This window comes from Prosopis cineraria, unplaced genomic scaffold, assembly GCF_029017545.1.
Source record: "Prosopis cineraria cultivar Desert tree isolate PC_DT_omini unplaced genomic scaffold, ASM2901754v1 PC14, whole genome shotgun sequence".
Classification (NCBI taxonomy): Eukaryota; Viridiplantae; Streptophyta; class Magnoliopsida; order Fabales; family Fabaceae; genus Prosopis; species Prosopis cineraria.
In genome coordinates this window covers 5,764,380-5,836,468 of record NW_026555345.1, presented here as the reverse complement: position 1 = coordinate 5,836,468, position 72,089 = coordinate 5,764,380, and the positions used below count along the sequence as shown (strand labels likewise).

The 72,089-nt window shown below is 30.3% G+C and overlaps 5 protein-coding genes and 3 pseudogenes across 5 annotated transcripts; 7 read left to right on the top strand and 1 right to left on the bottom strand.

The window, feature by feature from the left end:
- The first annotated feature begins 18,594 nt into the window (after positions 1 to 18,594).
- LOC129292647 (aspartic proteinase A2-like) lies at positions 18,595 to 23,785 on the top strand. The gene is made up of 14 exons (XM_054930238.1): positions 18,595 to 18,649; positions 18,828 to 19,152; positions 20,495 to 20,555; positions 21,128 to 21,222; positions 21,332 to 21,444; positions 21,544 to 21,712; positions 21,834 to 21,873; positions 21,989 to 22,053; positions 22,256 to 22,375; positions 22,482 to 22,546; positions 22,634 to 22,781; positions 22,932 to 23,039; positions 23,295 to 23,383; positions 23,546 to 23,785. The coding sequence occupies exons 2-14, from the start codon at positions 18,832 to 18,834 to the stop codon at positions 23,628 to 23,630; spliced, it is 1,479 nt and encodes a 492-aa protein (XP_054786213.1). The 5' UTR covers positions 18,595 to 18,649; positions 18,828 to 18,831; the 3' UTR covers positions 23,631 to 23,785.
- A 3,965-nt stretch (positions 23,786 to 27,750) lies between these two features.
- LOC129293895 (mitogen-activated protein kinase kinase kinase 18-like) lies at positions 27,751 to 29,483 on the top strand. Its single transcript, XM_054932016.1, has one exon. The coding sequence runs from the start codon at positions 27,876 to 27,878 to the stop codon at positions 29,166 to 29,168; it is 1,293 nt and encodes a 430-aa protein (XP_054787991.1). The 5' UTR covers positions 27,751 to 27,875; the 3' UTR covers positions 29,169 to 29,483.
- A 6,080-nt stretch (positions 29,484 to 35,563) lies between these two features.
- On the top strand, positions 35,564 to 38,301 carry LOC129293143 (S-type anion channel SLAH4-like; annotated as a pseudogene).
- Positions 38,302 to 39,092: 791 nt separating this feature from the next.
- Positions 39,093 to 41,654, bottom strand: LOC129293627 (uncharacterized). The gene is made up of 2 exons (XM_054931687.1): positions 41,035 to 41,654; positions 39,093 to 39,749 (listed from the first exon to the last, which is right to left on the bottom strand). Exons 1-2 carry the CDS (start codon positions 41,315 to 41,317, stop codon positions 39,352 to 39,354), a joined length of 681 nt encoding a protein of 226 aa, XP_054787662.1. The 5' UTR covers positions 41,318 to 41,654; the 3' UTR covers positions 39,093 to 39,351.
- Positions 41,655 to 43,870: 2,216 nt separating this feature from the next.
- LOC129293142 (probable F-box protein At4g22030) lies at positions 43,871 to 45,204 on the top strand (annotated as a pseudogene).
- Positions 45,205 to 49,361: 4,157 nt separating this feature from the next.
- LOC129292001 (probable F-box protein At4g22030) lies at positions 49,362 to 50,814 on the top strand. The gene has a single exon (XM_054929496.1). It carries the CDS (start codon positions 49,406 to 49,408, stop codon positions 50,657 to 50,659), a length of 1,254 nt encoding a protein of 417 aa, XP_054785471.1. The 5' UTR covers positions 49,362 to 49,405; the 3' UTR covers positions 50,660 to 50,814.
- A 3,269-nt stretch (positions 50,815 to 54,083) lies between these two features.
- Positions 54,084 to 60,296, top strand: LOC129293141 (probable F-box protein At4g22030). Its single transcript, XM_054930944.1, has 2 exons — positions 54,084 to 54,219; positions 58,755 to 60,296. Exons 1-2 carry the CDS (start codon positions 54,084 to 54,086, stop codon positions 60,116 to 60,118), a joined length of 1,500 nt encoding a protein of 499 aa, XP_054786919.1. The 3' UTR covers positions 60,119 to 60,296.
- Positions 60,297 to 63,984: 3,688 nt separating this feature from the next.
- Positions 63,985 to 65,497, top strand: LOC129292049 (probable F-box protein At4g22030; annotated as a pseudogene).
- Positions 65,498 to 72,089: the final 6,592 nt, after the last annotated feature.

Genomic DNA, 72,089 nt, shown 5'->3' with positions numbered 1-72,089 from the left:
TGATTTTGTTGCTTGACTTAAAATTAGTGAGAAAAATAATGAGAAACTATCAATTCCTCTTTAAAATAAGAGAATTAGCGAGGAAAATAATGAGAAATACTACCAAAAAAATTTATTTTGCAATAAATTTTACCCTAATTTTGGGATTGAATTGTCGCCACAAATGTAGTTTGGGACGAAATTTGTGATGGATAACTTTTTGTCACTGTTTTGTGGGTCACAAATTATTTTCGACGAAATTTGAAATTCCATCACAATTTGAAATGGATATTTTGAGACAAAATTTCTGTCTCTAATTTGGGACAAATTTTAATGTCACAATGGTGTTCCTAATTTGAAACGGATTATAGTGTCACAGATCTATCTCAAAAATTTGTGAAGGAATTTCCATCGCAAACGCATGCCAATATTTGTGAAGGAAAATCTGTCACAAATGCGTTTCAAATTCCATGAAAGGCTATTTTGTCACAAATCTATATTTGAAAGAAATTTTTTTAATCATTTATTTAATTTCAATTGTTATTTCCCCCATCATTATTTTACAATCTTAACCTGTAGCAATAATTTTATATATAAAAATTAGCAAAGTTATAAGAAATTTAACTTAAAGCATTAAGAACAAAATATCTCATTTAGTATTTAAAATTTGATACAATCATACTCAAATGTCAAAACATAGGGAAATCATTCAAAAGCAGTTAAAGCAATCAAATAACATCATAATTACTAAACAACATCAAACAAAAGCATGAGCTCCATCATCTTTATCTTCATCTTCATACTCCACTGGTGTCATACGCTTCAGCAAAATATTGATATTCTTTGGGCAATTTTGAAGCTCTTGTCGCTGCTCATTTATTATTAACTCAAGTTTTTTGTTTATCTCTATCAAAGCATCTACATGCTTTTACAGCTCATTTTCAAATTCTGGGTGGAGTCAAGTATGATAAGAGGCATCCTTTACAGAGCAAAAGCTATGATATGAATGAGCCTCAAATCCAATACCAAAAATACGTCCTTTCCTATTAACACCACCCATATCTTTCAACCATAATTTTATATCATCAGCATAGTCTTCTTCTACTTCTTCAACAGGTGGATCCATATCTAGGAGCTCTCTTTAATTAGAGGATCTACTAGACCTCTTTATAGTCATATAATTTTCCTATAAAAAGATAGGTAATTAAATTATAATTTAACTCAATTTCATAACTCAACAAATTGAGTGATAAGCATTCATTTAACTTAACAAATTGACAAGGTAGCTATAAAGGAAGATTAAAATGCAAATGTTTAACATTCCATAAAAAATATAATAAAAGGTACAATTTTATATCAATTTCATTCAAATCTAATAACTCATAACTTTATCAAGTATAAAAAATTTATTAGAATATATCTTATGGTAGCTTTTGCTTCTTTATCCTCTAAATAATAAGATTTGCATTCTTCATAAACTCACCTTGGATAGTTAAAAATGAAATTTATAAGTAGATCTGATTCTCTATCATCGTCATTTCTTAGCAGTCTCATCATTATTGATTGAGCATCTAACTCAAAGTAATGAGAGCAAAATGTTGCAATATCTTCTATTATATAAGCCTCACAAATAGAGCCTTCCACACGAGCTTTATTCTTCACATTAAGCTTTAAGGTGTGTAGAAATCTACATTGAGAGTGACCATAAATATGGTGACCTAGTTTTGAAACAAAGTAAAAGTTTATTAAAATATATAGACAACTTTTACTACCTTTCAAATAGATACATCCATCGATATTAAATTGGTCCTCCAACCTTAGCTTCATAAGTAAGGTAAATTGGTAGGTGTTTCATTGAGTAAAAAAACCTTAGAGGACGAATTCTTTCCAACTTGCACAATGTTTCGATAATATTCTTCTCTAACACCTCTAGTTTAGAAATCATTAAGGTGTTTAAATAAATTTCTCTAAAGAATAGACTCAACTCAGGTAAAGGTTCCCAAACAACTTTTAGCAAAGCATAGAAAGCAATAGGAAGCAAACGTTCCATAAACACATGACAATTAGGACTTTTCATTCCATATAATTTTGCCTCCTTTATATTAACACGTTGAGCCAAATTAGATGCATACCTATCGAGGAGTTTTAGGTTCTTTACCTATTGACAAATAGCTTATTTTTGTTCAAGATTGAATGAATATCGTACTTTAGGTTACTTTTCTTACATCAATAATACTTTGGAAAGTCTATTCGAGCCTTCAAAGTATCTTTACTTTTCTCCTTTATGTCATGACAGTATAAAAGACATTGTCAAATACATTTTTTCAATATACATGAAATCATGATTGTGTCAAATGAGATTAATTTCCTAATACACTAACTCCTAAAATATTCCTTGTTTCTTCTAATTGTGAGTGACCCTATACCCCTTAATTCAAACTTCTCCACACTCAATTATTCTTGACAAATTGTATATTCTTTACCAAACTTCTTCCCCATTTAGCGATGGTGGAGGCATTGAATTCTCAACTCTATTCTTGTAAAATGATCTTTTATTTCTTTAATATTGATGATCATGTGGAAGAAATTGACGATGACAATCAAACCAAGATAATTTCCTCCCATGCTTCAATGTGAATGCCTTTGAGTTCTCTATAAATATAGGACATGCTAACTTCCTTACTATTGACCAACCAGACAACACGCCATACGTGGGGAAATCATTGATTGTCCATAATAATACAGCACACATTTAAAAGTTCTATCTTAATGAAGCATCACATGTTAGTACACCCACTTCCCACAATAACTTGAATTCATTTATCAATGATTGGAGATAAACATCTATTTTGCTCTTAGGATTATTTGGTCCTGGAATAATCAATATGAGGAACATGTACTCTTTTTCCATACACAACTCATGTGGTAAGTTATATAGAGTAACAATAACTGGCCAACAAGAGTAGCTTCTTCCATATTGGGCAAATGGGTTAAACCTATCAGCACATAATCTGAGTCTCACATTTCATAGATCACATGCAAATTCAGGGTAGGTGTTGTCAAACACCTTCCATGCTTTTTCCATCAAAGGGGTGAGATAGGATGCCAACATTTCGATCATTCTCACAGTGCCACCTCATTTCCTTTGCTATTTTTTTAGAAGTAAATAATCTTTGAAGTCTAGGTATGAGTGGTAGGAACCGTAATTGCTTTTTTACAATTTTTTTTCTTCCCCTATTATTTTTTCTTTTAAAATACCTTGCTTCACCACAAAACTTATAAAGGGTTGCATTTAAATCATCTTTATAATATAGCATACACCTATTCTCACAACAATCAATCTTCTTATAATTAAGCCTTAACCTTGACACTAACTTCTTTGTTTGGTACAAATTTTTTTAGCACACAAGTACCTTTAGGATTTATAGCCCTCACAAACCAAGAAATTTCATCATAAGTTTAATGTGACATGTTGGAATTTGCCTTAATATTTAGCAAGTGTATAGCTATTGAAAGTTGAGACCAATCATCACAACGTTCCTATAAGGGTTGTTGTGCAGCATGTAATATCTCATAAAAGACTTGTGCATCATGATTTGATGCCTCTTTCTGATTGTCATTATAGTTATTCCTAAAGCTTAGCTATACTGCCTCTATCACTATAGACTCATAGCATATGAAATGTTCACCAAGTTGATCATAAGAATTACTTTCGTTAATATTTAGTGGATTGAGGCTTGTACTTGCCTCAATAGACTCTTCACCATTACTAGTCCACTGATAATAATCTACCTTTAACCCATTTTCATAAAGACGTGACTTTACATTGTCAAGAGATAGATGATTTAGGCATTTACACCTAGCATATGGACACCTAATTTCTCTTGAGTTTATGTAAGGAGGCAATTGACATGCATGATTAAGAAACCCTTCGACACCTTCAATAAATTCTTTTGTCAAGCATCCATATCTTGAATCTATTCTATCATACATCTATTTATGACTTTTTAGAGCATCCATTCTCCTCCTTATTTTATTTTGAGATTCATTTAGAGTAAGTTTCATTCAATATACAACTCTATATATAAACCAAAGAATTCAAGATATATAATTACAAATGAACAAGTCTAAAACATTATAAAGGTATAAGCATATGAACCAATAGTCTTCAAACAAGAAAATATTTGCACTTAACACATAGTTATTGTAGGTGGGAGAGATTGGGAGCAAGAGGCACGAGTTGATTATAGTGGAGTATTACAGCCATAATCTTTATTTAAATAATGCATGATAATTTAGGAACAAGGTCAGGCTTCTAAAATTTCCACGCATCAAAGTAAAATGCTTTAATATCAAAACAAGCAGGGGAGGTTGAGTAATAATGTAGATATGACACTAGCTTTTCTTTCTTGTGGGAAGAATGGGTGATTGGAAGAACATCAAAGTTAATTAATGAGAAAAAGATACACGAGCTCCAACTATGCAGTAAATATGAAAGTGAGGAAGGCTATTTCATAAATAGGAAAAAGGCAAGCAAAAGTTATGTGATTAGTTTAAGTGTGCAAGGTCAAAGATGGCAAGTAGCAATTATTGAAAAGGAAGAAATAAATAAAGTTAGGCTAAGTAGAATAATAACACACTTTCAAATCCCTCTCTCAAACAATATAATTAGTGAAAAAAATAGTGAAGGACTACTAATCCTAATCCCTCTTTAAAATAAGATAATTAGTAAAGAATTCTATCCTTAGCTAATTAATGCAAAAAAAATTTAACCTTTGTCAATGACTTTTAATTATATATTTAATTATTTTCATTGAAAAGTAAAAAATAAATTTAAAAATAATTAAAATATTCATAATAAAATTATTTGATATTTAATATTTCCTTTATTTTAAGTTTATTTTCATTAAAAAATAATATTTATTAAAATATAATACAAAGAATAATTGAAATAAAATATAAATATTTTTAACGTATTAATAATTGAAAATAAAATCTAATATGTGTGTGTGTGTGTATATATGTATGTATTTTTATAATATATTATTTAATATATTTATGTAGTTAAGTAATATATATTTAATTTATCATATAATGATTGCAAATGTCTTTTAGTTCAATTGACCAAAAAAGGAGAGTATAAAGTTTGAAAGGTATGAGGTCAAAGGTTCAAGTCTTGATTTTGACATAAATATAATGAATATATGATATGATAAGGAGTAAGTGACATAACATAAGGTGGGTAATAACATGTCATGAGTTGTCACATATATGGTGGGTGATTGGGTATAAGATGGTAGGTGATATGGCGGTTGACAAGACACGAGATTGTTGGTGACATATCATAAGTTGATGCATACATGGCAGGTGATGCGGCATTACTATGTTTAAATATAGACATATTTAGTAAAGGATTCAGTCCCTCACTAGTTAGCGAGAGAAATATGATCTTTTATTAAATTTAGCGAGCCCTTTTTTAACTATAATTTAGTGAGGCACAAAATCCTCTCTAAAATGCAATTTAGTAAGAAAAAATGATATTTTGCTAAATTCTACTTTTCTAGTAGTGAAATAAAAAAAAATCAAACAATATCGATAATAAGTAACTACCTCTCTTTAATTTTAAAGTGATATTTAAAAAATCACACTAGAAAACGTGGGAAGCAGTTTTTTTTTTAAAAGGATTAAAGGATTTTGATTTTACACTGAAAAACTAAAAGACTAAAATGTAAATAAATTTGAGTGTAAAATGATGAAAATGCCCTTAACTTTTTTTTGAGAAAAAAGTCAACCTACAAAATGACCAACTAATTGATGGAGGTAGAAGCAAGACTTGAAACATGACCACTTGGCTATCTAAGGTGACTGTGGCCACCAAATCACTAAACCATTTTAATCATAATAGGCAAAAAAAATTATATATAATAATCCAAGCTTTCAAATCACTTTCAAGTTATAACTGAATGTTGATTGTTAATTCATGAAAATACTTATTATTTTAAGAACTTTACTTGTTAATCTGAAATAATTAATTATAAATTAAGAGATTTAAAAATCAATGCATTTATCAAGTTCGCATTTGTAAATTGGCATTTAAATGTCATTAAAATAACATGTTTATATATGTAATAAATTTAGTTTCCAAACTACTTTTAGATATAACTAAATGTTGACTTGTTAATTTCTGAACCACAATTGTTATTTTGATATTACTTGTTAATTTGACATAGTTAATTACAAATTAAGAGGTTTAAAAATTTATATATATTTATCAAGTTCTCATTTGTAAATTAGCATTTAAATGTCATTAAAGTAATATGTTCATATAGGCAATAAATTTAGTTTCAAATCCATTTTTAGGTTATATATAACTGAATGTTGACTTATTTTGAATGGCACTTGTTATTTTGAAAACTTTATTTGTTAATCTAACATTGTCAATCACAAACTAAGGTTTAAAAATTCATGTATTCATCAAGTTCTCTTCATAAATTGGCATTTAAATTTCATTAAAATAACATGTTTATACAGGTAATAAACTTAGTTTCCAAACCATTTGTTTATTATAGCATAATGGTAACTAGTTAATTTTGAATGGCACTTGCTATTTTGAAAACTTTACTTGTTAACATGACATAGTCAAATTACAAATTAAGAGGTTCAGAAATCCATATATTTGTCAAGTTCTCATTAGTAAATTGACATTAATTGTCATTAAAATAACATATTCATGTAGGTAATAAATTTAGTTTCCAAACCACTTATTTGTTGTAACATAATGGTGACTTGTTAATTCTTGAATGTCTCTTGTTATTTTGCTAACTTTATTTTTCAATCTGACATGACCAAGCACAAATTAAGAGGTTTAAAAATTCATTAACAAGTAAACTTAACAAATTAATAAGAGATGTTCAAGAATTAATAAGTCAATGTTTTGTTATAACAAACAAGTGGTTTGGAAACTAAATTTATTACTTATGTTAGCATATTATTTTAATGACATTTAAATGTGAATTTACTAATGAAAACTTGTAAAATACATGGATTTTTAAAATTACAAATTTGTAATTGAATATGTCAAATTAACAATTAAAGTTTTCAAAATAATAAGTGTCATTCATGAATTAATAAGTCATTGTTATGCTATAATAACAAAGTGGTTTGTAAATTAAGTTTATGACTTAATGAATATGTTATTTTAATAACATTTAAATGCCAATTTATAAATAAGAACTTGACAAATACATGAATTTTTAAACATCTTCATTGACTATATCAGATTAATAAGTAAAGTTCTCAAAATAATAAATATTATTCAGAAATTAACAAATCAACATTTAGTTATAACCTAAAAGTGGCTTGGAAGTTTGGGCTATCACATATAAATTTCTTTTACCTATTTTGATTAAAATGGTTTAGTAGCTTGTTGGCTTTAAACATTTTAGGTGATTAAGGGGTTATGGATTCAAACCCCCATTTGGCCACCTTTATCACTTAATAAGTTAATTGGCCAACAAGATTGATCATTGGTGATGCCAATGCTGGAGCTCTAGTGGCCGACAATTTTAGGGCATTTTGTAATTTTACATTCATATTTATTTACATTTTTGTCCTCTAGTCCTACAGTGTAAAATCATAATCCTTTGATCCTTTTTTGAAAAATCATAATCCTTTGATCCTTTTTTGAAAAAAAAATTTCTTCCTAAGTCCTCTATTGTGAATTTCCCTATTTAAAAATAATTTATAAATAGGGTATGACTTACTCATTTCAGATCCCAATATATATCATTAGTAACTAATTCATGTTTTATGAAAAATATTAGTTGAAACCTTATTTTTCTAAAAATGTTCACATCTTTACATTTTTGCACTTGAGTTTTTCTAGTAACACATGCATGATCTTTAAATATGAATCATTTAAAAACAAAGAATATAAAAAAGAAATGGTATAAATGGTAAAAAACATATAAAATTTACTCAATATTCTATATTTTTGTCCAAGGAGTTGTTTTAGAAAATGACTTATATTATGGTCTAGAGAATGTATATACTTAGCTTTATATACTTAGTATACTTATATCTAATTAAATCATAACAAGAGAATTTTAATGTGTTAATTAACTTAATAACAAAAATTTATTATAGAATAAACAATATATAGAATATTCACATGTTTTAATTTAATTAAAAACAAGCATATTAAATATATAAGGCTAAGTATAAGTTTTTCCCTTATTCATACCACTAAAATAAATATTTTTACCTTTGAGGTTAGCTTAAGATGTGTTTGACTTAAACTCAAACTGAGTTTTGGGTCTCAAAACTAGATTTAGACCATTTTAATCTCATTTGAAAAAAAAATGATCGGGAAATGACTTTTAGCTCGAAACCAAACTGAGGTTAGGTAATATTATTTCATTTTTAAATATAAAAAAATCACCATGTTTTTTTATTTTTATTTATAAGAAAAAATGTAAAATTACAAATTTCAATAAGCATTTATGACATTTTTCCAAATCATCCTTGATAAAATCTATACTTATTTTCACTAGACAAATCTGTTTTATTAATTACAAGGATAATTCAGTCCAATTGTTTTAATTTCAAACATAATTAGTACACTTAACCAACTTTTTTAAACTGTATATGTGAATTAATTATTTTCTCCTATATTTGAAAATGAAGGGAATATGTAAGTACTTGCATAAGTATTCCTTAAGTTTGGTGGTGTATTTGCTTTGGCCCTGTTGAGTTTTTGGAACTCAACTTATCTAAATTTTTGTGCTAAAATGCATAAAATCTTTTAAATTTTGAGATAGTTATATATGATCCTTTATTTTTAAACATTTAAAATTAACTTTCATAACCTTTAATTTTTTTCTTCAAAGCCCTCTATCATTAATTAACTCTATTACCTTATTAATAGAGTTTGCCATGTTATATTAATGAAATGCACGTGATGTGTGACATGGAAAAGTATTTTATTGATTTTTTAACACAATTTAAGGAGGGGACAAAATTGTAATTTTTACTTTTAATACGGATGACAATACTATTATTTTTTTAGTTAAGTAACATTATTCTCATTATTTACCATTAACACAATTTAAGACAAAAACTATAATTTACTATTATTCTTATCAATTAAACAGCCTTTTATATTAAACAAATAAAAAATATCCAAAAACTATCGTTGATGAGAATTATATAACAAAAATCATCTTTTAATATTCACAAAAAAAATTGTCCTTTAATATGAAAAAACCATGCACCATTGATTATAAAAATGGATAAATAATACTTCCTCCATTAAAAAATGTAAGACATTTTTTGAGAAGTTGGATGTTAAAAAATATAAGGCATTTTTAATTTTTTAAAATGTAATCATTATCTTTTTTTTAAAGTGCCCCTATTGATGAATGATTTTATATTTATTGTAGGGTGTTTAATAAAAAAATAAAAAAAGATAGGGTTAATTTAAAAAATAAGTAATTACTTTATTGAGAGTAAGATTTAATTAAAAATGTTCTATATTTTTTAACGGAGGGAATATAATTTTTACACATTTATTATTTACTTACATAAAAGGTCATGTAAGCTTCTTTGTGGCTCTCTCTCTCTCTCTCTCTAATTTGACATAACAAATTCTATTATAACGTAATAGAGTAATTAATTAATGGTAGGGGGTTTTGTAAAAAAAAAACAAAGTTTTAAGAGTTAATTTTAAATATTTAAAAGTGAAGGACACAAACAATTATCTCAAAATTTAAAAAGATCTTTTACATTTTAGTAAAACTTTTATTTATATATATAAAAAGGATATTTGTCGCTTACTAAGGTCAGGTTGAGTTGTATTAATGTTAGAGCATTTAATGCAATTTAAATTTTTTACCTGCGGTTAATTTTTTAATTATCTATGAAATCTTTTGTATTTTTAAAATTTTAATTTAAAGTTTAATATTTTTTTTCCTTTGCAAATCAAATTACACACGCAATGCGCGCGCATACACACATATAGTATAAATTCATGTCTTTTCCAGTTATTATATATCAAACTTACTTTTAAATTATATCTTGTAAATAAGTTTCACTTTGTTAAACTGGTTTTTTTATTAAAAAAATTTTTAGTTAATAAAAAATTCAATTTTACAAATTTCAATTCATACAAACCCTTTATGTATATGTATTTGGGAAACAATTGAGTTTGAAAATTTAGTCACCAATGCAACACGGGACTAACTTTGCCTCGGTTGCAAAACTACATTTTGAATGGCTTAGCAAACAAGCACAATATCACAAGCTATGAGTAGAGCTAAAAATATGAGTTGGGTTATGTGGATTAGTCCGAATAACTGATCATAAGGTTGGGTTGGTTGGAAAAAAAATTAATCCAAATAAAAATGAGCGTTTTATGGCCCAGATCATATAACTAGTGAACCATATTATTTTTAAAAAAAATCAAAAGGAGAAAAAAGATAAAAATTTTGTGAATATAAATCATATTAGGCATGACTTACTTAGCTGTATTAATTTATATATTTGATACAAACATTATAAATTAATATCTTAGTATATTTAGAATGAATCAAGAAAAAAAATATTAAATCAAAACTTATTATTTAAGTGTATTTTAAAAAAATCATAAAAAATAAATAAAAAATTAAAAAATAAGTTGGCAGGTTAACCCATTTAACCCATCAACTCTTAAAGGTTGGGTTAGGTTGGGATTTTTCTAACTCATATAAAAATATGTTGAATCCAACCCAATTCAACCCTACCCAATCCAACTTATATTTTTTTCAATTTATATGGGTCAACCCATATGGGCTGGTTTGGCCCATATTTCTTTCTCTAGCTATGAGTTCGTTTTAAAATATGCATTATCACAATTCATTTTTCTTTTCTTTTTTCTTTTTAAAAAGAAAAATCATATGCATATATCTCTCTTTGTATGTTAAAAGTAATGTTTTTTTTAGTATAAATCATGAAAAGACACAACTTTTAATTTCAATGTCACTGTACAATGTCAATAACTAACGTGTTATTATCTTAAAGATGTTTAGTATGTCACCATTTCTTAAAGATGGCTGGGTTATGAATTCTTGTTCTTAATTAAGATACCTTTAATTTCCCTCTTCATGTTTTAATTTTGGTTCTGGTGAGCTATTTACATCAAAGAACAAAAATTAATTTGATTTAAAATATTAGTTAGTTTTTTTTTTTTCAAATTTGGGGTGTGGTTGTGAATGATTGATTATATTATGTACAATAATAGTGTATTTTGCATGCATGTAATGATTGAAACAGTTACTGATTATGTTGCTTGATGCCCTCTTTGCCAACCTTATTGGGATCAATTCCTTGCAGCCAGGGAACACACAGCAAAATAATAATATTTTCAATTATAAAACTAATCAAAGAATATAAATACAAAATTTAGCTTCTATTTATCATGACTTCAAAATCATTCAATTTTTTATTTTTCTTAGGGGATGTTTGGTTGGAGGGAAGGTGAGGGGTTTTGCCCCTTTCCCCCTATTTGGCTTAAAAAATTGGAGGGGAGGGGTTTCCTCAAAACCTTTATCTCTTCTCCCTTTCAAACCCTTTCCTTTAAATTGGGAAGATTGAGAAAGTAGGGGTAAAATTTGTCATACCCTAATAAATATACTTTCTGTGATAAGTTTAAGAGATATAGATATACTTCTTCATTATTTCAATATTAATAAAATTAGGGTAAAGTTATTCATATAAATTATTTTTTTTTCCTTTTCTTTTAAATTAAATAAGGTAATATCAAATCTCTTCCCTTCTCTCGAACCAAATATACCTTCAAAGAAAATTGAATTCAATTATCAAGACTATGCTTTTCATCTGTTCACACTTATTTACACTTATTTATGGTCCTCCTTTCTTAAACAAAGTTGGAACCAAATTAAAGTCCACCATCAAAAAAGTGAACACTATGATTAATGGAAAAATAACAATCAAAGACTCTTTAAGAATATTAATTTCAGTTAAGGATTATAATATTTTAAAATTTTAATTAAAGACTATGATTCTTAATTGAGATAAAAAAATATAGTTTGTGAAGTGAGAATGACTAATTTTTCTTGAGAATTTACTAATCCAATTTAAAAAAATTGTTAACGTATATTGTGAAAATATGAAATCTCACTTTGAAAATCAATTGTTTAACAAAGAGTGCCACTTGAAAATTCACTAATCTAACTTAAAAAAATTTCTAACGTATATTATGAAAACATGAAACCCCACTTGAGAATCGATTGTTTAACAAAAAGTGACTTGTTCAAATTGAGGTTTTTTGTTAAACAATCGATTCTCAAGTGGGGTTTCATATTTTTACAATATATGTTAGAAATTTTTTTAAGTCGGGTTAGTGAATTTTCGAATGATGCTTTTTGTTAATATCTCTAACCATGGTCCTTAATTGAGATTTCAAAATGTTATGGTCCTCACTTAGGATTAATATTTTTAGAAGGTCTTTAATTGTCATTTTTCCATGATTAATTGCAAAAGTCACCTTTTCATACATCTTTTTTATTTTTGGCATTAATTGCTAAGACGCATTTTCTGTATTCAAGTTGAAACTTTTTTTTTATTACTCACAAAACACTCCTTTCAAAACTATATGTTTATTTCAATTTTAATTTACATATCCTACACAATAAAATTAAAATAAAAAGAATCAGAAAGTGAGGTGTTATTTTCCCCATTGTAAAAGAAATAGATCCTCTTATAAAATTAAATAATCAGATCCGGAAGATTGATGTATTCACAAAATCAGATATTTGAAAATCTAAGATCAAAATCAATAATAAGCATCAAATATACAAAAATAATGTTTTTGTAATTTCCAGTTTTAAAAAGTTAAAAAATATGAAATATATATATATATAATCAAGTTACTAAAAACCAGAGTGATTCTTGAATCGTAAGACATTGCTTTAAGAGTTAATATTTAAAACTATAGTTAAATTGGTGGTCATAAATAAAATATTTTATTAAATTGATCAAGACATTTATTTGTTTAACCTGATGAGTTGACTTGTAATTCTATGCTCTACAGAAAAATGCACAAATTGTTATTTTGGGAATCTACACAAACAATGATTACATTAGGGATTTGAATCCAATGAATAACCTAAGTCTATTTATTTAATAAATATCTCATATGATATAATAATAACTATTTGATGTAATCAAATGGCTGTAAGATATTTTGTTATATAACATTAAGAAAGTATCAAGTCTCAAATTTTTGAATGAGACAATATATGTGAGGAATGTTTTAATTAAGACAATATGCGTTTTTAGAACAATATGTATCTGATAAATTTTTAAATATTAATAAAATTCAATAATTATAAATTGATATATTCATTGATTGAATATATTTATAGTTAATCAGCGGATTCAAATTCTTAAATCACACATGTACTATAAATATAATCTCTTTTATATTAAATTTTGTATAAATAAATAAATTCTCAATGAAAAGAATCTCGTTTAGTGCAAACATAAAAAAATCAGAAAGATTAAGATGGTGAAACAAGCACGACAAGGTGCGGGCAACGTGAAGGAGTGGCGTGTTAGCGAAAGAAACGTAGGGGTAGAGCCTTTTTTTTTTTTTTTTTTTTTTAAGTAGGGGTATTTCATCAATTTACATTCAAATTAATTTACATTTTTGTCTTCTAATCCTACAGTGTAAAATCATAATCCTTTGATCCTTTTTTGTAAAAAAATTGCTTTCTAGGTCCTCTATTTTGAGATTCCCTATTTAAAAATAATTTATAAATAAGATACAACTTATTCATTACAGATCCCAACATATGTTATTAGTAACTTATTCATGTTTTACAAAGAATATTAGTTAAAACCTTATTTCCTTCAAAATGTTCACATCTTTACATTTTTGCACTTGGGTTTTTCTATAACACGTGTATGATCTTTAAATATAAATTATTTAAAAACAAAGAATATTAAAAAGCAAGGATATAAATGTTAAAAAACATATAAAATTTACTCAACATCCTGTATTTTTGTCTAAGGAGTTGTTTTAAAAAATGACTTATATTATATTTCGGAGCATGTATATACTTAACTTTATATATTTAATATACTTATATCTAATTAAGTCATAACAAGTGAATCTTAATGTATTAATTAAATTAATAACACGAATTTATTATATAATAAATAATATATAAAATATTCACATGTATTGATTTAATTAAAAACAAGCATATTAAGTATATAAGGTTAAGCATAAGTTTTTCCCTTATTAATACCACTAAAATGAATATTTTTCCTTTAAGGTTAGCTTAAGATGTCTTTGACTTAAACTCAAACTGAGTTTTGGGTCTCAAAACTGGAGTTAGACCATTTTAATCTTATTTGAAATAAATAAGTTGATGGGAAATGGCTTTTAGCTCAAAACTAAACTGAGGTTAGGTAATATTATTTCATTTTTGAATATAAAAGAAATTACCATATTTTTTATTTTTATTTATAAGCAAAATTCTAAATTTCAATAAGCAGTTATGACATTTTCCCCAAATCATTCTTCATAAAATCTATGCTTGTTTTCATTAGACAAATTTGTTTTGTTAATTACAAGGATAATTTAATCCAGTTTTTTTTTTTAAATTGGTACGCTTAACTAGCTTTTTTAAATTGTATACATGAATTAGTTATTTTCTCCTATATTTGAAAATGGAGAGAATATGTAAGTACTTATATAAGCATTCCTTGAGTTTGGTGGTATATGCTTTGGCCTTGGTGAGTTTTTAAGATTTAACTCATCTAAATTTTTATATTAAAATGTATAAAATTTCATGAACTTTGAGACAGTTACATATAATTTTTTTATCTTAAAACATTTAAAATTAACTTTTATAATTTTTAATTTTATTTTTCAAAGCTCTCTACCGTCAATTAACTCTATTATGTTATTAATAGAGTTTTTCATGTTATATTAATGAAATACACATGGCATGGTATGTGACATGAAAAAGTATTTTTATTGATTTTTTTACCACAATTTAAGGAGGAGACAAAGTTGTAATTTTTACTTTTAACATGGATGACAATATGATTATTCTTTTAGTTGAGTAATATTATTCTTATTATTTACCATTAACACGGTTTGAGAGAAAAACTATAATTTACTATTATTCTTATCAATTAAATAGCATTTTATAATAAACAAATAAAAAATATACAGAAAATATCATTGATAAGAATTATATAAGTAAAATTCATCTTTTAATATTCACAAAAAAGTTTGTCCTTTAATACGAAAAAACTGTGCACCATTGATAAAAAATGGATAAATAATATAATTTTTACACATTTATTATTTACTTACATAAAATGTCATGTAAGCTTCTTTGTGGCTCCCTCTCTATTTTTTTTAATTTGACATGACAAATTCTATTAATAACATAATAGAGTAATTAATTAATGGTAGGAGGTTTTGGAAAAAAAATTAAAAATTTAGGAGTTAATTTTAAATATTTAAAAGTGAGGGGCATATATGATTATCTTAAAATTCAAGGTGGTTTTTTACATTTTAGTCAACCTTTTATTTATTATATACATACAAAGGATATTTGTTGCTTACTGAGGTCAGGTTGAGTTGTATTAATGTTAGAGCATTTAATGCAATTTAAATTTTTAGCCACGGTTAATTTTTTAAACCTTTTAAAATTTATAAATAATAATTTTTAATTATTTATGAAATCTTTTGTATTTTTAAAATTTTAATTTAAAGTTTAATATTTTATTTCTTTGAAAATCAAATTACGCACAATATATATGTGTGTGTGCATATATTATAAATTCATGTCTTTTCCAGTTATTATATATCAAACTTACTTTTAAATTATATCATCTAAATAAGTTTCAGTTTGTTAAACTGGTTTTTTTTTATTAAAAATATTTTTAATTTATAAGAAATTTATTTTACAAATTTCAATTCATACAAACCCTTTATGTATATGTATTTGGAAAACAATTGAGTTTGGAAATTTAGTCACCAATGCAACACGGGACTAACTTTGTCTCAGCTGTAAAACTACATTTTGAATGGGTTAGCAAACATGCACAATATTACAAGCTATGAGTTCGTTTTAAAATATGCATTATCCGCTTCAATTATCTTTTCTTTTTTCTTTTTAAAAAGAAAAATCATATGCATATATCAATATATGTGAATGTCTCTCTGCATGTTAGAAGTAGTTTTTTTTTTTTTTTTTAGTATGAATGATGAAAAGGTACCACTTTTAATTTCAATGTCGCTGTGCAATGTTAATAATTAATGTGTTATTATCTTAAAGATGGCTGAGTTGTGAATCCTTGCTCTTAATTAAGATACCTTTAATCTCCCTCTTCATTTTTTAATTTTGGTTCTGGTGAGCTATTTTACATGAAAGAACAAAAATTAATTTGATTTAAAACATTAGTTAGTTTTTTTTTTCCCAAATTGACGGTGGTTGTGAATGATTGATTATATTATGTACAATAATAGTGTATTTTGCTTGCATGTAATGATTGAAATGATTACTGATATGTTGCTTGATGCCCTCTTTGCCAACCTTATTGGGATCAATTGCTTGCAGCCAGAGAACACAAGACAAAATAATAATATTTTCAATTATAGAAATAATCAATAAATAAAAATACAAAATTTAGTTTTTATTTATCACGGCTTCAAAATCATTTAATTTTTTATTTTTTTTGGTGGTGTTCAATTGGAAGGGAGGGGAGGAGAGAGATTTTGCACCCCTCTCCTTATTTGGCTTGAAAAATTGGAGGAGAGGAATTTCTTCAAAATTTTTTTCTCTTTTTCCCTCCAAACCCTCCCCTCCAAATTGGGGGGATTGAAAGTGAAGGGGTAAAATTTGTTATACCCTAATAAATATGCTTTGTGTGATAAGTTTAAAAAATGCAGATATATTTTTTCAGTATTTCAACACTAATAAAATTAGGATAAAGTTATTCATATATAATTATTTTTTCACCCTTTTCCTTTTGAACCAAATTATGCAGTATCAAATCTCTCTCCTTTCCTCGAACCAAATATACTCTTAAAGGAAATTGAATCCAATTATCAAGTTTATGTTTTTCATCTGTTCACATTGATTTACACTCATTTATGGTCCTTTTTTCTTAAACAAAAATTGGAACCAAATTAAAATCCAGCATTAAAAAAGGTGAACACTATGATTAATTGCAAAAGTCACCTTTTCATGTATCTTTTTATTTTTGGTATTAATTGCTAAGATGCATTTTCTGTATTCACGTTGAAACTTTTTTTTTAATTACTCACAAAACACTCTTTTCAAAACTATATTTTTATTTCAATTTTAATTTGCATATCCTACACACTAAAATTAAAATAAAAAGGCTCAGAAAGTGAGGTGTTATTTTCCCCATTGTAAATGAAATAGATTCTCATATAAAATTAAATAATCAGATCCGGAAGATTGATATATTCACAAAACATGATATTTGAAAGTCTAAGATCAAAATCAATAATAAGCATCAAATGCACAAAAATAATGTTTTTGTAATTACAGTTTTAAAAAATTAAAAATATATGAAATATATATATATATATATATATAATTAAGTTACTGAAAATCAAACTGATCATTGAATTATAAGACATTGATTTAAGAGTTAATGTTTAAAATCATAATTAAATTAATTGATCAAGATATATTTACTTGTTTAATTGGATGAGTTGACCTGGATTTTTATACTATATATAAAATGCACAAATTGTTGATTGGGACTCTACACAAACAATGATTACATTAGGGATTTGAATCCAATAAATGACCCAAGTCTATTTATTTAATAAGTGTCTCGCATAATATAACAATAACTATTTGATATAATTAAATGGCTGTAAGGTATTTTGTCATATAATATTAAGAAAGTATCAAATCTTAAATTTTTGAATGAGACAATAAATGTGAGTAACGTTTTGATTGTAGGGATATTGTTTTAATTTTTTTTTAAAAATGTATCTGATAAATTTTTAAATATTAATAAAATTCAATAATTGTAAATTGATATTATAGTTACTCACTGGATCCAAATTCTTCTATCCCACGTATATGATAAATATAATCTCTCTTATAGTAAATTTTGTATAAATAAACAAATATTCAATCAAAAGAATCTCGTTAGCGCCAAAAAAAAAAAATCAGAAAGATTAAGCTGGTGAAACAAGCATGAACAAGGCACGGGCAACGTGAAGGAGTGGCGTGTTAGCGAAAGAAACGTAAGCGTTCAGTTAATCCAACTAATTTAGTGTCATATATTCCACGTCATCTTCAGGCTTAATCACCACCGTTCGTTCTTGATCAACGGCTTCCTTTTCTTCCGAGAATGCCCCACGTCGTGTTTGGGTCACCCTCACTGTAAAACGAGTGCATCGTGATCGTCTGGAGAGTGGGCGGTGAAGATTTAAGGATGACACCGAAAGCAACTTTTTCAGTGGGTCCCACACCGTCCAGGAAACGTCATTGGGTTTTCCGTTTTATATTTCCCTCCTCTTTAAATTCTCACCATTTTCTCACTTTCTCTCCCACTTCAACTCTGCTCTGCGATTGCGATTCATTCTGTCTTATAACTATTGGTCAGTATATATTTCTGTTATTTAATTGTTTCTTTCTTCCTTCTCTTTGCTTTTTCCTCCATGATTTTAATTCATTTTGGATAATTCTGGCATTCGATTCATTCTTCTTCTGAAAGAGGAAGGAAAATAGAATTCTGATCCAGTCTGGGTCATGTATGGCTGTGTCCTTTCTCAACAGGCGAATGGAAATGGTGGGAAGGAATAGAAATGCGTATTTGGTGTTGTGTTTGGTTGCATGGCTTTGTGTGGGGCCGGGTGAGTCGGATAATGGGCTTCAAAGGATTGGGCTGAGAAAGATGAAAGTGGGCCGGGCTTTCAATAGGAAGTACGGTCTCCTCAGTAATAACGATGAGGGAGAAAGTGAAATTGTGGGACTCAAGAATTTCTTGGATGCTCAGTATTATGGTGAAATCGCCATTGGTACCCCTCCTCAGAAGTTCGCTGTTCTTTTTGATACTGGCAGCTCTAACACCTGGGTCCCATCCGATAAATGCTTTACCTCTGTGAGTCTCTCCCTCTATAAATACAAACAGGAATGGATTCAGAAAATCTGTGAATTTTATGAAGTTTTTTTTTTAAAAGAAAAAAAAAGAAAAGAAAGTTTTTACTACTTTTTATAAAAAATACATTGAGAAAAATATTAAAAAATAAAAAATTTATAGAAATTCAAGGATCTCAAATTTGGAAGATTTGTTACCTATACTCTCACACACATCGCACATGCTTGGATCCTCAATCAATAACGTGGGCTCCTTCAGTGTACAATGGAATGAATGAGATCAAAAGGTAATTTTTTAATGTCGAATGTTAAGTACCGATTACATCACACAGATATAACACACACACACACACACACACACACTCTTTCATTTTAAATATAAAGTGTTTCCAACTTACCCTGGTTAATTAGGGAATGCAACATCATAAAATAAAACCTACTTTTTTGACATGGGTTCATTGAAAGTTTGAGGAGTGAAAATAGAAAATTATTTGATAATATTGCACAACAACTTATCTTATGGGTATGGATAATGTCTTGTAGAAGACACCTCATAATTTGGAGTAAAGTGTCATGGAGTGATTCGCAAGACACTTAGACACTCTTCATTGAAAGATGTTAAGTAAATCTAATTTGTAAAAAAAAAAAAAAAAGATGCTTGGTTAAGTTGAAGAAACATAAAGCTTAAGAAAAAAATGATAGTTGAGAGAGCTTGAAAAATGTGAGAGTTGTATTGTTTGAGAACTTAAGAATGGAATTTAAGAATGAAAGAAACTCAAAGATGGTTTATAAATGAGGAGGGGTGATATATTTATAGACTTATCCTTGATTCTAGAAAATTCCCACCTCCTTAATGGATAGTGAAGATTAAATTAATTTTACAACTATCATTGATTCTTTAGAATTCTCTCTTAAATATTTACAACAAATATCTAAATATTTATATGGTAATATCTAGAGACTACCTCAGGACATGTTTTGAAACATTTTATAGAATATCCTGAAGTATTATAGAATATTCTAGATATCTCCACATCATTCAATAAGCTTCTAGAACTTTCTAGATTCTTGCAAATTAATCTAGATAATTTTAGATTGTTCTAGATGCTTCTAGAACATTTTGAAACAAGAGATAGGACATCTTAATTTTGATGCAAGGAAAAAAGATTCCTTTCATAGGAGGTGGAGCCCAGCACTGTGTCTATTTGTCTCTAGTTGAATGGATTAGATGGTTAGACAGGATTTTGATTGATATGTGTGTATGGGTGCGTGCTTATGTATGTATGTCTACATATCGTTGAATTCACTTGGCTGGTTCATTCATATGACTTTGAATTTGGGTGCAGATGGCATGCTATGTCCATGCCAAGTACAGGTCTAGACAATCAAGAACATACAGACAAAACGGTTTGTCCTCAAACCTAAAATACCCTGATTCTCTAGACTTCATTTGTTTGGTATTTTTTAAGAATTTGTGGTTTATTGTTATTGCACTTACATAGACAGAGTAATCTTTAGTTATTTGATCGCATCTCCTTTTTGACTAAACCATTAAGTTTATTTAGAATGGCAAGTGAGTTTTTATAGATAGGAATTACACTGTCAAGAAATTTTGAATCGTAAAAGTTGCGACCAGTGCAGTTGTATCTGCAGTCATTTGTAACATGAGACCTGTACATTAATCGGGAGGCCTCATCCAGGTTCTATTAATTTATGAGACCAATTTACAGAGTGGCCTGACTATATATATATATATATATATATATCCAGAAACGGAATAAGTGAAAACAAAACACATCAGATGATCAGATGCAAAAATCAAAGGTATTGCACAATTGCTTCAATTCTAGGTTCTTTGTATTCCGGCATGGTTGTAACTTGGTTTGACACATAACATCTGTTTATTTGGTTTTTATAATTTGGGCCACTGGACATTTTGAAACTTTACAAGGGCTTGTCGCGAATTTTCTCCTTTGCAGGGACTTCTGCTTCAATTCGATATGGTAGTGGATCCATATATGGTTTCTTCAGTTATGACAATGTCCAAGTTGCTGACGTAATTGTAAAGAACCAGGTAATGCCTTTATAAGTACTTTCACTCTTATGTTTTCTCTGCTTTAATATGATTTTTCATCGTACTTTAATTATTACATTGATAAAGTTAACCTTTTGCTTCCAATCAGGAATTCATTGAAGCAACTCAAGAGCCTGGCCTTGCATTTGTGGCGGCCAAGTTCGATGGTTTAGTAGGACTTGGTTTCCAAGAGATATCTGTTGGAAATTCTGTTCCTCTGTGGTGGGTTTCAACACTCGAACTCTTTGCCGAAGTGCAATGGCCTAAAATTGAAACCTGGTTCTTGAAATGGCAGGCTTATGAAACACTTATTTGTTTCAGGTACAATATGATCAATCAAGGTCTGATGAAGGAGCCATTATTTTCGTTCTGGCTCAATCGAAACACAGCGGATGATAGAGGGGGCGAGATTGTCTTTGGTGGCGTTGATCCTGCTCACTTCCAGGGTGAGCACACTTATGTTCCTGTGACGCGAAAAGGCTATTGGCAGGTTAATCATTAGCCCTTCTCTCTCTCTCTCTCTGTATGTGTGTGTGTTATTATCTTACTTATCATGTTTCTATACTCTTTCTGATCTTCTTGTTGATTGTAATTTTCTGTATTATTAACAGTTTGACATGGGTGATGTGCTGATTGCTGGTAAACCAATTGGTATGTTTAGAAAATGAATCAGTACAAGTACATATTTGCTCATAGTAGTGCTTCCTTACATGGCCTGTGGTATCATAGTTGATGGTTCTGACTTTGAACATATTGTGAATCACAGGAGATTGTGCTAATGGCTGTGCTGCAATAGCAGATTCAGGGACTTCTTTGATCACAGGTCCCACGGTATGACCAACTGCTCGTATAATTGTTCGTTTTCATCACTTCATTTTAGAACTTAGTATTCCCTATGAAGTGTCGATGTTTCAGAACAAGTTATTCAAGGTCTTACACTTGTTTGAAACTCATGTACCTTAGATGAACTTCAGTGGACAACGTTTGTGAATAGTTGGTTTCTATTATCAAAAAAGTGTTTTTGTTCTCGTAGGATGCAATTAATGCTATAAATGAAGCCATTGGAGCTAATGGAGATGAAGTTGCAAGCCAAGAATGCAAGACTGTTGTTAATCTCCATGGACCTACAATCCTGGACTTGCTTTTAGCTAAAGTAAGATCCCATTCTGATTTATTCATTCATAGCGTAGTCTGTAAAAGAAAGTTCTTCATCTTGCAGAGAATGAACCTTGTCATGGTTTTACCTTTTTCTCATGTAGGCACAGTCAAATAAGATATGCTCCCAAATTGGATTGTGTGCATTTGATGGGACTCGTGGAGTTAGGTAAAGCTCAAAATTAGTACACTTTAGGGAAGTAGTATCATTTAATATGATTCATATTATATTGAAGAGTCTATATATTGTGTTCAGCATGGGTATTGAGAGGGTTGTGGATAAGAATGAAAGAAAATCTTCTGGTGATGCTACTTGTTCTGCTTGTGAGATGGCTGTTGTTTGGATGGAAAACCAGCTGAGGCACGATCAGACACAATATCAGATACTAAGCAATGTCAATAAGGTGAATATGACTTAAGTGATGAGTCTCATGATATCTGTAGGATCATGTGATGATGACTTAATTTTTATTTTAGTGTGATAATTTTTTTTTTTTGAAAAGTTGAATGAATTTAAATTTGGATTGAGTTCTCTGCCTTGTGTGATATTGCAGGCTTGTGGTAAACTGGGAGAAGCACTTGTTGCCTGTGAAAAGATACCTTCAATGCCTACTATTTCCTTCACTATTGGTGGAAAAACTTTTGACCTTTCCCCCAATGAAGTAATAATATATTCTCAATCCTTTTATACTCAAAACTAAAATATTTTACTATCAATTCTCATTCATCACTACAAGATGGAAGAGACTCATCATATTTGTTTTCCTAATAAGAAAATGAAACATCAGGAAATAAATCAGAATGAGGTTGACCAAACTTTCTAATCTCATAGCCTCCAATTTCTTGCCATACCAAAATTTATCTGTTGTACTTACAAATCTCTATTTTACATGTGCATATTTGTGTGGTGTATTCAGTATATTCTCAAGGATGAAGAAGGTTCTCAAGTTCAATGCATCAGTGGCTTTTCTGCGTTGGATGTGCCTCCTCCTCGGGGCCCTATCTGGTATATACCCCATAACTATACCTCCGTCCATTCTGTCAATTTTGTCTTCAGAAGATTACTCCCAAAAAAAAAAAATTATGAAATTGAAAACACATGAACATGATTCTGATATTAAGAATTTGATCAGATTCTGACATGATGATTGGTGTCTGCATAATGCAGGATCCTTGGGGATGTTTTCATGGGTCCCTATCACACAGTGTTTGATCTTGGTAACTTGAGGGTGGGATTTGCCAGAGCTGCATGAAGAATATATATAGATATACATGCATACTTGTCATGTTCATTTGGTATTGGTTTATGTGTGTATCTCAACCATATATGTGTAATTACTGATTAATATTCATTGAATACAAGGAACATCATTATTTTAAAAATTAATGAAAAATACAGCCACTTCGAGTTGGGATTACTTGTCAGGGCCTTAACTAGTTCTTTTGATTTAATTTATAATTCACTTTCAACTTATTTCATCGAAATGGAATCAAGAAAAACCTTAAAATACATAGTTTAATAATCCATATTCTTTCTCACATTTAATGGGTAAAAAGGAAAACTTATGATAAAAAGTTAATGATATGTCTTATATATAAATAAATAAAACCTTCTCTCTGATCTTTGTTGATGAAGTTAATGGCATTGAAAATAACATTCTGAAGATATTCCCTTTTTCTAATAGAAGATTCTGAAGCAAAAAAAAAGCAGGTCTCAGAAACAAATGACTTTAAATAACATTGCACCGTCCATCGATAATGGCTAAAAATAGGACAAACTCTAAATATGATAGTTGTAACTAAAGAGGACCTTGTTCCCAATAGTCTGCAAGAACAAGGTGCAGCTGAAAACAGGAAAAACACTTGATGTGAATTTACCCAACTTAGTTTGATTCCTTAGACTACTCAACTTAGTTTGATTCCTTAGACTTCGAACTGTGTCCATCTTTTTTTCTTTCCAAGTCTAGTTGGCATGGCGATGAAATTAAAAGTTCAAGAATAGTTACTAAGCTTGCTGGATAAGTCATTGAGTGAGAAAGCAAGATCGTGTTTCTGGAGAATCATCAGATGACGATGAGCGATGATAATATATAAAATTATAAATTACTTTTGAAGAGCCAAATTAAAATTTAATTAAAAGAAAAAAAGGTGGATGCTGCATTTGCTTGCATGTTACAGCACGCTTCCTTGGTTACGGATTCATGAATGGATTACTCATCAGAAAAAGTAAAAAGGAAAAACAAATAAAAGAAACTATAATAAGCCACTTTGCCTTTGCGGGAGGCACGTGATGGCATTTTCTTTGGATTCTACTTTCAACGTCCACGTTCTCCCACTCAAGCACAGTACATATTGTCAAAACATTCAATTTACGGCCAAAAAAAAAAAAAATCCATAATAAGAATATAATATTTTATTTATTTACTAGCTAGCTTCCATAAAATGTTGAAGATTGTGACATCTTCCCCATTTTCTATCCCTAATTATCATGTTCAAATTTCAAAACGCTGGATGGCTTATTAGCTTCCTTCTCATGGTCTTCATTAATTACTTAAATTTTACATCTTCTCATGGATTAAGCACACTCCTTCTATCCCTCATTATAAAACATTTCTAACTATCTCACTAAAATTAAAAAAATATAATTAAATTATTAACTACATCTAGAAATAGAATAAATTTTTAATTTTATCCCTATTCATCAAATGAATAATTTTTAAATTTGTATTATATTCTTTCTCATAATTAATGAGTTTAACTAAGAGTAATATTAAAACAACGTAATTAATATACCCAATCAAGTATCTTATATTAAAATAAAAGAATTTTTTTAAAAAAATATCCTATAACAGAGGCTGAAAATAGTACTTGAGTGCAGATACATGTAAAAGTGGGCATTGTGTGAAAGAGGTTAATTAGTTGGGTTTGCTCGCTTCCAACTATGCTCCAACTGTCATAAGCTTCTTTACACTCATCACAAGGCCACTCCAACTATTCCTGCCTTCCCTTTCTTCAACATTTCCTTCCGTATCGCCTCATCCAATTCCACTACACAATATCAATCCCTACTTCAAATACAATGCATAGTTGAGACATATTGCCTCTGGTTACTATTTAAGTGCAGAAAAAGGAGTAGTAGGTAGGTGTAAGCCTTCTATTTTCTTTCACTGCTTCTCTTCATTTTTGTCTTTCTCATATAATCCATTTACAATGTGAATCATCCCTTAAAATTTGGTAAATGATTGAAAAGTAAGTCTTATTATCATAAAAAAAAAAACACGTGATTTATAAAAGTAGCCCCTAGAACTATCTAACTTTCAGCGTGCTAAGAACAGTTGAAAATTCAACATTTTGAATTAGAAGTGCATTCCTTTCATTGTTAATGAGCCAAAAAACTAGGATAAAATTAAAGCATAGTAATTTAGGCCAAGTGATAAGGCAAACTCAAATAAATTCAAACAATTTTAGAGTTGAGGTTTGAAGTTTAGAGGATTTTTTTTATTCCAGGCTTATTTGAACCACCAAGCTCAAATTTTAATAAACTTAACTAGATACTCAAATTTTTATTATTATTTATAAAATAAGATAAAAATTAAAAATATTATTTTTTAAAAAATTAAAATTAAAATTACATAAAAAATAATAAAATAATATTTAACAATTCAAGTATTTAAGTTAGCCTAAATAAAATCTAAAGCTTGAGGGGTTAAGATAAAGCTTTGCTATATAAGTTTTTTTATATGTTAAAATATTTTAAACTCAATTCAAATAAATTTAACCTAACTTGGGCTTGATTTAGATAAATCCAACCCTGTTCAAAATGCCAGTTGTACATAAAATATATGCAAATCCTTTGAACTAAACTCGTAGTCACAAATTGACATGTTCCTGTGCACCTACGTACGCACCATTTTATCCATCCAGAGTACGGAAATAATTAGGCAGTCAAAAGTCAAACACAGTTTAATTTATCACTGCACTCTTGCCTAATTCTATCTAGTGAATTGAATCCTCCCTCTCTTTTACTCTTATCAATGCCAATCATCTACGTTGCTTTCCTTCCTAACAACATTCTCTTCATTTGAACTTCTTTCACACAAAAAAAGAAAAATAATGAATAAATAAAAAATTCTCTTCTTATCGCCATCAGGATTCAAGTTCATTATTGCAAGTACACAGCCATTATATTATCAGAAAATGACAGTTAAGTCTTAAGAAAAAATAATACCAATTAATAATATAATCAAAGAAAAATATAATTTTATTTTTCTGTACTTTGTTTATATTTTGTTGTTGATTCCTATACTTTTTTTTTTGATATTTTTAATTATTATGTTTTTATTTTTTATTATTTTAGATCCTTCCATGAACAAAGTATGAGAATCTCGAAAAAATTTAAAACAATAAAAAATAAAAGTATAGAAAATAAAAACACAAAAAAGAAGAAGCACAAGGATGAATAGCTCCTGAAAGTTATCTTTTTCAGAAACTCCATTTTTGGGAAGAAAAAAAAAATCACTCAAATACCTCCATTTTTTCAGAAACTCTGTTTAGACTCTCTGAAATTCTATCATGGCAGAAACTATTTGAAGCTCCATCTATTGGATAATCAATTATTTTAAAACTCTATTTAATAATTAGTTTTTTATAACCGACTTTACTTAACTGAAATCCAAATACACGCATGGCAAACGAAATATACTCGCCGGATAGGGACACTGAATCCTCTTATCTTCCCTAAAAGCCATATAAATTTAATTTCCCATGCTTCCCCATATATAGGTGTGTATATTAGAGGAATTAATACGCTATTAAATCTTCTGGTACATTGCATGAACTTGTTCTCATGAGCCATCCCCTGATGCATCAGCACATGCCTCCATGTGCACCATTCTCCTATATATTTATATATGACTCTAGTTTTAAACCCAAAGTCAACTTAAAAAAAATGAACGCAATAAACTACATTAATCTATTAAATTTGATTATAATTTAAGCGAGTCAAATCATTTTTTTTTAAGTTTCTAAGGGTACTTTAACTTAACTAGGCGCGTCTAATTAAACGTTGAAAACAATTCATTTTAATTGGGTAGTACGGTTCTAATTAATTAAAAATTGCGAGGCTATGTGCCTTGGGAACAAATTAATTTATCTGACTTCTTGTGTGCATCGCCGGCTGATTAACGAAGTTCCTAGCCCCACACACTCTTGTTTTGACACGTGGATCTCTCCCAGCACAGGAGGGTGAGAAGATGTGAACACAACCAAAAACTTCAGACTCTAGAATCTTAAATCTCACAACTCGTGTACTACATATTCCTTTGCCTGAAGCCAACCATACCAAACCAAACTGTTAAAGTTTTAACTTCGCATATATAAATATGGGTAACGCAGAATGGTAGCTCCTAACAAACAAACCCACCTTCTCATTTCACATTTTATAGTCCAAACCATTTTTAGAGCTCCAAATTAAACTCTAAGCTTTAGAGCTCTCTTCTATGGACTGGTCTAGGGGTCCCACAGTCGGCCGGGGTGCCACCGCCACTGTTTCAATTGCCCGTGATTGCCGGTCCGGTCGCTTGTTCGCTGTCAAGTCGGCGGAGCTGAACCGATCGGAGTTGCTTCAAAGGGAACAGAAAATTCTGTCCACATTGAAATCTGCTCACATTGTAGCGTACCAAGGTTTTGACATTACGTCGGAGAGAAACGTACTTTGGTACAATCTGTTCATGGAGTATGCACCTTATGGTACGCTAGCCGACATGACTCGCCGGCGAGACGGGCTAGATGAGGCAGTGGTTCGAACCTATGCGCGCCAAATCTTGCTGGGGCTTGACCATCTTCATTCAAATGGCATAGTGCATTGTGATATTAAAGGTAAGAATGTTTTGATCACGGAGGAAGGGGCTAAAATCGCAGACTTGGGTTGTGCTCGGAGGGGCGCTGATGCGGTGGATTGCGGCGGCTTGGTTGCCGGTACACCGTTGTTCATGGCGCCAGAGGTGGCGCGTGGGGAGCAACAGGGTTTCGCTGCCGACGTGTGGTCTCTGGGGTGTACTGTGTTGGAGATGATCACCGGGAAGGCTCCCTGGCCAGATGTAGCCGACCCGCTAAGTGCGGTTTATCGGATCGGGTTCTCAGGCGATGTGCCAGAGATTCCAGGGTTCATGTCGGAGAAAGGGAGGGACTTCGTGAGCAAGTGTCTGAAGAGAGACCCGAACGAGAGGTGGTCCGTGGCCGAGCTCCTCAGGCACGCGTTTGTGGAAGAATCAACTTCATCCAAATCATCCATGGAAGAATTTGAAAGCTCCAAGCTTGATACTCCGACGAGCGTAATAGATGGATCCATTTGGGATTCGTGGGAGACCACCCAAGATCCGACCCGTGTTCGTTCCAGCAATCCTGGCGGAGACCGGATCCGTAGGTTGTGTGCAGAAGCTACGACGTCGTTTGATTGCAATGAGCCCAACTGGGGATGGGATGATGAAGAGTGGGTCACAGTGAGAAATAGCAATGAGACAAGTGAGAATTACAATGTTGACCTAGGACATGAGGGAAGTTTAGTGCACTGTTATGAACCCAAAACGGTAATTACAATTGGGTTGTGGCTGTGTAATAGTGTGAATTGTAAGGTTTGTTGTAATAGCAGCAACTACGTTAGTTGTAACAAAGGATTAATGTTAGGCTATGATGATTGGTCATATGTAAGGATGATTGTTCTCAAGAGGGAAATTGAATCTCAAAATAAGGAAAGAATTTTTCACGGTTTGCTTCTGTCTCTCACTCTATAGTGGCATTATGGGTTATAATGGTTTCACATGTGGCCAACATAATAGCTAAGTAGGTCAAATTTTGAGGCGATATATATACACAGACACACATGATTACTTGGGAAAACTAGGCTGTCTTTGTAAAATCACAAGCGGATTTGGCTTTCTTTTTTGGTTCACGAGAAACTAGATGAGATGAAGACTTTGAAGCACGTCCCTGATTGGAATTACTTGATGGATTTGTTTCATGTGTTTCGTAGGTAATTTGATTTTCACCAAATTCAATGCAAAGAGAGATTCTTAGCAATTCTGAATGGGAAAGTAATAATTTCCTGAATCTTTTCACCTTCAAATGCTCTCCAGACAAATAAAACTTGCCTTCCAAATTTGCGGATGAACGTGGAATAATCAAGTATGAGACATGTTGAAGAGTAGGGAAGATGTGTCTTCCAAATAAAATACATGCATATACCCATATAACTTCAATGATCCCAAACTTTCTAAAGATAATGAGGCATGGTATTAAAATTGTGTGATCATTACCGCTGTATAATAATGAGGCATGATCCCATTACTGCTGCAGAACTAATGATATACTTGAAGGAATTAAAATATGTTAGAATGACAGGTTTGATAAAATTAAACATTCATTCTTACTTTCTTAAAGCTTTCATGCTCATTTAATATGAATTCTTTAATAATAAACCCTTATTGAAATTATCAAAAAAATTAAGAAATTTGTCATAACAAGCTGGATAATTGCATTTGATTATGTTTTTAGAGAAGTTAATAAATACGTTAATTGGCTTGCACATCCAACTTCAAATGATAATTTAGATATTAAGATTTTTTATATCCCGCCTAATGTGAGAATTTTTTGAACTCTAATATAACTTGATTTGCTTTTGTTTTGCAGGAATTTTTCCATTAACTTATATTAAAAAAAAATTGTGTGTTTGGAGAGGTACTCCATTCGATTTTGAGAAAGGAACAAATAATTATCTTATCAATATTAAAAAATGATTTTTAAAAATTAAGTACATTTATCTATCCTTCTAGGCAATTTTGTTTGAATCACACTAAAGTATTGAATAGGAATACATCTTTCAATAAAAATTCATTTCTTGATTCATCAAAGACTATCATTTTTCACTAAATCTAACTCCTGTTGTAAAATGATTATTATTTTTAAATGTGTCAAAAATTGAAAATAATGTAAATGTAAACTTCTACCATGTACTGTATTTCATTATTCTTAATTACTATTCACAATTTAATCATTGGTATAATTAAAATAATATAATTCATGCAAAGATAATTAGATAATAAGCTCTTTATTTCTTATAATTTAAACTGAAACAAGTTTCCTAATTAAAATTATCTTATATTCAAAACCAGAGGAAGCATATGCCTACCTTAAAAATTATATGTAGCTTTGCTTGTGTTGTTATGTTATCTACTAGAAAGTAGAAACTGGAATCTAGCATCATAAAATTTCCTAAATCACAAAAATTGTAATTATTATGAGCCCATAACAAGAAACGTTGTATGCAAGTAAAAGAGAGAAGGAAAGAAACTTTGCCAAAGGTGAAAATCAAAAGACATTATTGGCTCCACAAAAGCAAGGGATAATGACAATTAAAAATCTCATAAAATTATTAATTACAATTAGAGATTTTAAATTATTAATATTTCAATAATAAACTATGATTCTTACTTGGAATTAAAAATATATATGAGTTTATAAAATTTTCCTCACTTGGAAAATACAAAAAAAAAAGATGTTATTGAAATTATTATAATGAGTTGGGACTATTGTTAATTTTAGTTAAAAAAATCACGATCCATACTTAAGAATATGTTGTTTCTCAATATAAAATTAAAATTCACTTGTGAAACTCTCAAAAGATGCTTATGAATATGCAATAATCACTTGAAAATTTATCAAAGTTATTACTGAATATAAAGTCAATCATTTGTAAATTTTTGTCTGTCAATATATAGGCAAATCACTTGAAAAATTAAAAATAGATTGAAATTAATATCATAGGTTGGGATTATCATTAATCTTAATTGAAAAAACTAAAATTTCAGGTATTATGAATTGAAACTACTTAAATTACTATTATGAGTTGGGATTACTATTAATCTCATTCGCAAGAGTGAATTCTTGTTTTTTCAACTGAGATTATCAATAATCTCAACTCATGATATTAATTTTAGCACTCAAATGTTATTTTGTAAACTCACATATTTTTATTACCAAGTAATAACTATGATTCATTATTAAAATATCAATAATTTGATGTTCTTAATTGTAATTAATGGATTGGTGGGGTCTTTAACTGTCCTTTTCCCCAGAAGGAAACCAAAGTGTCTTATGGTTAGGCACATGCATAATGCATCGACCATGGAGATATTTTTATCTCAAATCAAGAGCTGCTTAGTGAATCCAAAGAAAATAATAATAATAATAATAAATAAAGGGGCTAAAATTCTTTTAAGTTTTAACACCAAAAGTCATTTAGTACTTTAAAATTTTTTTATATTTATATTGAAAAAATTTCAATTATGTTTTAAAAAAATTAAATTAATGACAATTAGATCTTTAATAATTTTTTTAAAAAATAAGTTGTAAATATGAATTCAGATAATTATAAACAGAAATCCTAGTTATAATCTAAGTTTATATTTAAAACTTAAATATTTTATTTATAATTAAAATTAAAAAGCTTGATTCTATAATTTTTTAAATTGATATTTGCAAGTTATTTTTTTAAAAATTTTTATTGAGAAGTTAGCTATTATTATTTTTTTTTTGGAGAATTAACTATCATTCTCATTCATCATCATCATAATGAGCTTACCTAAAGTCACTAACCTGACTTTTCCCTCCATAGTTAATGCAAACTAAGAAAGAGAGAGAGAGAGGAAAAGTTTGGTATTTATATAGCCTTAAAAAAACACCATACGTTTCATTTATCAACTAAATAATTAATTAATATGTTTCCCTATTTACTTTTTTGCCTCCACTCCCACCGAACTTCCAATTCTTCCTATCAGCTCCCCACTACCGCCATAAGGAAACAGTTCGTGAAAAACTTTTAATGGACGCCACGTGGATGGTGGTTTACACAGCACAGTACTCCCTCAGTTTTTTGTTTACAGTAGAAACTATTGCAAACTTTTATTTATAATTTTATCATTCATACTGATAAAAAAATAATTAATAAATGTTTGATTAGCACAATTAATAAAAGATATTATAGTTTAATTCTTTTATTTTTAGGTATAATTAATATAATTAATTAATTTTTTTTAAACTGTATGATATATTTTTTTCTATAAATAGAAACAAAGGGAGTATATATTTTGATTGTTCACATATACTTTGGACGATCTTTGGCACCTTTGTTTAACTATCTTACTTAAATTAAAAAGATGTGGAATAGTTATTAATTTGGACTAAAAATAGAATATACTTTTAATTTTGCCCTATTTAAATGAAGAATTTTTAAATTTACATTACATTTTTCTTATACTTAATAAATTTAAATAGAAATAATATTAAAAAATATAATTAATATTTCATCAAGTGTCTTGTATTAAGGACCAACGAATTTTTCTAAAAAGTGCCTTATAATAGGACCTGGAAGGTGTACTTATGAGTACGACCATGCACTAAATGTGAGTATTTTTTCAAATGATAATGATGGTGTATATATTTTTTAAGATTATCTAAATTTTTATTCATTTTATTCTAAAAAATTGAAAAATATTTTTAATTTAGTAATTTAAGAAAATCAATTATTTAATTAGCTAAATTTTAAATAAAAAATAAACACTTCTAAACAATAAATATACAAATAAACAGATAAATTCCCTATGTTGATCCCTCTAATTAACTATTGCCAATAATTCAGACGAAACCCAAAAAATTTTAAGGTAAAGCTTAGAGAAATTGTAACTTTTTTACACAAAATGTTCTTGCTGTAATGTATACAGATAACTGAGTTAGGAAGAGAATGATTGAGTTGTTTCCCTTGGATTCGTTGGGTATATCTTATCTATTTATAATGGTATATATAGGACTAGTGTCTTATAAATTAGGTATAAGGCTTACTTTCTTTGTTTAAAAATGTAAAGTATTTTTAATTAAATATTATCCTTCAATAAAGTAATTATCCACTTCAAACTAACCCTATCTTTTCATCTTTACCCCTAAACACCCTATAATAAATATAAAGTCATTATTAATAGGAATATTTTTGGAAAGAAAATAATGATTACTCTCGAAAGACTAAAAATATTTTACATTTTTAAACATTCAACTCCTTAAAAAATATTTTATATTTTTAAATGGAATGAATATTTCACATTTCTATTTATTTTTTTAACCCACCAGCCCTCTATATATATATTTTTTAAAAAAGGCACTAGCATGATTATAATTCCCATCTTATCCAGACCCTTATTTGCTTTTATTTTATCTGCCCAATTAGGCGATGGTGACAGTGAGAGGAGGAAAAAAGACAAAACAGAGAGAGGGAGAGCACATCATCACCTAACAGTCCTAACTTGGTCCACTTCAGCTTTCAGAATGAAGTCAATGAACATTTCCCTTCTGACTCATTACTGAAAGCATAGATCACCAAACTTCACTTGGGCTTTCAAAATGAAGTCAATGGATTTCCCCTGACTCAATGCTGTCTCATAAAGACAACTGCAGCTAATTCTGTTCAAAGTGAATACAATATTTTGGTTTGATTAAAAGCATTCTATGAAGGTATGGGGCAAAAATGCCTAAGTTTCCTGCACAAAATATTTCTATTTTTTAATTAGAGTAATGTCGTTTCAGAACTTTTTAAAAATGTGCAATATTTTTTCACAAATAAAGTTAAAAACATTAATCGTTAAAAATAAAGTTTGACCGAAGATTTTTTTGACCCTTCTTCTTTTTTTGCTTCCCTGCCAAAAAATTCCCTTTTAGATCAAGGAACAGCAACTTTGTGGTCAGGTTGAATTTTTTAAAAACATATATATGGAGGGAAAGTTAAGGAATTAATTTATCCTAAGGTACAACTCCCATTTAGCGGGTAAATTAGATATTTTTTCTACTATAAATCAAAGAAAGAACCAAGATAAGCAATTGACATAAAATCTTAAAAAGGTGAAGGCGAAGGGGCTATACAGCCTACAGAACAAAGAGGTGATGAAAGGCATCACGACAGTGTTCACAGACGAAAGGGGCATACTTTATCATCCTTCTCAGCTACTCTCAATTTTAGAGGTCTTAAAAGGTTAGGTGAGTTCAATCTTAAAAAAGAGTTTAGATGAGTTCAGTGTTAAAGGTTTATTAAAGCATAGACAGGCCTTAAATGTTTACTTATCCCAATGGGATATGAGTTGCATCTTTGTCAACTTGACCAATTTTCATTGGCCATTTTATTAATATGAACAAAATTTTGATTGAACTATATTTATGTAAGAGACTTCATCTTCACAATTTATTTTTGGCAAATGTTCTATGTAATTTTTTTTTCATTTTTTAAAAACAAATGTTCTATGTCAAAATTTACTTTGACATCAAAAGGAGGGTAAGTCAACAGAATAATTAACAGTTGCTTGAATGCAATATGAGTCAGTTTTGGCAATATGTGAATTAGAGGCTAAGACAACTAATTAGCAGCCTCTGAAGGACATGAAAGATCCGATATACCCTATTGGCTAACTTAAAAAGTGGAATCCACAACCAGAAAACCTGTGCTGAGTTAGGAAAAGCAGAAAAAGATATCATGATCATCTGCATTTTTGGCCACTGCATGTGGAAAGAGGTTGAAAAAAAAAGGAATATATATATATGTATATAAATGATGAATGAATTGAATGAATGAAAATATAGATTAGTGAAGTGCTACATGAACATCACTGCTTTTTCTTTTGCCCTCTACCCCCTTCAACCATCCATTTTGTCCGCTACTTCTTTTTTTTTTTTTTTTATACACTTGTCCACTACTTCTTTGGTTCAACATTCATTCTGATTTTTCCCCCTTAATAATATAGAACTGATATCTCAGTAATTTAATGTTTTAAAAAAAATATGTCAGAAGGAATAAAACTCATCTGTAGGTCAAAGTCTCACTTCTTCTCTTCCTTTCCTCCACTCATGGTAGAAGATTCAAATTGAAAAATTAGGTAAGACAGTTATCAAGTATAATTTATACATAATATATATATATATATAAGTAAAGCAAACACATTTCATGTTCTTTCTGATGCTTGAACTGGAAAGATAAAAATGGATGTGTGCCAAAAGAGCATCCAAACTGCTTACAACTTGAATTGATGGCCATCGTCAAATAAACTTTAACCATGTGCTATACTTTGGCATCTAAATCTATAATATTCATCCAGCCATGGAGATTCTTGATTCTTTGTCCCCAGAAACTTTAGATCCGACAAGGAGATATGAGATATCAAGATATAATTACCACAAAAGTTCTTGCGCGCTCGAGGGAGGGTACTGTTACTATCCTTTCGGATTTGTTCTACACTTCTAGTACAGCTAAAACATGGTTGATTGAAAGTACAAGGTAGAGAATGGATCATGGAGGTTTATACTATACAATAGTGGAAGCCATAAGATTATATGTATGGAAGAGGGTTCAAACTAATTAAGTGACATATACTCTGAGTCCAAGTGTGAGCTAATTATAAAAGTGAAATCAATAGCATAATAACAACGAATTTAGATTCCAAAGTTAGATTATACTCATTCATGTTTTGTATCATTACCTCTTATACTTCAAAGATACTTTGGGCCTGTTTAGTTTCTATTTTCATTTTTTTTATTTTTAAAACTGTTTTGCAATTTTTAAAATTGTTTTTTTAAAACAAAACAAAAAAAAAATATGTTTGGTTGTGTTAAATTAAAAATAGGTTTAGAATTAAAAAATTGGTAGATTGTAAAGGTCATTAATAGTTAATGATGATGACTTATGATAATTATCAGTCAAGATAATTATAGTTTTCAATAATCAAATGTAATGCATTTTAAAAATAAGAAAAATAAAATGAAAATAGCTTTGAGATATTCCTCTTTTTTTAAAAAAAATAAAATATAAACATTTTTTTATTTAAAGCACTCTTCTAAACAAGTTTTTTTAATATTTTTTATTTTTAAAAACAAAAAAGTGAAAATAGAAACCAAACAAACCCTTTAGAATTTCTTTGTTTTATGTTTTTAAAACCGTTTCCTATTTTTTAAAAAAATAAAAATAATTTTTTTGGATATGTGTTTTGGATTTAACTATTTTAAAAAAATATTCTCATTTTTGTGTTTTAAAAAAATGAAAACATTTTAAATTTATTTTCATTTTATTTTTTTGTTTTTAAATATACTACATTTGACTATTGAAAAATATTATTAGTTGGACTAATTTTTATTATAAATCACTGTTATTAATCACTTGCAATCATCACTATTAGCTTATTTTTAAATTCTAAAATTATTTTTAAATTAACATAATCAAATAAATTTTTATTTTGTTTTGTTTTGACAAATAATTATAAAAATTAAATTACTTTTTTTAAAAAAATAGGAATAGAAATCAAACAGGCTCGGACTGACTTTCTTTCTTTCCTTTCACTTTGCCTTATTTCTAACATCAAGTGGTCCAAATCCATCGTTATTTTATGTTAGCTGAAATTGACTGGGAAATATTTGCTTCAATGTTATTGTCCCCCAGAGTACTCAGGATCCTCTTATAGCTTCACCCCTGCATATGATGAAATCACCACACCCATTTTGACAGAGATTAGGGTATGGACTACCAAGACAGAACCTAAGAATCACCCAAAAACCGCGGATGAATCTCGCAAAAGTAATCACTTACACAAGCTCCTAGAACTGAGAGATTCAAACATCGTACAGCATGAGCGATATTCAGATTTGGGTTCCACCACATAACTTTTCCAGCCTTTCAAAGACTCTAGAAATTCCATTTAAATCTATCACGGAATCTAGGTCCTAAATGTGATTTCTTAATAGGTATTGTCTTTTATTATCCTAATCATACGTGGCAGGGGACTTAACGCAACTTTATGCAGGCTCCTTCTCGATATGCATTTTCCTTGGTGCACAAGCTTTAATATGGAAGAGTTTGAGTGAACACAAGGGGGACTCACAAGCTCTCTGGCATGCATTTAATGTACTACCTTCCTTTGCTTTTATCCTGTTATGGGGTCTCTCTGTATTCACTGCAGCTTCTCTATCTTTTCTTTACATTCTCAGGCGCTCCTTTCACTTTGATCTGGTGAAGACCGAGTTCTTACATCACATAGGAGGGAATTACATGTATGCTCCTTGGATTTGTTGGCTTCTCATTCTTTAATCTGCACCCATGACTATTCCTAGATCTTTCTATTAAGTTCTTTGATGGACACTTTCAGTTCCAATATTGGTGCTTGATGTGAAATTATAGGGACAGTGGCTTACAACTGATAAACGGTTTCTGTCGTTGGTAGCGAACCCAGTACGCCAGATATTAGTCATAGGAAACTGCTCAAGTCATGGCGCAGAGATGGGTTGGAAAGACAGTGCAATCTCAATGTTCTTACTTGGATATGCATATTATCTGATTCTATTTGTAACACTGTATCAGCATCTAAACAGTAGCAATCGGTTTCCCACAGCGCTGAGGCCATGTTACTTTCTGTTCTTTGCAGCTCCAAGCATGGCAAATCTAGCCTGGAAGTCATTCTCAGGGTGTTTTCTTACCCATCTAAGATGCTGTTTTTCTTATCTTTGTTCCTCTTTGTGTCTATGGTAGGTACCCAGCCGACTCAAATTCCATATTTGAATTGAAAATGATTTGTTTGTTCTTCCTCTAGCATTGTAACATGGCAATCTCTCTGGTTTAAAACAGGGTTGCAGGCCAACTCCAAGAAATCAATGAGAAGGTGGATTTACTCAAATTAACCTTCATTGGTCTAGCCGCTGTTGAATATGCTCGAGGTAAAAGTTAGCACAGCTTCCGGGTTAATGTCAGCAACATGCGTGCTTTCAGTGTTGGTTTTCATTGGCTTGATGCTGATCACCGCACTCAAAATTGAGGGGCTGCTTTGTAAAAATGCTTCAATTATCTGTTGCTAATAATTAAAAAAAAAAGTAAGAAATCTCAAGCCTAATCTTCTGCTCACTCATATAAAAATAGCAAAATAACAAATTAAGAAGCAAAACAATGAAATAACTCTGATAAGAAAAAAGGGAATGACATCATGAGCTTCGAATTGACCGATATTAAGCAGTAATTTTCTTCTTCTCGTTGTAAGGAAAATAAATGGAAGGGAGCCAATGCATGGTTAAAAGCTAGCCCAGGTACATTAGTCGACTTCCATTCTTTTCTTGTTTTTTCTTAATCCTCTAAACCAAACACTCCAAAAAATTAAAATAAATGAATGGGAAAAGAATACAGCACCGCTCTGATATAAACAGTTTTCAATTATTTTCCTTAGATTAATTAATTCATAATTCGGCTAAAAAATATTAAAGTGAGTATTTGAACTTATCTTTAATCATATGATAAAAAAGATTAAGATGGTTGTACCTTTTTAACACAAAAAATTGAACTGTCAGGAAGAGAGCACCCTCCTAAGAGGGGAGCCCAACAAAAAGGGCAATGACAAATGAAGAAGAGTTAAGGGGAAAATGGATCCCTTGAAGTACTGCCCTCCCAAATGATGAGAAAGATAGAGAGAGAGCAAGGTGGACTGGTGGGCAGAGGCAAGACCCATTGGCATATTGCTATCTCCCTTTCTCTCTCATTATTTCACCTGGATCCTTACTTCAGAGAATCCAAGTTTGATCTCTGGCATAACATATATACCACCAAGCACTAGTACTAGTCACTTCCCTCCTTTCAATATGAAGTGGTGAAACATGAGTAATAAAATTTTCGATTAAAAAAAAAATCACCTATACATCTGGCCAAAAAAAAAAAAAATTTACACAGACAGTACAGGACAGCACTATATTTATCTTATCAATTAAAAAAAAATCACAGTTTACCAGGGCAAAATTGATCCAAATTCTCTCCACCTCATCAAAAAAGCTAAAATTTGGAAGCCTATTCCTCAAGGAACATCTTAAAAAGGATTTATGGCAGGCAATTGGAAAACCACCTCCATCCTGCAAAAATGTTTCTTACATATTCTTCTTACTAGCTGAGCGTGACAGTTTCTGGTAGTCCAAGGATTGCAGTTGGCCACGCAGGTCTTGCTTTTCCTTGAGTACACGATCGTATTCAACAAGGAATCCCTCAGATTGTTTCCTTAGAGCAACTGCATTGACTTTTGCAGTACTTACACTTTTAATTTTGGCCTGAAGTTCAAATTCCAGCTGATTTAGTTCTTCGCTCAATCTGGCCTTTTCTTTTTCCAAGGCTTTGATTTCTTCAGCCTTTCGAGCTTTAAATTCTTGGGCTTCTTTCTTCAATTCTTCGGATTCTTTCTTCATAGCCTCCATGTTATTTCTTCGGATTTGGAGTTCTTTTATGTAATGGTGTAGTCTGTCTACCATAAGTGCAAGCAAAAGGACAGCACCTGCAAAATACCAAAGCAAAATGATGCTCAAATGCCAACAAGACACTGTCTAAACAATCGATTACTAAGAAACAACAGGCCCTGAAACTAAAATTAGTATTTTGGCTTAAATGCATATGTTAATTATCAGATATTCTTGCTTAGACGCACACTTTTGCTGGGTATTTTGATGGGTTTTGTAGTGAATTTAACTTGGAAAATAAAAGAAAATGTGTGTGCTAGGACTTCAGATAATAAAATGCAAAAATATGTGATTTTTGGTCCAATTGTATCGAATCTCTGCAGATTTTATGTCCTAACGTAAGTTACAATACGTTTACAGGGTATTAGGAAGATGGAATTGAAGTATTTGGAGATTGAACGATATGAATAGTGCTTGGACAATTTTGAAACCCTCTGGTATTTTGACCTTAACTTTCAACTCAAGCCCAATTGAGGTGATTTAACATGTATTCAAAACTAAGACCGGCTAGAGCAACCATGTTTGAAATTAGGCTCTATGCATTTGCATATAAACTGTTGACCGGCTAGAGCAACCATGTGAAAATAAATTAGAGTAATAAAGCGGAAGGGTCAAGAAGTGGGAAAGCTACTACAGAGGTGACACCATCAAGACATTAAATTTCCCAAAGAACAGAGCCTAACAGAATGTTAAGCCTAGTTTATTGACAAATACTGGGCATATTGGACCTCATGTTTAGTTTCCTCCTTGTTTCCCCCCTTCATCGCTTCATTTCGAGAGCAGAAAGTCCACTCTACTGCACGCAGAGCAAAGTGAAATCATTGTGAACAAACATCACCAGCGTAACCAGAACTACCAACCAATAATTTAAGAAAACAACTCACGAGACATGTCTTTGAAGTGATTGATTTAAACCATAGCGAAAAATGAGCCACAGCTGAAACTTAACACATTGACTAAACCAATAATGAAGCAAACGCACATAATGTTAGAAATGATTACACCCATCAAGCCTCACACTTCACTCAATGTCGTCTACTCCCTAAGCCCCATTTTGATGAAAGTCAATATCAAGTTATTACCCTAAAGATTATCCGTATCATCATGTCAAGGTACAATTTTATTTGGCCAACTTCATCCCTCGAACTGTACTAAAATGATCAATGCAAGATTTCCAGGATAAGTATTCTATGGGTTGAAACAAAATCGTACTTTTGGAAAATAGAGTGATACAAGTCATTACGAGCATCATATTGATGTCAACACCGTGTTTTAAGAATGATTCAGTGGAAATTGACACAGAAGAAATCAAGGAAGAAATACCCATAAGAGTTGCTTCAACAAGGTGCTTAGCCACAAGAACCTGATAAGTGGGATTGATGGCGCCGTCCTCAATCCTTCGTTTCTGAATCTTCAGAATGCTGTGGACACTAGATAACAGCATCACAAGAACCGTCCCTCCCATGGTCTTCGCCATCACGGGTCCCCGACCGCGCTTGACCCGATCCAAGCCCATGATCACCAGCCTCCTCAAGGGGGTTTTAAAAAGGATCATCATTATCGTCACCGCCTCCAAGAACATGACAGTGAACAATGATTGAATCATCTCTTGTGGCAACAATATTCAGAGAGATTGATTGACGCGTGGTAATATTGGGTCAATGAGAGAGGTATTGTTTTGCAGGACCCAAAAGGTAATAAAGAGTCACATTCACTTCACAGAATCAAAATGGGAGCTTGGAAGAAGAAATTGACAAAGGGATGATGGAGAAAGAAACCAGAGAAACTTCCAAAGCTGAAGAATTGAAGATGGAAGGCGAAAGCTGGTGTTTTCTCTCGCGACTTCTCGGAGCCATTTCCCTCAGACCATCACGACGGTCCACGGCGGGTTGCGATGAGGTGCCCACCGCCGCTGGCTATTTTATTCTATTTTTGTATGCTTTCCAAATAAGTTCATCCCATGGTCCTTTTTAGCAATGTCCCCTTGTTTTTATAAATTTACTACTTTAATTTACTTTGATAATAATTATTAATAATTTAATGATCAGTTAACTCAATTATTATATATTTTTCAAAATATAATTTTTTAGAAATGATAACTCTAAAATTATTTTTATTTTAGATTTTATACCATTAAAATACTTTCAAGTGATCAAGTCATTTGGAACTTTGTTATAATTAATTTTTCATATGAAATAACACAAATATTTTTTTTTTTACAACAACGCAAATGTTCTTATACTCATTCCTTTTGACCACAGGCCAGCAATAATTGACCAACAACTTGTTGATCAATCAAAGTATATAATTTTTTTAAAATACATACATACATACATACATACACATATACATATATATATATATTAAAATATTAACAATTTGATATTTACATGTCTAGCATTGTGAAGTTACAAGTAAATTTTTAAAATTTACAAGTAAAAGTTATTTTCAAGTCAATCTATTTATTTAGACGTCAATCTTGTAGATTTACAAGTAAGTTAACAAATTAATTTTTTTCAAATGATTAATATTTAAATTTACAAGTGGGACTATATCATGTCACAAGATCTCTTATATTTAAAAGAATGATAAGTAAATAGTTTCTAAATTTTGAAGAACCAATGAAAAATTTATATAAACTCACTTATTTATTTATTTATGAGGTTGACCTGTAAATATTAATGTATTAATCTTTTTAGAGAGTTATCTGTAAACTTAAAAATTTTGACTTGTAAATATGCAAAGTTTGATTTGTAAATATTATATTATTAATATTGTAAGAGGTTGGGTTGTAAATTTAAGAAGTTTATCACTTGTATCTCTTGAAAATTTAGTAAATTTGTAATGTTTGACTTATAAATATTAAGTTTTAAATATTTATTTAGTCAAAAAATGTTAATATTTAAATAATTTTCTAAAAAATTATTGTTTGACTAGTCGATGGTCGTTGGCGATCAGTCAATATTAAACTAAAGGTTGAGCTCAAGAATATTTGTATCGTTTTGCATAAAAAAAATTAATTACAATTATATTTTGAGAGAGTTAAAAGTATTTTTATAAATTGGTGAGATTTATTTGTAATTAATAAGTTTCTTAACATGGGGAGTTATTTGTAAGTTGCCCAAAATCTTTAACATTGAGCCAAGCCCAATTCAAAAGTTCACGGAACCAGTCAAACATGGCCCAACCCATAAGGTGGCAAGGTAAGTAGCTCATGACCATGATGAACGCTGGGCGATACTGTTTGGATAAATACTTGTGGCTCGAGCAAGTATATTTTAATTTTAACATGAGTATCATAAATAAAAAAATTAATTATTTAATTTTTTATAATTTTAACTCAATTATAAATTAATTCTTAAATTTTTATTAATTATAATTCAATCTTTAAAATTTTAATTTAGTTGTAATTCAATACCTAAACTTCAACTCTTACAATTTAGTTTGTATAATTTTAATCACTTGAATATTAGTTCATATATCTTAAGAAATAAAATTATAAAAATTAAAATTATTTTAAAATTTATTACTAATATTTCAAATTACTAAACCATTTTAATCATATAAATATTATAAATATTAAAAATTTAAGATATTTTTAATATTTATAATTTTATTTTTAAAAATATAGGGATCGATATTAAAGTGATTAAAACTATAAGGATTGAATTGTAAGAGGTAAAGTTTAAAAACTGAACTCTAATCAGATTAAAATTATAAAAATTTAGTTATAATGAGTGAAAATTTAAAGATTAAGTTGTAATTGAATTAAAAATATAGGGGCCAAAAAATTATTATTTTTTTCATAAATAATTTGTAAGATTTTTTTAGATGAATAGTGCTTTGTGGAACTATGTAACACTTTATGATACTTACATATAAATTTATATACAGTTTACTAGCACCACAGAATTTAAATATATAGAACAAGTCTATGTTGAAAAGTCTCAAAAGCGCATGCTTTGCTTGAAGCTGATTGGGTTAAACTGTTGAAGTCTCGAGGCTCCATATTCATACCGTTAAAGCAGACAGAGAGGCCGAAAAGTCAGCCACAGGCCAAGTCCACTTGTCTAACTTTTCCTTCATCTCTCTATCTCTATTTATATGTCACCTCTCTCGTACGTTCTTCCCATTCGTGTAACTGTATCCCAACAAATTCTTAACCTTCAATTTCCAATAAACTTCATGTCTTCTCTACATATCTCAACTCTTTCTTCTTCTTCTTCTTCTTCTTTAAGGAGAGTTAGCGCTGCCATTAGTGTCCCGAAACTCCCACGAGTTCCTCTCTCGCTTCCGAAAATACCCACTACATCAACTTCAAAGTTGCTTCATGAATCCAATGATGGATCCTTGCACACAGTAACTACAACAGAAAATAAACATGTCACCAACACATACATGCTCCAAGATTTCTGCCATCTCAACAAATCTAAGGCCACCGTTCAACTGTATGCAATCTTAGAGGCTGTGGCTGACAGAGTTGAGACGCACAAAAATATTGGGGACCAACGAAACAATTGGAACTCTCTTCTTCTGAACTCTGTCAATATGATGACCCTCACTGCCACAACCATGGTTGGTCTCAACACCGCCATTGACAACACTGCTCTCAAATTTTCGTCCACTCTTTTGTTCACTGCAGCCACGGGTCTGCTATTGGTGATGAACAAGATTCAGCCATCACAGCTCACGGAGGAACAGCGAAACGCGACTAGATTGTTCAAGCAGCTTCAGACTGAAATCCAAACCACATTAGCTCTTGGAAATCCTACTGAGGAAGATGTCAAGAGTGCCATGGAGAAGGTTTTGGCTCTTGACAAGGCTTACCCTCTTCCCCTCTTGGGAGCCATGCTTGAAAAATTCCCTTCAAAGTTTGAACCAGCTGTTTGGTGGCCTGAAACTAAAACTAATGAAGTCGTGAATTCCCAGGCCAAAATGAATAATGGATGGAGTGCAGAACTAGAAATGGAGATGAGGCAGATTGTTGAAGTGGCAAAGAGAAAAGACGTGGAGGACTACGATAAGCTGGGAAACTTGGCTCTGAAGGTCAACAAAACATTGGCCGTATCAGGTCCTTTGCTCACTGGGATTGCAGCTTTAGGTTCTGCATTAGCGAGCCATGGCTCGTCTTGGCCAGGCATTGTGGCGGCCATGGCTGGGTCATTGGCGGCTTCCACGAATGCTTTGGAGCATGGAGGTCAAGTGGGATGGTGTTTGAGATGTACAGAAACTGTGGTGGATTCTTCAGGTTGCTCCAAGACACCATTGAAACCACACTTGAAGAGAAAGACTGCGAGAAGAGGGAAAACGGCGAGCTTTTTGAAATGAAGGCGGCGATGAAATTGGGAAGAAGCGTTTCGCAGCTCAGACAATTTGCCTCGAAATTTGCTGCCTACGACTGAGAAGGAATCGCTATGGATGAATTTGCGAGCAAGCTTTTTTGATTTGGAAGATAGACTAATATATATATATATATTTTTTTCAGTTCGTTGATTCGATTCGATTCTTTTAATCCTATTATATAGGAGCATTCTTTTATTCTTTATGTATAGTGTCCTGATATAAAGAACATTAACCTGGTTACCAATTGGTCCAAAACAAAACCTGGTTACTAATCAGAGAGTGCATTTGCCAGGTTGACTCGGTAAATTTGATCCAGTTCAAAGAACTCGGATTGCGCTCATTTTGGGCTGAAACAAAATAAAAATGTCTACTTTTTATTTAGCGGAGTTTTATTAGAATGAGAAATCTATATGATATTTGGGTCGGTGTTACGTTGCTTATTCAGCAATCACATAACTGATCTGTTACTTGGTTCAAATATTTTCCATTGTATTGAAATATTGACGCATCTATACAATGAAGGTTATGTTTTCCGATAGCTCGCCGGGAATTTTTATTCAAATTGTGAATCCAGACTCTCCAGCCAAATTACTAACAAAAAGTCAAAAGATATTGGAACATGGGGTGATAAATAACGTAAAGGATTTTTTTGAACATATCTTGTAGATAAGTTAGGGTCCGTTTGGATTTCAGTTGAGTATAATAGATTATAAAAATAATTAATTAAATGATAAATTTTAATCATAATTGATTATGTTATAACGCAATCTATTTGGATACTGTTTTTTTAAAATTGATTTTAACATAATTGAAGATGTTTGGATAATTTAATCAAAATTAATTTTAGCTATATAAATTACTATATAATTTAATTCTAAAATACTAAATATTAATTTTTTTTGAGAATACAAAGTTTGAATTTTATTAAGGAAAAAAAAACAGAGAAGAAAAGGGAGTTTGATTTTATTTTTATTAAATTATGTGCTTTGTTTATAATTTTTTTTGGACTTTTTTTTTGTATTTTTCTCCAACGGTTTTAGTTAGCTTCTCCGTAAACACTCGGCTTCTCAGCTTTAGAAGAAAATCAATTTTTTGCCCAAAAATTGATTAACCCATAAAATGAGTGTTTGGATAGTTTTAGCAGAAATTAATTTTTTGCCTCAAATAATCAATTAAAACGCTACCTAAATAGGCACTTAGTGGTAAGCGTTTGCAAGCCAGGCGATAAGGCCCCACACGACGTCGTGGTTCTGTTAGCGGTTCCCTGCTAGTTGCGGTAACTGAAGACGATGATTGGGAAATTTCAATCCGCCTGGCATCTGCAGCCATCTCAGCCATGTGTACTCAGTCAGCCTGCATCTCATCAAATCTAACCATTATTGTAATATCTTAACTTCAATTGAAACTCTTTAAATTAATAGTTTTAATTTTATAATAATTTAAATTAATATTTTTTATTTATTTTTTAAATTTTGTTGAGACCCAACTGTCATTATTCCAAGTTGTGGTGCCTAACTTTTATTTTTTCATTAAATTTTTAAAAAATAATTACATAATACTCCCTTTGATTTTATTTATAAATTATTTCTAATATGTTTCACTAGAACTAAGAAAAACCTTAAATTTTATTAACTTTATTTTAAAATCTAACAAGTTTTTACTTTTATCCCTAATAAATATTCTTAAATCTTATTATTGATGTTTTTATTCAAGTCATATAATAAGGGCAAAAATATAAAGAGGAGCATTGAAAATTGGCAAATATCCTATAAATAAGACATAATTTTTTTTCTCTTTTTATGCTCTATAAATAGAACCAATGGAGTAAGTGTTTGCCAAAAAAGGAAAAATATTGTTATGGACCTTATAAAGACATTAATGACAATTGTAAACTTTGTAAATGTTATAGAAGAATCATGGTCTTTATTTGTAATTAAAAATAAATAATTATTAAAATAACTAATGAAATATGACTCATAAATTTAAGTATAGTTAGTTGTGAATTTAAGTAATTTTACTTGTAAATCAATATATTACTTATGAATTTAAAGATAGTAACTACTCACTTGTGAAGTTTACAAAGGTTGCTAATGAATAGATAGTTTCATAAATTTATATATCACTTGTGATTTATAAATAGTTGATTAGTTGTGAATTTAAATAATGTCACTTGTGAATAAAACTGAGAATATAGGTTAAGTTATATGAATTGGTCCAACTAACCAGTTTTAAGAATTGGGCTGGGTTAGAAAAAAACTAACCCAAATAAAATGAGTTTTCTTTAGCTTGAACTAGATAACTCGTGAATCATACAGGCTAACTTTGATAGGTTAAAGTTGGCATTTTTAAACCATAGCATTTAATAAAAAAGGGTTGAGGCAGGCCACATGATTTTTGATAAATTGACCATGGATATGGCTTCACTTGGCTAGCTCAATTCATACATTTTGTACAAACATCATGGTTTAATATTTTAGTGTATGTAGAATGACTAATAAAGGAATATCATGTTCGAACTCATCAAATCATTTTGGTGTATTTTAATTTTAAACTAATGAACAAATAAATTTAAAAAAAATAAATGAGTTGACGGGTTAGCTCATTTTACTAACTAACTCTCAAAAGTTAGGTTAGGTTATGATTTTTCTAACTCATAAAAAAATGGGTTAAATTGAAATCAACTCATATTTTTTCGAACCCATATAGGCCAACTCATAGTTCAGATTGGTCCATATTTTCAGCTTTATTTGTGAATATATATAATGTCAATTGTGAATAGATATAAATAGTCTTAATTATAAATCAATAATCTAGGAACCTTATCATGTTTTAAAATATCCATTTATAATTTCCTTTTTCATAAGTTTGCAAGTAATTTTTTAAAAATTTATAAGTAGTTATTTTAAAATTTACAAGTGAGATGATGTATGTATTGATGAAATTATCTATCTATATACAATTGACTTTTTATATATTCACAAGTGATCTTTCTTAAATTCACAATATCAACTTAATTTCCTTAATCATGAGTGACATTCTATTATTATTTCAATAATTATAAATATTTTAATTACAAATAAAAAGACCATGGTCCCTTCTTTAACATTTCAAGATTTTGAGGTCTTCAATTTTCATTAATATCCTTATGGGTTCAAAACTATCATTCTCCCAAAAAATTAATTACATTATTGAAAATGACTGCAAATGTTTTTAATAAAAAACAATAGTTATATAGTTCCTTACAGAACCTTCTAAGCATTTAATTAAAATTAACTAGAAACTGCAAGTACCTAGATGGGTGAACAAATATTACTAAATCCGTCTGCTGTTAAATACAAATCAGCCTGTCACGTTTGGCCCAAAACCAAAAATAAAAAGAGGAAAACGATTGCTCAACGCTATGCAGATATGTCAGGCATGGTCATGGCCATGGCCAACAGGTCTACCAACTTTTCTATTTTTGCTCAACGCTGTGCAGATAGTACTTTTTTTATTTTATACTTGTTGTACTTTTATTCACTTTAACATCTGATAACATTAAATAATGTTAAAACCATATATTTTCATCATCGACACATTTATTTTATATACTAACTTCTAAATTTTTAATTTTAAATCTTATAGTATATTCTTTTACATAATAAAATAAGATTCAATAGATTACCTCATTTAAAAAAAACGTATTGTCTATTAATTTAAATTAAATCAAAAAATTAAAACATAAAATGAAAAAAAAAAAAACTCAAATGTTGCTGTTGCTGACTACATAGCAAGCATAATGTTGATGTGATAACCTCAGCCTCCATATATCAAACAAGATTACATTTCACTTTCATACACGTCATCACTAACATTTTGTTCAGGTCTTTTTAGGGAATTAATAAATTAATTATTAATTAGATTGTGGGTCCAAACTTCATTTTACGCTGATTTCATATTGACATATTTGATATATAGAATTGCACAGTACGTATACCCACACGTAGTTAGTTAAATTTAAATAGAACGAGTCTATCTTCAAAATTTTGAACGAAGCATGCTTAAAAATTATGACCTCTGGCATGGCTTGATTTTATATTGAAACGGACAAATTACAAAGCTGACATTTTGGAGCTTGAAATTGCAAGGTATTGATATATAAAGTATAGAAAATGTCAGCGGCAAGAGAAGGCCAGGTCCACTTTTTAATGCGTCAAGAGTCAAGATTCTCTTCTCTGACTTTGATCCTTCGTTCCTTCTTCCTTCTTCCTCTCAATATATATCACCCCTCGTCCTTCTCATTTTTCATCCAAAAATCTCAACCTCGATCTGCTCTAACACACCAAACAGAAAACTTTTCCAAATCATTCTCATGTCTTCTTTACAAACCCCTATTCTATCTTCTTCTTCTTCTTCTTCTATAAAGAGGGTTCATGCTGCTATCAGTGTCCCAAAACTCCCGCGAGTTCCTATCTCACTTCCAAAACTGCCTCCATCATCTACGAAACTGGTTCAGGAATTCAAAGCTTCCATACATACAATAATTCCAGCAGACAAAGATGCAATGTCCACCACACAAACGTTTCAGGATTCCTGTTATCCAAACAAGTCCAAGGCCACCATTCAACTGTATGCAATCTTAGAGGTTGTGGCTGACAGAGTTGAGATGCACAAAAATATTGGGGACCAACGAAACAATTGGAACTCTCTTCTTCTGAACTCTGTCAATATGATGACCCTCACTGCCACAACCATGGTTGGTCTCAACACTGCCATTGACAACACTGCTCTCAAATTATCCTCCACTCTCTTGTTCACTGCGGCCACGGGCATGCTTCTCATCATGAACAAGATTCAGCCCTCACAGCTTACCGAGGAACAGAGAAACGCAACTAGATTGTTCAAGCAGCTTCAGACTGAAATCCAAACCATATTAGCTCTTGGAAATCCTACTGAGGAAGATGTCAAGAGTGCCATGGAGAAGGTTTTGGCTCTTGACAAGGCTTACCCTCTTCCCCTCTTGGGAGCCATGCTTGAAAAATTCCCTTCAAAGTTTGAACCAGCTGTTTGGTGGCCTGAAACTAAAACTAATGAAGTCGTGAAATCCCAGGCCAAAATGAATAATGGATGGAGTGCAGAACTAGAAATGGAGATGAGGCAGATTGTTGAAGTGGCGAAGAGAAAAGACGTGGAGGACTACGAGAGGCTGGGAAACTTGGCTCTGAAGGTCAACAAAACCTTGGCCATATCAGGTCCTTTGCTCACTGGGATTGCAGCTTTAGGTTCTGCATTAGCGAGCCATGGCTCGTCTTGGCCAGGCATTGTGGCGGCCATGGCTGGGTCATTGGCGGCTTCCACGAATGCTTCGGAGCATGGAGGTCAAGTGGGGATGGTGTTTGAGATGTACAGAAACTGTGGTGGATTCTTCAGGTTGCTCCAAGACACCATTGAAACCACACTTGAAGAGAAAGACTGCGAGAAAAGGGAAAACGGCGAGCTTTTTGAAATGAAAGTGGCAATGAAATTGGGAAGAAGCGTTTCTCAGCTCAGACAACTTGCCACCAAATTTGCTGCCTATGACTCCGAAGGAATTGCCGTGGATGAGTTTGCTAGCAAGCTCTTCTGAGAGAATTAAGACTAATTATTTTTTTCATAATTCGTTGATTCAATTTAATTCTGTAAATTTTTGTATATATGAGGGGATTCTTTTATTCTTTATGCATGTAGTCTCTTGACTATTGACAAATAGTAAATATTCTTTTATTTACACGTTATACAGAATTTGTATTTATATGGAAGTTTTTATTATATATAAAACATTGAATTTTAATTTAAAATGAAATTTGAGATCTAAAGACTTCCTTTTTTGTCTTCTTTATTGCTTTCTTAAGGGACTTGAATTTTAGCATTTGCTCCGATTATTTTATATAAGTGTCAAAGTTTAAGTACTTGGGATATGGGTGATACAAAAATGAAGATAAAATTGATGAAAATCATGCATAAGATACAAATTGGATAGTTAAAATAGAGAAAGGCATCAAGAACCATTTGTGACGGTAAAGTACTTACCAATCTGATCTTAAAGGGAATGTTCACAGGATGCTATATAATAGTGAGATTATATATCAAAATGTTGAGATAGATATGAGGTAAAAAAAGAAAAAAGAAAAGACAAGACATGATTTGGTACTTACTCCTAATCCTGATTTGTTCAATGTTATAATGCATTTTTAACTCAATTATACTTCCTAATGGATTAATTAATCGTCTTTAAAATTATACACTCTTTCCATGTATAATTAATCTTATTTAATAGAGTGCTTTAATTGAAAACCTTATTAATTACACTCTTTAATTAATGGTATATAAAAATATCATTAATTACATCTTGAAAGACTTAAAATATCTTATATTTTGTTAATATTTTACCTTAAAAATGCCTAAAATATTTTTTGAATGAATGGAGTATATTTAATGTCAGATCATATCTTAAAATTGATTTTTTCTAATATAAAGATAGTTGTGTATAATAAAAGAAAGGACAAGACAAGATTTATACCATATTTAGTTTCACATTAAAAACCTCCAACATGCATGAAACCGAACACATCTTTCAAATGATTGTGCAAAGTAGACCAGTAAAGGTGCCCAAGAAAAGTTGATCAGACCAAGAAAGTATTAAAGGAGGTTATGAAAATGGGATCTCATGCCGAATGATATATTTGAATAGAGCCAACTATTAATCTAATAACATTAATTCACAATAATAATAATAATAATAATAATAATAATAATAATAATAATTTAAGTTAAAAATAAAAATATGAAATCAAAATCAATTAGGTTAAATGTGAATACTTTAAATCTTATTTAGAAAAAAAATTAAAAATAGAATATCTTAGATGGCCGCCAAATCTGAATCGATAGATTAAGAATCAATACCCATTGTATCTTTCCAAATAGAAATCGTGCCATAATGCAAGAATCATCACATATTAGGGAACCAAGTCAATTAAGATTTGAAGGTAAAAATTGGATAAGACATAACATATTTCAATTGTCAATTGGAGGGAGATGTACGTGAATGCATAAAATATATAGAAGATGATTAAAATGAAAACATGCATTAGGAGTTATCTGTGTCTACAAATTACTTACCCATCAAAAGAAAGTTTTACTGCATTCCTATGATAATGTTGGGTAATGGAAAAACAATAAGAACAAGAAATTATGATAGTAGATTTGAGAATATTAAGATATAAATATAAAATGAGATTTTATGATAAATGATATGTATCTGAACATTTTTCTTTGAATAGAGGCCAATTAATTAGTATCCTGCAAGAAAACGCTAAACTGTTAATGTAATTAACAACTATTAATTTACAGAAAAAAATAACTTTGAAGTTAAAAAATGAAACTTAAATAATCTAATAAGTTAAATGTGAAAACTTTAAATCTCATTTTAAAATTAAATAGAATGTATATCCTTTATCCTAAGATGGCCACCAAATCTAAATCCATAAATTAGAGAGCAATACGTACATTGTACCTTTACAAACAAAAATCGTGCCCCTTGCAATGAAAGGCTCGAAGAATCATCACAAAACAGGAAACCAAGTCAATTAAGATATAAGATTATTAAAAAGCAACATCAATATCAAAACTTGTTAATAAATTTAATAAAAGAAATTCCGCGATAAAAAGCCCCGAGTGTACCTATATATATGGAGGATCATTTGGGTTTGCAACACTCAAGTCACTCGCCCACCACCAGTTTCACCATCAAACTTGAAGCTATATATAAATCATGAAGCTTGGACCTCTTATCTCTCTATTAATTTTAGTTATCCTTTCTCTCTTTGGCATCCACGCTCAAGCGCAAGGTACGATGTAAATATAAACTTTTCTCTCTACTAGGCTTTGATATACACATACTCTTGAGTCTTATCTTTATTATAAGATATCTTTTAGAAGAGATTGATTGCCCTTAATATAAAATACTTAATGGTGTATTAATTATATTTTTTTAATATTATCCTACTCATTAACTATATAAGAGAAAATGTAATGAAAATTTGAAATTTTTTTCATTGAAATATGAGTAAAATTGAAAGTTTGTTCTTTTTTCAAATAAAGTTAATTACTCAACCATCTCTCTTTGATTTTAATGAAATGGTAAGTATCTTATAATAGAGACTAGAGGGAGTATATATTATAATGCACCCCTAGCCACCTCATCATTAGAATCGGGGAAAGATGGTTAGGTCATTAATTTCATTTGAAAAGAAAATGAATTTTTAATTTTATTATATTTAAATAAAAAAATTAAATTTGCATTACATTCCATTTCATAGTTAACGAATTTGAATAAAAATAATATTAAAGACCAATAATTTTTTCTCGAAGGTGACTTATAATAAAAATCAAAGAAAGAGAGTGTGTGTGTGTGATGAGTGAGTTTAATCTCTGGTGGAGAGCACTGTAACCCCATTTTTTCGAAAAAAAATTATAAAAAGAAAATTTTATGAAAATATATTTTAAAATAAAATTAAAATATGTCTTATTATAACTTAAAAAAATATTTTTAATAATATATTTTTGTAAACGGCATATTAATGAGGTTTTATCACTATATATTTTGGTTTAATGGTTCATTGGTTCACTGTTGTTCTACAATATATTTGGGATGTTAACAATTTTTTTTGCATAAAAAATGTTAATTATTTTTATACCCTACCCACTAAAATCATCCTCAGTGCACCAATGAAAAAAATATAGTTACATATTTTTTTATGTTTTAGCAATAAATTTATAATTATTTAGACAATTATGTTTTATGCCTTCTAAATACTATTTTTTGTACTATAATTATCAACTTTAATATTTATTCAATATTCATCTTTTAATAATTTTTAATATTCCTGTCTTAATTTTCCAATGCATTGCACATGTATAAAATCTACTTCTTAAGTACTGATTGATTAATAGTAGCTTCGATTTGAATTATGAAAATGTGTTTAGGAGGTGGCAAGTTGTGTCCAAAGGAGATGACGTTGGATGGGTCATGTGGAGGCACCAGTGGAGGCTTCAACTGTGCAATTGAATTCCTGGGAAAGTATGGAGCAAGTGCCATGCCACAGCACTGCACTTGCACTGACCTTAATCAACAACGTCTCTGCAAATGTGACATTGTTTGTCAATGATCAACAATCCTATGTTATAATCATCATATATATATGTGTGTATTCCAATAAAACACATCAAACATTGGCCTATGTTTAATAATAAGGAACCATATATGTTGGTTATTATTAATATGATAGAATAAAAGAGTTGGTTCTTTCTAACATGAGAAATTAATTTTTGAATTCACCCTAGAAGAAGCATTGTCTATGTTTATGGAATTTTTACTACATGAGAAGTTTTTTTTTTGAGAGAGAAATGTATCTAGAAAAAAATGTGATAGATAAACTTCCCATTTATTTTTTAGAAAATTTTTTTCTATCATTACAAAAAAATGACTTTTGGTGATGACTTTTAGCAGTAACAATTAGAAGTCGACAATAAAAGTAGACCTTTGGCTAAAAGTCATCACCAAAAGTTAATTTTTAGCAATGACATTTAATTGTTTTCACCAAAGGCCCTTTTTTAGCAGCAATATTTAATTGTTGTCACTAAAAATCACTTTTAACATCAACAAATCTTCACTGTCAAAAGTATTTTCATAAAAAAATTTAAAAATAAAAAATTATGTGATTACTTTTTAGTGGTGACAAATTGTCGCCATCAAAAGTGTTTTCATAAAAAGTAATTAAAAAATAAAAAATATTTTTTGTAATGGCTTGTTGTCAAAAGTATTTTCATAAAAAAATAAAAAATAATTTATCTAATTACTTTTAGCAGCCATAAACCCTAGCCGCCAAAAGCATTTTTATAAAAAAATAATTAAAAAATTAAAAATAATTTATGTAATTTGTCACAATTAAAAGCATTTTCATAAAAAATTAATTAAAAAATTAAAAATAATTTATATGATTGCTTTTAGTGGCTACAAACAGTCACCACCAAAAGTATTTTTATAAAAAAATAATTAAAAAATTAAAAATAATTTATATAATTACTTTTCACAGTTACAGTTTGTCACCACCAAAAGTATTTTCATAAAAAATAATTTAAAAACTAAAAAATATTTTATAAATACTTTTCGTGGCAAAATTTGTTGCCACTAAAGCTATTTATATATAGAATGAGAAATAAATAACATTAAAATGTTAAAGTTATACATAAACATTAAAATGTTAAAGCTATATAGTTGTTGTAAGATGTATATGGCATTGCAAATTACTTAACACATTATGCACTTGATACTTGATTTGATATACAAATGGTGCCTATTTCATTTGTTAAGCTTTATTTTTCACTACCACAGAATTATTTAAATAGGATGCCCCATATTTAATGGTTATTTAAAATAAGCAATAAATAAAATAGGTTGAGAATACTTGATGGTATTTTAAATTATGGATAAAATTAAGTATAAACTTATTAAAGTTTGTTTATTTTAAATTGTAAAGTTATTAGAAAGTATTCCCTATTAACCTTAGGTTGACTCTGTTAAAGATATTTTAATGAAAGTTTAACCTAATTTAAATCAAGTCAAGATAAGATTCCTTCTAGTTTAATTATAAAATATTCACTTAGATTTTTAACTAGGAGTTTTTTATGTTTAGCATCTATTTTGAGTTATCACATGTCAACCCATTTCCTATCTCAAAGATAATAAAGAATAATTGTCCAAAATGACTATTAACAAAATTTATATGATTAAAATAAATTTTTCATTAAAATATTTTTAAGATAATTGAAAAATTATAGATAAAATTTATTTTTAATAAAAGAAGGGGAAGTATTTAACTTGGGAGAAGATAAACGTTTGATAAATTATTTATTAATTTTTGAGAAAAAATATGAAAAAAAAGTGAAATATATTTAACATAAACTAATATAATACATACTTATAGATAAATTATATTCTTAATTATTTTCATTTAAAATTTAAAAATTGGTAAAAATGTTTATAAGAAAATTATTTAATATTTAAAAATTATTTCATTTTAAGTTCATTTTCCTAAAAATATAATATATATACACATTCATAGAAATTATTTTAACATTTTAATAAATGAAAATAAAATAAAATATATATGTATATTTTTTTAATAATATATTATTTGATATATGTGTATGTAATTAAATAATATATATTTAATTTTGCATATAATAATTACAGGTGCATTTTAACTCAACTAACAACAAAAAAAGACTTAAGGCTTGGGAGGTGAAAATCAAGGGTTTAAATTCTAGCTTAAGCATATTTCACAATAAATATGTGACGTGGCGCACACACGGTAAGGGGAGGCACACACGTGGCAAGTGATGTGACATAAGGTGTTAGATGATGTAGCACAAGAAAGCGTTAGTGTGGCATGTGATGGCCTTGTTTTTTTTAAAAAAATTATCTTTTGGTGGTGACAAAAAGTCATTGCTAAAGTTTTTTAGCGGTAACTTTTCACTGCCAAAGGATCACCATAAAAAATGTTGTCGCTTTGGCAGCGATAAATATAGTCACTGCCAAAAGTGTATCTCTGGCAGCGACAGCGACAACTTTTGAATTTTTGACGGTGATAAAAGTCATATTTTTTATAATGTATCTACTAAATGATTACTTCTAACAAAACCCATTCACATTAAATACATGAACATTGGTTTATATTAAAGTGTGAATTAAGACAATGTTTTGAAATATGCATGAATAAAAGTTATTCAGAAAGAAAATGGGATGGTATACATTTTTCATTACTTTTCTAGTATTGTTCCATCTATCAAACATTCTATGTATTTAGAGAATCTGGCTGTTAAGTAGTTAAGTTTTTCATGGCAAGTGGAATGAAGATCTAAGAATGAAATATATATTAAGGCATCTATATGAGTGACTTTTAATTGACTCCTAGAAATCTTGATTCTTAAATAATTGTTCGATGTACCTATTCATCGTGCACCCCGAATAATTATAATTATTCATCTAATAAAAACCTCATATTGAAACTCGAATTAACCGTATTCGATTCAAGCCACCTAGGGGTGTTCACGGGACGGGACGAGACCGGGACACCCCCGTCCCGTGTCCCGTCCCGAAAAAAAAATCGGAACTGAATTTTGGTCCCGTGTTCCGTCCCGTCCCATTAAGAGTCGGGACGAGACCGAGACAAGATCGGGACGTCCCGCCGTTCCGATAAATGAAATAATATCGAAAAAAGATCTGGATAATAATGTTCATTAAAATTTTAAATTATATAATTTATTAAGTTTAAAATCAAAATAACACAAGTACATAAATAACAATAATTTAAAATCAATTATTGAATTATTTTAATCACAACTACATATTATAATAAAAAATACAAGTGATCTTTATGCTATAAAATTAGCAACAACAGGCAAGTCAAATACAACATTAAATCATTATTCTTCTACTTTAGTGAAGATATACTAAGCTAATTACTCTTCTAAAAATAAGCAAGAAGTATGTTATAAATAAAAGTTATTAAATAGATAGATATAAGAATAAATTATATTAATATAATTAATATATTATAAAAAAGATATCGCCATGTTTACTCCATACCATTAAAATTATCAATATAAAAATACTTTAGTTTTAAATAAGAATTGTAAGTATTAAAATTATAATTGATATAATTAATATAAGTATAAATTATATTAATATAATTAATATATTTAAAATAAAAAATAATATATATAATATTCGGGACGGGACGGGACGTCCCGATGGTAATCCCGTGTCCCGTCCCGTCCCGAACTCTTTTCCTGTCCCGTCCCGTAAAGTCCCGTCTCGATTATTTTCAGGCCGGGACAAGACCCGTCCCGATATGATCAGGACGATATCGAGCCAATCGAGACGGGTCCAGATTGAACACCCCTAAAGCCACCAATTAATCAGCTCACTTGTATAATGGCTATGCATTTGATGGGTTGACCCAGCTCACCAAAAAAAAGGGGGGGGGGGATTTGAGCAGTTATAATAAGTTTATAGCCTACCATCCACCTTAAGCCCCTTTGAATTTATTTTGGAACAATGTAGATGGCTGACCTAATTTCTAGGTCAGCTCTTGGACCATCTTCTTTGAATTATTTTTAATAATAAATAAATATTCTCATAATTAGATGTATGTTTAAAGTCCCAAGCGTGGAATGCTAGAGTGTAGAAAAATATCCACTCACTACACATCTATTAAAAAAAATTCGATAAAAGAGTCATGTAAATCAGACCTGCCTTTTATAAATATTATTTTATTTGAATATTATTTAAATGAAATTTGTTCTTCTTCAAATCCAAAAAATAAATTTTAAATTTAAATAAGAGATTTTGGAAAAAATAATGCATGAAATCATGAGATAAAATTTATAGTCCATATTAATGCAAAAGCAATCAAATACATCAGCTATAAAATTAAGCCTCCGTATAGCCTCGGGTTTGAAGTTTGAACTATAGGGACTTTTTCAGAATGAAAGGTATGAGTCAAATGTAAGGCCTGGTCCATTATTCAATGCGTCGATGGTCAACAACATCCTGATATGACTCATTCGCCTTCCATTTTTGGTTCCTTGTTCTGTCTCCTATAAATATCACAACCCAGCCTCTCAGCCCCATCCTCATTCTCAACCTTCCAAACTCAAGCAAAGCCAACTAGAAAATCCATTTCAGTTAAATCAATCTCAATGTCTTCTTTACGAATCTTATCAGCCTCATTTTGTTCTACCTCCCCCTTCTTGTTCGTCTTTAAAGAGAGTCAACGCCGCCATCCACGTCCCCAAGCTCCCATCAGTTCCTTTCTCGCTTCCAAAAATACCCCCAACAACAGCCAAGCTGATTCAGGAACTCAATGGATCCATACACACAGTAATTCCATCAGACAATAAAGATGCTACAACCACTCAAACCTATGTTGATTTGTGCCAACCCAGCAAGTCCAAGGCTACAATTCAACTGTATGCAATCTTAGAGGCTGTGGCTGACAGAGTTGAAATGCATAGAAACATTGGCGAGCAGCGCAACAACTGGAATTCCCTACTTCTGAATTCAATCAATGCGATGACCCTCGCCGCCACAACCATGATTGGTCTCACCACTACTATTGACGACACAACCGCACCAACGTTAGCACTCAAATTGTCGTCTACCCTTTTGTTATCTGCGGCCACAGGGTTGCTTCTCATCATGAGCAAGATTCAGCCCTCACAGCTTACCGAAGAACAACGAAATGCCACTAGGTTGTTCAAGCAGCTTCAGACTGAAATCCAAACCACATTAGCTGTTGGAAATCCTACTGAGGAAGACGTCAAGATTGCAATGGATAAGGTTTTGGCTCTTGACAAGGCTTATCCTCTTCCACTCTTGGGAACCATGCTTGAAAAATTCCCTTCCAAATTCGAGCCTGCTGTCTGGTGGCCTAAATCTAAAACTAACGATGTCGTCAAATCCCACACCAAAACGAATAATGGATGGAGTCCGGAACTGGAAACGGAAATGAGGCAGATTCTTGAGGTGATGAACAGAAAAGACATGGAGGACTACGAGAGGCTAGGAAACTTGGCTCTCAAGGTCAACAAAACCTTGGCCGTATCAGGTCCTTTGCTCACTGGGATTGCAGCTTTAGGTTCTGCTTTAGCGAGCCATGGCTCGTCCTGGCCAGGCATTGTGGCGGCCATGGCTGGGTCCTTGGCGGCTTCTGTGAATGCTTTGGAGCACGGTGGCCAAGTGGGGATGGTGATTGAGATGTACAGAAACTGTGGTGGATTCTTCAAGTTGCTACAAGACACCATTGATAAAACGCTTGAAGTGAAAGACTGCGCGAAAAGAGAGAATGGCGAGCTTTTTGAAATAAAGGTGGCGATGAAATTGGGAAGAAGCGTTTCGCAGCTCAGACAGCTTGCCTCCAAATCCGCTGCCTATGAGTCTGAAGGAATTGCTATGGATGAATTTGCTAGCAAGCTCTTCTAAGAAGACTTATTTTTTTCATTATTTGATGTATTCAACTTTATCCTATTGGATAAAAACATTATTTTATTCTTTATTGTATTATAGCTAGTCATCTAACTTAGGAATTTGACAAAGAAGAAAGAATTTGTATAAATCAATCTTCATGATATAGTCATTCAACCATTTTATTGTCCCACAATCTTGTTTTCATACAAAATGAATTACCAGTTCTTGCATGTAAAATGGTTCCAATTGTAGAAACAGCGTCGGAGACAATCTCATTTTTGTCATAGTTCGTTGTTGAGTTAGTTTTTTATTTTTTTGATGTAAAAGTCAATAAAAAATATTTACAATAAAATGAAAACTAAACTAAATATTAAAAGTCACAAAGAGCCTAGATTAATTGGATTCCGTTTATTTAGTTTAATTCTCTCAGTTTTTGTATACAAGGATTATTTTATTCTTTATGTGTAGCCTCTTGACATATTGTAAAGTTCTTATATTTAGACGTTATATGGAAATTTTTTTATTTTGATTATAAAACCTGTCATATTTATTTAAATTGAATTTTGAAGTCTAAAAATATTACCAACATTGACTTCCCCCATTCCTAAATGTAAGAGTCAGTTAGAAAGGTTGTTTTGGTTACAGCAGTAAGATATTAATTTCTCCGTCTCTCATTTATTATTTTTTCCAAACTACGCCAATTAATTGCATACATTAATTAACTTAATGTGTGCAATAAGTATACTAGTTTTCAATTTAAAAGATTAAAATGAGGATATTTTAGAAAAATCAACATGCATGTTTAAATGAATAATAAATAAATAATTTACCTAATTTTTTAATTTATATGAATTTGTTCGCAATCTCCTATAGTTATTATCCGGACGGAATAATAAATAATATTATATTGCATCTGTAAGATAACATAATAATATATTCCATCCAGCTCCTATTATAATGCACTTTTTTAAAATGATAGATGATTCTTATATTATGAATTATTTGACGGGATATTAATTAAGTTTTTTTAATACTACCCTTATTTAAAGTCATTAATTATGAAAAACAATATAATGCAAATATGTATATGTAAAAATTTTCCATTTAGATATGATAAAATAAGACATTTATTCTATTTTCAAAGAAAATTAATGATACAATCACATTACTGGTCATCAGGTGGTTAGATGTGCCTTAAAATTTTTAATGCATGTAGCACTTAATAAGTTGGTTCATGAATGAATGGCTAAGATAACATAAGATGTTTGATAAAAAGTCAAAAGAAGGTTGTTTGAATCTTGAAGGGTACTTTCTCTGTTTTTATTTATAGAAAAAATTATCAATTTTAATTTACTTTTTATATAAACAAAATCACATTTTTAATAGGTATTTATTACAAATTTTTTAAATTATTTCTCATAATTTTATCATTTATAGTCATAAAAAATAATTAATGAAGGCTTGATTAACACATTTAATGAAGGGTATTGTAGTCAAATTTTTTTATTTTCAAACACAATTAATATAGTTAATATATTTTCTTAACTTATGTGATACATATTTTTTTCTCTTATAAATAAAAACAAAAGGAGTAGTAATAAATGCCAACAAAAATATATTAACATTTAATCATCTTCCAATGCAGCGTACCTGCATGTGTGTGTATAAATATACACAACCATCAAACTTGAGATCAGCAAGTTTATATTTAGAAGAACATAAATCAATACAATCATGAAGCTTGGAACTATTTTCTCTCTATTTTTAATTCTGCTTCTCTTTAGCCTCCACGCTCAAGCTCAAGGTACGACACATGCACATACACACGTACAAAGTGATTTTTTTAAATTTCTGACTAATTATTTGATTAATTAATGCAATTAGGTGGTGGCAAGTTGTGTCCCGAGGAGATGACTTTAGATGGAACGTGTGGGGCGAGAAGAGGGCACGACTGTGCAATTGAGTTCATGGCCAAGTACGGAGCAAGAGCCATGCCACAGCACTGCGCTTGCACTTATCTTACTATGTGTTTAATTTTTTATTTATCAAAAGTTAATTTAATAAAAATTAATTTGATAAAAATCAGTTGTTGTAATGAAATTTATATTTGAATAAATTTTTTTAAAAATCAATTTGATAAACTGAAAGTTATTTGAATTAATAAAAATTTATACTTTTAAAATATACTTTTGAACATATAATGACTAAAAAAGATATTGATTTATGATAATTTATAATTGGACACATTTTATTGAAATTAAATATTTTAAATTTGAAAACTTAATTTCTTAACACATTTTATTACTTGGATAATTTTTGTTCTCATTTTTAAGACTTTAGTTTATTCAATTAGATTAATTTAGCTTTCTTGTGTTTTTAAGAAATTGGAGGGCCAATTTTGTAATTGGCTCATTTTATTTAAATTAATTTTTTGACTATTCAAAAGAAATGAGTGACAGAACACCAGATGAGAGCAGAGCACAGAGAAGAGAGAATGAAAGGTGAGTTCTAACAACAAAATGCAAACTAGTTCAGGCAAAAGGAAAAGACAAACATGAAGCCAGTGGTATCATGATCATTTTAAATAATAGGTATCACATCTTTCCTCAAGTGACTTTTTAAAAGCTACAAATATTAGCTTTCAAATTTTGCCATTCAGCCCGATCTGAAAAACACATTTAAAAAGTTAGTTTTACACCATAAATAATACCCAAACACCATTTAATTTTCTCAAAATAAAAAATAACTTTTTAAATGTGAAAAGCAGCTTTCCCAAACGCACTCTTAATCAACAACGTCTCTGCAAATGTGACATTGTTTGTCCTTCACCATTATAATTAAACACATGTAACTAACTTTGGCTTATGGTTAATGTAGTAATTAACTAGCAAACTTAATTAATTACTACAACTGCTTAAGGTTATATATTTTGATTAAACTTAATCAAGTTATTGTTTGATCGCCTTCTTCTTCCTTGCATCCTATTCAAACGCCTTTTATTTTCATGGACTCAGCTGGCTATTTCAACGGTGCTCTCCGCCAGCAACCTCATAACAAGTACAAGAAGAAATCTGGCATTCGTGTTTTTATTCTATTTTTATTTGTTTGTGCTTTTAAGTAGGTTTATGAGATATTTTTCAGAACAAGTCTTGGGTAATAATAAATTAAAAATCAATTTGAATGATTTAAATTGAAAAAGATGAATATCTCTTGCTAAAAAAAAATCTGTGTGATTATATATTATTATATATAAAGAAGTCAGATGAACACTTTGAAAAATGCCAAATAATTTTCAACATGGCAACTAATATTATAAAGGATGTGAAAGTCTGCTACAACTTTTCCTTCATCCCCTCGCAAATAACAGTTCGCAAAAATTTTATAAAATAAAGGAGAGAAACATAATAATTGCTGTAAGAGAATGCACTAACTTCTTCTTTTTTTTAGTAGAAGGTCATATATTATAAATATTAAAAGGATATCAAATCAAATATACAATAACAAGTAACATTTGAATTTTTATATATATATTTAAGGAAAAATTAATCTGCCTTCCTTATAATTTTCGTCAATTTTGAATATTCAATTTTGTCCTGCAAACATAATTAACTTGAATAAAAAGAACACTTATGCTCAAAAAAAAAAAAATTACGCCAAACGTATCATGAAAATTAGGGTATATAATATATAAGGAATTTTAAAACTGAAAGGCATAACCGTATAAGCAGTAAGGCAAGGAAATGGTCGCAAGAAAGGCCTGGTCCACTATTCAATGCGTCGAATGGTCAATATTTTCCTGACACGACCCATTCTTCTTCCATTTTGGTTCCTTGTTAAGTCCGCTATAAATACCAGAACGGCAACCCAGTCTCTCACCCCCATCCAAATTCTCAACCTTCCAAACTCAAGCAAAGCCAACTAGAAAATCCATTTCAGTTATATCAATCTCAATGTCTTCTTTACGAATCTTATCAGCCTCCTTCTGTTCTACCTCCTCATCCTCTTGTTCGTCTTTAAAGAGAGTCAACGCCGCCATTCACGTCCCCAAGCTCCCATCAGTTCCTTTCTCGCTTCCAAAAATACCCCCAACAACAGCCAAGCTGATTCAGGAACTCAATGGATCCATACACACAATACTTCCATCAGACAATAAAGATGCTACAACCACTCAAACCTATGTTGATTTGTGCCAATCCAGCAAGTCCAAGGCTACAATTCAACTGTATGCAATCTTAGAGGCTGTGGCTGACAGAGTTGAAATGCATAGAAACATTGGCGAGCAACGCAACAACTGGAATTCCCTTCTTCTGAATTCCATCAATATGATGACTCTCGCCGCCACAACGATAGTTGGCGTCACCGCCGCCATTGACGACACTGCACCGATTTTGGCTCTCAAATTATCGTCTACCCTTTTGTTCTCTGCGGCCACTGGGATGCTTCTCATTATGAACAAGATTCAGCCCTCACAGCTCACTGAGGAACAACGAAATGCGACTAGATTGTTCAAGCAGCTTCAGACTGAAATCCAAACCACATTAGCTGTTGGAAATCCTACCGAGGAAGATGTCAAGATTGCAATGGAGAAGGTTTTGGCACTTGACAAGGCTTACCCACTTCCTCTCTTGGGAGCTATGCTTGAAAAATTCCCTGCAAAGTTCGAGCCTGCTGTCTGGTGGCCTCAAACTAAGACTAATCAGTTCCAAAGGCAAGTCGTGAAATCCCAGACCAAAATGAATAATGGATGGAGTCCAGAACTAGAAATGGAGATGGGGCAGATTCTTGAGGTGGTGAAGGGAAAAGACATGGAGGACTACGAGAGGCTAGGAAACTTGGCTCTCAAGGTCAACAAAACCTTGGCAGTATCAGGTCCTCTGCTCACTGGGATTGCAGCTTTAGGTTCTGCTTTAGTGAGCCATGGCTCGTCCTGGCCAGGCATTGTGGCGGCCATGGCTGGGTCGTTGGCGGCTTCAATGAATGCATTGGAACATGGAGGTCAAGTGGGAATGGTGTTTGAGATGTACAGAAACTGTGGTGGATTCTTCAAGTTGCTACAAGACACCATTGAAACCACACTTGAGAAAGACTACGAGAAAAGAGAGAATGGCGAGATTTTTGAGATAAAAATGGCGATGAAATTGGGAAGAAGCGTTTCGCAGCTCAGACAACTTGCCTCCAAATCTGCTACCTACGACTCAGAAGGAATTGCCTTGGATGAATTTGCCAGCAAGCTCTTCTGAGATCACTAATAATTTTTTTTCATTCGTTCATTCAATTCAATTCCCTCGACTTTTGTACAGAGGATTTCTTTTATTCTTTATGTGAAGTTTCTTATTTGGACATACATGATTGAATTACATCCACATACACAGAAAATATTTTGTTTTGATTACATTTTTTTAATATTATTGCAAATTAATGCGAAAAACACCAAAATTAATTTAGTTAAAACTCTTCCTGATTTCTGTTGTTGTTAAGGGTAAACGAAACTTAAATATTTTTTTGACACTAATATTAAATTGTAAGATCATATATGAGTAATCAGCTGAATAAGGCGGAGCTCTTGATATTTCTTTTCTCTATATTAAAAGTAATCACTAAGGTATTATATATCTTGCAAGCTTTTGCAGATTCATAAAATCACCTTCTGGGAAACCTTTAACTTCTGAATATATATTAATACAATTTGTGAAAATAGCAATTTACCCTATTAATTTCAATATGAGATATATTTACACAAAAGAAAAAGATCTATCAAGATCTAATAGAGAATAAAATAAAGATATATCAAAGAATAATATAATAACAAAAAATAAAATAGTTATAATCAAATTAGTTGTAACTAGCTACTTTAACTACACAGAATACTATATAAAATCAAAAATCTAATATTACCCTATGTTACCCCCTACAAGCTGAAAAATGTATGTCACATATGCTTAGCTTGGATAGAAGATCATTGAAAGAATTAGCTCCAAGAGGCTTAGTGTATATATCAACAACTTGATCCTTTGATCAAATAGGAAGCAAATGGATGATACCAACTTGAAGATTATTAGGAACAAGATGATAATCTAGCTCAATGTGCTTAGTGCGCTCATGAAAAGTAGGATTGGAGGCAATATGAAAAGCAAACTAATTATCACAAAAGACCAATATAAGAAAAAGATGAGAGATATGATGGTCTTTCGACAAAAATAGCAACCATTGTAACTCACAAGTCACATAACCAAGAGCTTAATATTCAACCTCAAAAGAGGAAAAATGAGAAATAATGGCTTGTTTCTTCGAGCACCAAGAAATCATATCTTTGCAAAGAAAAATACAAAAGCTAGTAATGGAAAGGCAAGAGTTAACACGACCGGCCCAATCAGAGTTAGAGAAATCATTCAATTGGATAACAAACTCAACAAGAAAAAATAAGCCTTGGCTAAGAGAAGAATTAAGATAACAAAGAATATGATGAATAGCTTACAGATAAGTACTACATAGATCATACAAAAATTGAGATAATTGGTAGATAGCAAAAGCAATGTTGGGCGAGTTGTTGTCAAATAGAGGAGACAGCTAATAACATGCTAATAAGCAAATGGATCATCAATAGGAGTACCATCATCTTTAAAGAGCTTGGCAGACTTGTCCATAGGGATAGAAGTTAGTTTCCAAGCAAGATAACCACAATAAAAAAGAATGTCTAAAGTAAATTTTCATTGGCAAATGGATATACTAGAGGATGTTCAAGCTATTTCCAAACCAAGAAAATAGCGAAGCTGACCTAAATCCTTGTTTCTAAAAGACTAATCAAGAAGACTTTTAATATTGGCAATCTCAACAGAATCATTACCAGCTATGATAATGTCATCAACATCAACCAATAATACTGTAAATAAAGAATCGATCTTCTTGAAAAATAAAGAACAATCAACTTTAAACTGAAAATAACCATATGAAGTAAGAGCAGTTGTAATCTTAGCAAACTATTGGCAGTTAGCCTACTTCAAACCATAAAGAAACTTTTGAAGTTTGCCAATAGTATAGGGTGATGGAGAATTAAAATTAGGAGGAAGAACCATATAAACTTCCTCACCCAAATCAATATGAAGGAAGGCATATTGGACATCTAACTACCCTAAGAGCTAAAAGTTAGCAGCTGCCAATGCCAAAATTATACGAACTATGGTTATTTTAGCTATAGGTGAAAAAGTATCAAAATAATCAATCCCCTCAGTTTATATATAACCTTTAGTGACTAAACAGGCTTTATACATATTAAGAGAATCGTCAGCCTTAAACTTTTTTTAAACACCCATTTACAACTAATAAGATGTTTCCCAGGAAGGAGTTCAGTTAAAATCCATGTATTATTTTGCTAAAAAGCAAAAATTTTGGCTTGCATAGCTTCCCTTTATTCAGGATATTTCACTGCTTGATTATATGTCTTAGGCTCAAAGGAAATAGAAACAGAGAGAGAACAAAGTGTTTGTAGGAAGGAGAAAGGCAACTATAGGAAAGGACAGCAGATAAGGGATAACAAACACCTAGACTAAAGGGAAAAGATGGTGTTGATATGAGGAATGAACAATGATAATCATGCGAGTAGGATGGAGGGTTATGGGACTGAGAAGAACAACATAAAAGCAAAGAAGAAGGGACATCAGTAGAAAAATGATATGAAGAGGTAGGAGAAATGGGAGCTAAAGAATTTAGAGTAATAAAAACAGTAGAATTAGAGGCGGATTGGATGATAAAGGGATCATGATAATCAAGGTGAGGTGTAAATTGTGGCAAAGGAAAATCAATAGAAGAAGAAGTTGAAGATGAAGAAAAACGAAATTTTGTCTCATAGAAAATGACATGCTAACTAATGAAAATATTACAAGAATGCAAATCAAGACATACAAAACCGTTGGTGCCAAGGTGAAAATCAAGAAAAACACATTTCCTAGCTTGATGGTCAACTTTAGTGTGATGAGAAATAAAAGTAAAAGCAAAACAAAGAGAACTAAAGACACGAAAATTAAAAAAAAATCAAAGGATGCATTATAAAGATTTGTAAGGTGTTTGTCGTTGCAAAACAAGGGTGGGAAGGCGATTAATGATGTGAACCACATGTAAAATAGCATAAGACTAATAAGCTAAAGGTAAATGACTTTGAAACAATAAAGCTTTAGCTAGCAACATTAAGAATATGCTGGTATTTATGTTTCACAACACTATTTTGTTCAGGTGTTTCAATATAAGTTGTTTGATGAAGAATGCCTTTTGAATCAAAGAAAAAATGAATGAGAAATTCAGGACAATTTGTCTAAGTGAATAATTTTTATAGCAAAAGAAAATTAATTTTTTAGAAATAGAATGGAGCGCTCCAAATGAGTTCTAGTTTTAGATTTTAATTTTATCAAAATGATCCAAATAAAGCGAGTAATTGACAATAGTCAAAAAATAATGATGACCATAAACAAAAGCGATATTAAATAGATCCTAGATATCAACATATAAAAGTTCAAGAGGATGAGTAGTGTGAAAAACACTAATAGTAAATGATAATTTTTTTTTTTTGCCAAACATCGCAACTTTTATTTAAAGTAGATTTACAAGTTATTGAAGATTATTTTTGACCTAAAATAATAATTGTAGTAGTGGAGGCATGTCCTAACCTAAGATGCCACAAATCAAAAGAAGGTATAGATTTAGAATGTAAAGTAACAGGAGAAATTAAAAAAGGTGAGAACCTATTTTTATGATCTTGAAGAACATAGAGACTATTCTGAACCTCAGCTATACCAATCATCTTCTAAAACTCTATGGCTTGAATGAAATAATGAGTGACATTGAGGATTAAGAAACAATGAAGGTGAAAAATGAGTTTATAAGCACAAATCAAAAGATAGTCAATATGAGGAATAAACAAAACATTGGTAAGATAAAAATTAGAAGAAAGATAAATGATTCTAGAATGATGAGCCGGAACAATAAAATCATTAGGTAACTAAATAGAAATAGGAAAAAATAAAAACTAACTCAAAGAAACTATCAATAAAAATATATATATGATCAATTGCGGACGAAAGGTGTTTAGAGGAAAGTAAGTGAGATATACCTAATGTTAAAGATGCCTTGATAGAAAGAGGGGAATGAGAGGCAATCACAAGATTAATTTTTGCCGAAGGAGTTAATGAAGTAACAGGTGCAGGGGTTTGCATAAGAGTGAGAAGCTTGTTGTTTGATCCCAAATGAATGGAAGAGAGGCAGAAGAAGATGAGGAATGAGCAATTCCATTAGCAGGTATAGAAGGATCCAATCATAATGGTGGAAGGCAGAATGATGAGTTTGGGTGCCATAGGGTTTTAGAAGCATCAAATAAAGTAGAGAAGGAAAACAATGAACTAGCTCTAGTATCATGATACAATTTATACAAATGAAAAAGACCTATCAAGATCTAACGGAGAATAAAATAGAGATTTATCAAAAAATAATATAATAACAAAAAATAAAATAATTATAATCAAATTAATTATAACTACCGTAACTATACAAAATAATATATATAAAATGTATACAGTAGAATAAATCACGTTCCGAGTTGCTGCGGCCATGGACTCAAAGGGCAAAAATAATATCGAAGTTTTTTTGTAGAAATTTACAAGCCCACTTTAATTACAATGAATAATGAGAATCTAACCATTACGTACATTTTTCACTGCCAAAAAAGATTTAAGAATAAAAAAATTAAAGTCATATGTGACTGCTTTTAATTTTTAACTCTTGATCATGTGATTTCAAAATAATAACCGTTTGCTATAATTATTCGTCAAATTTTGCTAATTTTTCGTCAAATTTTTCTTGTGCGAGGTACGAAAACATTCTATTTTTCTTACTATTTTTATTTGTTAGATGATATACTTCGCTGAATATATTATTTTAAAATGGAAAAGTACAATAAATTTTTTTTCCAAGGAAAAGTACAATAAGTTTACTTTAATTGATTTTGTATCAGAATCATCATGGGACTTTGATTTTCCATTTTGATGGTGTTGATTTTAATTTTAATTAAATTTTTACAGTATTGTTACAAATTAAAATGGGACAAAAGTTTAAAAGTGTAATATTCCCTTTAAATTATTGTTTGACGTAATTATTCATCAAATTAAAATCTGATAATTCAGAAATTAATAAAACAAATAAACTAATCAGCTCACTTGTTAAACGGCTATCGTTTGGTTTGTTGACCAAGCTCAGTCTCAAAGAAAATCTTACGTGTTACAGACAACCATTATTCAAATTAGGAACAAGTAGATGGCTTGACGATCTAATTTGTCCTACATGGAGAAGTTCAGCCCTGGCCCCCGTGACCCTTTCTACTCTTGACAAATCTAATTAGCGATAATATAATTTTCAATCTCTCAAGTTTTTCTTAATTATTAGTTTAGTCATTAAATTTCTATTTAGTTTAATTCAATTCTTACAGTTGATTGAATTAAGAAAATTATAACGATAAATTATATCAAACTAAAAAAATTATAAAAATCAAAGTATTCTGAATTAAGAAACTATAGACTGAAATTTTTTTATTAAATAAAGACGGGGTTATTTTTATTCAAAGTTTAGGAACTGGATTTATAATTGATAAAAGTTTAAGAATTCCGAGTTATATTTTTAAAATTTCATTATTTTAGTCAATAATTACTACTTTCACTAATTAATATACGCATGTTGTTTACTTGTTCGTCCCCAAAAAAGTTCGTAAATAAATTAAAGTCTTAGTCATGTAATTCAGTAGGGGGAAAAAAAAGACCTATTATGCTTTTATAATAATATGTAATTGATATAATAAAGTCATAAAAGTTAGACCTCATTTTTTAAAAAAAAAATAGAAACAAGAATTTAAATTACTTTTTCCAATATATGTATATTAGTAACCATTTTAAACTACTCTAAACAGCCAATATGGCAATATTATATTACTTTTTTCTAAAATATATTTAAACATAATATTTTCAATAATTTTATTATTAAAATAAAATACACTATATTTCTAAATAAACAACATTAACAATTTAAGATTGCATATTTTATTATTTTTTTCAAATATATGTTAAAATTCATAAATAATTAAAATATTAATAAGAATAATGAAGTCATTAATGTCCAATCATGCACAAATGTTTATTTCTTTCCATGACATGCTGCATAAAATTATCTGATCATACCCAATATTTATAAAGTAGTGTTTGAGAAAATTTTCACATAAATTAGGAAAAATTATTATATTGTTTCGTTTGTTAAAATATGTCAATTTTTTATTATATCCTTACTAATTAAAAGGACATAAATATTATTATGAAAATTGTAGCTAATGAAAACACGACAAACGCTTTTTATTTGAGAAAGCTAAGGCTATATATCATGCTTTCTCAATTTTAAATATTATCATTAAAATTAAAGTGTAAAAATGAATTATTATTATTATTATTATTATTATTATTATTATTTTATTATTTTTGTAATACACCTTATATTTTTTTTTATCTAAGCTTTTTTTGGCAAACAAATAATTCTGAGTTAAGACAAGGACAGAATCCTATCCCACAAGCGCGTATGCGTCAAATCATTAAGATGAAAAGACTAAAAAGGGCCAAAAATAAACGAAGCAGAGATCTTAACATTTTCAACATCGCAACTTATACGTAGCACTGAACCATGCATGTCCTGTAGTGTTAATACAGATGATCAAACTCAAAGTTAGACCATCGAAATTTCTGAAATTGAAAATTATAAGCTACTATGTGGTAAGGAACAAGTCAGATACATTACAATACAATGCCCGGTCCAGTATTCATCATATTATTCAATTACTGAGTCAACGTTCAACATTTTCTCCCCACCCTTGGCTTATTATTCCTTCCCTCCCATTTTGGTTCAATTCCCATTTCCCTTATAAATATCACCCACCCATTTCATCCCCATCCTCATTCAAAATCCGAAA

What these genes read in the sequence shown, in the direction of transcription:
- LOC129292647 (XM_054930238.1), top strand. Translation starts at nt 18,832, where the DNA reads ATGGAAATGGTGGGAAGGAATAGAAATGCGTATTTGGTGTTGTGTTTG. An exon ending in AAGAACATACAGACAAAACG is followed by an intron (nt 20,556 to 21,127) that starts GTTTGTCCTCAA and finishes TCTCCTTTGCAG; the next exon opens with GGACTTCTGCTTCAATTCGA. An exon ending in CTTTGATCACAGGTCCCACG is followed by an intron (nt 22,054 to 22,255) that starts GTATGACCAACT and finishes TTGTTCTCGTAG; the next exon opens with GATGCAATTAATGCTATAAA.
- LOC129293895 (XM_054932016.1), top strand. Translation starts at nt 27,876, where the DNA reads ATGGACTGGTCTAGGGGTCCCACAGTCGGCCGGGGTGCCACCGCCACT.
- LOC129293141 (XM_054930944.1), top strand. Translation starts at nt 54,084, where the DNA reads ATGACGTTGGATGGGTCATGTGGAGGCACCAGTGGAGGCTTCAACTGT. An exon ending in TCAACAACGTCTCTGCAAAT is followed by an intron (nt 54,220 to 58,754) that starts GTGACATTGTTT and finishes ATCACAACCCAG; the next exon opens with CCTCTCAGCCCCATCCTCAT.
- LOC129293627 (XM_054931687.1), bottom strand. Translation starts at nt 41,317, where the DNA reads ATGATTCAATCATTGTTCACTGTCATGTTCTTGGAGGCGGTGACGATA. An exon ending in TGTTGAAGCAACTCTTATGG is followed by an intron (nt 39,750 to 41,034) that starts GTATTTCTTCCT and finishes GGTATTTTGCAG; the next exon opens with GTGCTGTCCTTTTGCTTGCA.
- LOC129292001 (XM_054929496.1), top strand. Translation starts at nt 49,406, where the DNA reads ATGTCTTCTTTACAAACCCCTATTCTATCTTCTTCTTCTTCTTCTTCT.